General features: G+C 35.4%; 1 protein-coding gene across 2 annotated transcripts; it reads left to right on the top strand.

Moving 5' to 3' along the window:
* The first annotated feature begins 44630 nt into the window (after window positions 1–44630).
* LOC111140712 (ribosomal protein L10 like) lies at window positions 44631–45557 on the top strand. 2 transcript variants are annotated; one of them, XM_022492917.1, is made up of 2 exons: window positions 44740–44848; window positions 44930–45557. In XM_022492917.1, exons 1-2 carry the CDS (start codon window positions 44740–44742, stop codon window positions 45382–45384), a joined length of 564 nt encoding a protein of 187 aa, XP_022348625.1. In that variant the 3' UTR covers window positions 45385–45557. The 2 variants fall into 2 exon arrangements, with proteins under 2 accessions (XP_022348624.1, XP_022348625.1); XM_022492916.1 differs by having other exon boundaries at window positions 44631–45557.
* The last annotated feature ends 26532 nt before the right edge of the window (window positions 45558–72089 follow it).

The following is a 72089-nucleotide window of genomic DNA, read 5'->3' as shown; positions in this document are numbered from 1 at the left end:
AATCCTCCTAACCAGTTTCCAAGTGATTGCTGGTCAGATTTCTCATTATAGTTTTTGCCTTCCTGCTTTATAAATTTCTTCAAACTGAAGAAATAAATAGAGTAGACTTGTTTGGGGCCCTTTCATGTTCAGGGAGCAGCAGAGAGTCCCTCTGGCCCACCCAACCTTTAGTAGTACTGTATTAAAACATTTGTTTTAACCCCATCAATACCTGTTTTATTCATCACCTTTCTGAATAACTATCTAAAGCTTTCTACCCTACCAGGATGAGTCTTATGACTTTCCCCTATTTCCTTCATTTTACCACATCAATATTTGCCTTATTCATTTTCTTGTTAATAACTTAAAAAAATTTTCAACCTTTTTTGGAACAGCATCTTGACTCTCCCCAGGGGCTTTCCCCATTCTTTTATTATTCAACCTAATATTTTTACTAGCACTTGAAAAACTCTTGAGAAGCTGAGACACCAAATGTGATAAGGTTTCCTGATCTGTTTTGCAGCAATAAGTTTACACGGGGTGTCCATTGAAAGAAGCCCTCGTGAACCACTGTATTTAATGACCTGGGGAATGGGTATTTTCTTTTTTTTTTTTTTTAAGATTTTATTTATTTATTTGAGAGACCGAGATCACAAGTAGGCAGAGAGCAGGCAGAGAGAGAGAAGGAAGCAGGCTCCCCGCTGAGCAGAGAGCCTGATGCAGGGCTTGATCCCAGGACCCTGGGATCATGACCTGAGCCGAAGGCAGAGGCTTTAACCCACTGAGCCACCCAGGTGCCCCGGGAATGGATATTTTCAATGGATGAATATCCTCATCATCAAAAAGAAATCCCACTTGGCTTGCATAGGAAGCATATCAGCTGATTCCTGTGGGGTATTCCACTGGGCATGTACAGAGGGAGTCAAGCAGCTCTCCCTCTCAAGATAAACACACTTTATGGATTTTATCCAGTCTTTATGGATGCTATCCAGTCAATTTTATCCAGGCTGGCTGTTCCCTTGGGAATTATCCCCCAAATTATTAGCACCCAAATTAGTGCAGGTGATGATCCAGTGATAGAAAAACTTGGTGGCAGGTATAAAACCTGATGTTTGAATTGAGTATAACCAGGGTAGCAAATGATAACCTAGTCTATTCACTGAGTCAATACAGAATATTTGAAAACACATCGTTGCTATTTTCCCAGACATTTAAGAGGATTTTCTAAGTGTGAACTAGAAGGATATTAGACAATGTGCTATTTGCTTTCACTAAAATGGGGTCAAATTTGTCAAACATATTCCCATTGAGATTTAGGAATAGCTACTACCAGAAAGTGGAGCATTACTGATTTTTATAGCTCACTTTAATTCAATAAACTATTTAATACCTACTAAAATCAATGGTGGGGATAAAACAATAAATAAAACTTATCCTGTTCTATGGGAATTTAAATTTGAGTGAACATAATGTTGACACAATAAACAAAAATGCAGCTAATTTTCTGGTTTAATCAACTAAAACATAAAAAGAATTTTTATCAAAACTATTGAAATAAGACTTTTCCTATTATGCTTACATTTTTACTTAAAACAGTGGACTATTGAAGGAGATAAACAAAGGATTTATCTTTTGAAATATCAAGAGAAAAATCAAAATTAAGTATACATTTAATGTATGTTTTTCCAGGGATTTATATCTGATTGCTCTTTGACTACATTTAGGATTGTAATAATGATTATCATCAGGATAATAGAAAAAGGAAAGAAAAAAGAAAATAAAAAACCTTGGTTGAAAGAGTTTCACAGTTGAACCCTACAAAACAATAAGCCCTTATTCTGAGTAGACAATGCATAATACTTTCTTTTTCTCCTAGTAACATAAGTTTCTACTATGAGTCTCAGATGAAATGTCTGAGGAAAAAAATGCATCATTATTATTTTTGTTCTTATGGTTGGTCCCTGACTCCTGCACTTTTAGGATTCTTTTCAAATTATAGCAGATACTTTATCTATGCTCTTTTCTTTACAGCTTCTTCCTCACTGCGCATGAGCTCAGGGAAGGAACTCCTCTTCAGCCTTATAGAATGAGCTTTGCTTAATCTCATCTAATGGTAGCTTTCTCACTCCTGTTGTTAAATCATGGGTTTAGACACATCGTGTCACATAATGCAGGCCAACAAGCTATGAAGGTTGGAGGGCACTTAATAGGTATTCAATAGAAGACAATTTCTTTCTGTCTCTGGACATTATTATAATGTGATGTTTGGAATTATGGAGGTCATCTATGAAGGGGTCAACTGAAGAAAAAAAGTCAATTAATTGTGGCAGGCAGGATGTAAAAGCAGGAATCACCTGGTTTCTGGACAAAGTTTTGAGTTATTGAATGCTTTAACTGTCCTTCTTCCAGATTCCTTGTTATGAAAAATAATAAATACCTTGTGTCTAAGCAGCTTTTAATCAGTCTCTTGTTTGCAGTTGAATGAATCTTGTATCATACTAAAGGATAATTTTTCTAATCATGAATAAACTTTTCCCAATATCTAAGTCTCTCATCTTCCCTAGTTCTGGAATTAGTTCTGTATCAGCCTTCTTTCTACTTACCTTTTTGACTGGTCAGGTACTTTATATTTGGGATGTCTTTTTTTTTTTTTTTTTAAGATTTTATTTATTCGACAGAGAAAGACCTAGAGAGGAAGGGAACACAAGCAGGGGGAGTGGGAGAGGGAGAAGCAGGTTCCCCGCTAAGCAGGGAGTCCATGTGGGGCTCGATCCCAGGACTCTGAAATCATGACCTGAGCAGAAGGCAGACGCCTAGTAATTGAGCTACCCAAGCACCCCTATATTTGGGAAATCTTAACTTGATACACAATAACTAAATTGTTTTTATACAGTACAAAGATTCTTCCATGGATATCGGCATTACTATTCACTTACAACATCTCTTGATTCATCATGGAATTATACTCCCTTGATTTTAGAAGAGATCTATATTTAAATAATCTGTATCTTGTCTACATAGCTGTTTGTAGTAACTTAAATTTAGACATGCCATTGTTAAAATCCAATAATTTATTCTCATCCTTAATGAGACTTGCTATAAAAGTGAAAATACACATTTTAAATATGTAAAAGAAACCCTTTAGGTATGCACTTTCTTTTTCTTGTTATAATTGCACAGAAGAATACCTGGCTATCATTTTATAGATAGATTGCATATTGAAAATCATAATTTAATTATTTTTGTTTAAATTACTGAAGCATGAACTGATACAAAATAAATTATTGTTATGATTCCCTATGTATGATTCGTACTTTTTAAAAATTATGTTCTAAATATGTAAAAAATGTCAAAGTCCCTATAGAATCAAAAGGTAGGAAATCACTCACCTGCCTGTTTGAAAGGCATCTATTTACCCTCTATACACGTTACAAAGATGACATCACCTTTACTTTATTGAAGTATCTACATAAGAAGGGGAAATCCTCTTAATTTGGGGATTTTTGCTATGAAATTTCTGACAGAAGGTATTTATGAACTCACAATAGCATTGCTTTGTATTTTATTCCCATATTAAAAATATACCACAAAAAGTATTCTTTAACAACTGGAAAACATATCTAAGCAAAAATTACAATATTAGGCCATTGGTATCTTTTCTTGTTATTATATTTACTGTAAGGAAGTAATTATACTGGTCATTATAAAACAAATTAAAAAAATTGTCTCACAATTATTACATTAACGATCCTATGGGTAAAATGCAATTTTAATTCAGACTTTTGTATCCCTATATAGAATATTTTCCTTAGTCGTCTCTTAGAAATATTTTCCATTGGAAGTTATGTTTGCTAATTCATACATTTTTCTACTTTTAGATTATACTTTAAAAATTCTGAATTTGTCTGGTTTGGAGTTTTTTAAACTAAATGTTCATTTAATTTTTTTTATTTAATTTGCCATTTTAGATTTAACGTTGGGGGAATTATGTTTTTATTATGTAGATTATAGTATACTTTCTTTCTTAGGGAAAACTATTTTCTTAGTAACAATACATACTCTTGTTGATTTTTTTTTGGGAAAGTGATTTCCTATCTTTATTGCATATTATTCTCTGATGTGCATAAATGTCTTTACACTTAAAAAGTAGATTATTTTCAAAAACTTACATAATTAAAATATTGTTATATAGCTTCCCTGCTGCTGACATACCAGAGAATAAGCTACAAGAATTTCTGGATTTTTTTTTCTTTTTAAAATAAATATACTGAAAATGTACTGTAATTTGAAACTTGCTCTTAGTTTGAGTAAACTAACATTTAGAAAAATAAACTCAGCAGTAAAAGGCTGAGATGCCAAACTTTGAGGATAAAAATATACAGTTCAAACAAAATTTTATAAGAAAAATTGAATAAAAATTTAATCATATTTTAGATACCAGTTCTAATTGTTTAGACTTTATATGGATGGCCAGATTTCAGTGAAAATGTTTTTAGTTATAAATGATTGCAAAGGGGGCTAAAATGCACCTATTACATAACTGAAATTTCATCCTATGGCTGAGATCACTACAAAACATCTAGATTTGAAATAAATGAGTGGCTTGGGTCTTCATTCTAGTTTACTTAAAGGATTATTGTGATATAAAAAAAGACATTGTCTATGCTTTCAAATTTTATTTTTTTTAAGATTTATTTATTTTAGAGAGATAAAGAGAGAGAGCAGTGGGGAGGAGGGGCAGAGGGAGAGGGGGAGAGCCTTCTGAGCAGACTCCACACTGAATGCAGAGCTGGTCACAGGGCTCGATCCCAAGACCCTGATATCAGGACCCGAGCTGAAAGCAAGAGCTGGACATTCAACGAACTGAACCACGCAGGTGCCCCTCAAATTTTATTTTTTGAACTTTGATCATATATTGTTCAACTAGTTCCTCTTGTTCTTGCTTATTTCCCTCCCTGGATAGATCCTTAAGAGATTGAAATTTTACTGAAAGTAGAAGGAATTCCATAAAAATATTGTAACTTCTCCACATCACATCAGAGACCCTGCATAACTCAGAACTATCAAATAGATTAAATTACCTTTTTTCCCTAGGCATTTTGCTGCTGGCATACACCAGAAAACATTAAATAATTGGTCAAAATAATACAATTTTATTAAAAACCATTAACTGACATGTTGGAAGAACACGAAAGCTCTCAAATTCTTGAGTAGCATAATGTCACAGTGATAGTGACAGTCATAGAGTCACAGGGGCCAGATATAATCACTTTTTACTGACAAACCAGTTTATCATTTTCCTTTTCATTAAGAGAGGATATTAAGACTAATACAAATGACATGTATATTTTTAAAAACAGGGTAAGTGTATTTTCCATGCAACTTCATGCCCAACTGCATTTTTAGTTATGGTTATAACATCTATTTTCTTTACCTAGAAAACATCTATTTTCTGTATTGAGGCAAAATTGAATCTTGAAGATCATTTCTGTATTTAAGAAATCTTAATTAGTAATTTTATCTATGTAAAATAGAATGTGAAAATGGTTATCCAACTACATGAAATCTTCATGCCTCTTCCTTTCAGTTATGTCTATGTATCGAAGACACATATTTGGAGGCTTAGTGTGGCTAAGTGTGGCAATTCTATACTTTGTGGGTAAATATGCATTCATTCAATAAACAATTATCTCGTGCTCTGTGCCAGGAGTTGGAATGGGCACTATTATTTTGGGGAAATATATGTCCTCTGCCCAGAATTACCTTCCAGTTAAAAGGCATACATGTTAGCAGGTAAGTTACATGAGAATGAAGTAAGTTCTTTTGAACAGTAAACAATAAAGTGCATAAGTGCAAGCTCTTCCTGGAAGAACTATAGATAACTTTACTTAACAGGTAACATTTGGTGATGCCTGGATGGCTCAGTCGGTTAGGGTCTTAGGGTCCTGGGATCAGCCTGACTGGAGCTCCCTGCTCAGCAAAGAGTCTGCTTCTCTTTCTGCCCCTCCCCACTGATGCACATGAATGCTCTCTTTCTCTGTCTCTCTCTCTCTCAAATAAGTAAACAAATAAATAAAAAAGTAACATTTGATGTGATAGATGTGAAAGAATTTGTCTGGTGGACAGAGAGAGAATCCAGAGCATTCTGGACTGAAAAAAGTACATCTAACTCCTCCCAAAGCAGGCTATTCAAGATGAGAAAGGAGAGAGGGTAGGACTTTAGTTCATTTTATGATCTCACATAGTATGTGGCAAACCATCATTTCCACTTTAAAAAATTTGTTAGAATCAAGTTATTTAGTCCAGTCTACACACAAAAGTAAAGGAATGAAGCTCTACTTTTTGAAGCAGTGTCAAAAATGTGTGGACATATTTTCAATCATCACATGGAGTTACAATGGTCTGTAAGGCAGAAAAAGTTTGCCCTTATGGAGATCATATTCTACTTCAGTAAGGTGAAAAATCAACAAATAAAATCTCTAAACAATGTAATTTCAGATTGTTTTAAGTCTTGTGAAAGCAATGTACAGGTATGTGTGTTATTGAGGACCAATCAAGGTAGACTTATCCCTGTGATTAAGTGTGATTAAGAGATGAGGAGGGAGAGAAGCCATGTAAACAGCCTCTGAAAGAACTTTTCAGGGAGGAGGACCTACCCAAGGAAACAGCGAGGTCCTGAGGCATAAGTGAGGTGGGTAGCTTGAGGAGCAGAACAAAAGCCATCATTGTAGTAAGTGATTCCATTTGGGGAATAAGAAGTAGGAGAAGACAAGATAATACAGGTGCTTCTTGTATTAGGGGAGGAAATCCCAATATCATTATATGTTGGAGGCCACAGTACGGTTGGAGTCGAGGATCAAACCAGGCCCTGATTTGTGTCTCCTTCAAAGTCCGGACACCTTGACAAGGTTAAGGACGGGAAAGTTGAGTATACTGAGAAAAGGGTCTGTGCTATGTGTCGTGCGCTCGCCTACATGACTTCCCACACACTCTCCCTACAGAAGGGAACAATGTGGTCAGGGTCATGAATTCTTAGTTGGTCCTTGTTGTTCTGTACCTCCCATAACCCACTCCCTGGTTGATTGTCTTGCTAATGGCTTTAGCTGAAACTACCTGACATCACGAGGTTTGCTTGTAGTCAATGTAAACTCGTTATAGAAACCTGCGGTCATCTAAGTACTGATGTATTACTCCTCCTATTCTGGTCTGCCTTATAAATGATTGTAAGATGTGGAATAAAATTGGCACTGTTGGACATCATCTTTAGTGTCCCTCCTGCCCCCATCTCTTTGTCTCTTAATTTCTTTTCACCATCCTCTTAGCCCTCACGTTTTCCTGGTCGATTTGTCACGCTGGCCGTGACAATTATATAATGAGAAAATATTGAAGAGCTTATACATGAAAATAAAATGATCGACTCACATTTTAAAAACCAAAGTAGGAGTAACATTCATAAAAATATACAAAACTCCATTTCAAATAAAATGAAAATATTTCTCTAGAACTACGTGCAAGGTAAAATGTATACACTATCAAACTCTAGTAGCAAGATTCAATCTTCCCTCATCTTGGTCACAAACGTCAGCCAATGAACAAATGACAAAACAAGTTGCAAAATAAAAAGTGTGCATTTTTTGGGGTGTTAGGGATTGCAATCTAGGAGACACAGACTTGATTGAATTTGAAAGTATTCTCTGGTGAGACAAAGAAGGTTAGAGTCCTTAAAGAGGAAAGAGGGAATTTACGTAAATTGTTTTGAATGAAATGTGATTGGTGTTGGTATAGCTACAGTTATATTATCTGTGATTGGTTGCTAGGGCTAGTGTTAGGTAGAAAGTCATTTATGTTCATTTTAACATATAGCAGATACCTTGACTTTTATCTGAGTTCAGTTTTATTCTGAGAATTTGAGACAGAAACCATGTATAAGCCCCACTTGCTCAATGTCCTCCCAGCTCTATTTTAAACAACCACCTTAACAATGCTTATTCCATTTTACTCTCTCCCTTATCACAAACAATGACAAAATATTTTTTTAGCTTGAGAAAAAGAAGGACAGTCAAGGCAGACAAAACAATACATACAATTATACCAAATAATCAAAGAGCATGGTTTTTGTTTGTTTGTTTGTTTTGTCTTTTTTTAATCATGCATGCACTATTTTTATGTGAAATATTTTTTGAAAATATTTTTTAAAATTTATTTGAGAGGGAGAGAGAGTGAGAAAATAAGAGCAGGGGGAGGGAGAAGCTGGACTCATTCCAAGGACCCGGGGATCATGACTGAGCCAAGGCAGACACTTAACCAAGTCACCCAGGCACCCTATGTGAATCATGTTTTATATCAAATAAAATTCCTACATGTATCTAACTCTGTACCTTTCTGTTTTGATATATCACATTCACATCCAATAAGAATATCTGATACAGCAGCCATGACAATCGTCCTCTTCTTAAATCAATGGAATTACATACTGAGTCTTAGGGAAATAGCTGCACTTAAAACTCTCATACTAACTTTATGAAAATTCTTAGAAAGCACTATCAAAGGCAAATTTGATGCCTTTAGAAATGCCAAGCATACGTGTTAACTCCAGAACTCATAGCTGCATGCAGATGATAAAAGCAAATACGTGAAAAAGCATTCAAAGAATAAAAACACAACATACATAACTTTTTTTTTTTTTATCATTTTGAAATGGTAATGAGCCACAACTCTATCAACTTGGAAATTCCTTTCTTTTGTAGTATTTCCCTGCTTTCTTTCCTCCTTCCCTCTGGTCCTTCATCTCTCTATTCCTTTCTTCCTTCTCTCCTTCTTTTTATCTTTCTTTCTTTCTTTTCTTTTCCTTTTTTTTTTCTCACTCTCTCCCTTTCATTCTCTTATTGTTTCTCCTGTTTCATCTTATTCCAAAGTACACTGAAGGGATCTCAACCATTCACTTAATTTAACATAAAAAATACTTCAAACAAAATAATTCAGCATTGATTTATACACACAACAAATATTTACTTGGAGTCTACCTTGTTCCAGGTATTCTGTCAGCCATTGATGCTAATGTAATGATCAAATACAGGCAGGATCCTTTATGAAAACTGCAGCTAGAGTGGACAGATATTAGTTCACCTTCTAATTAATGTCTAATACCACACTGACATAATAGTTCTTAAGGCAAGGGAACTTTGTGTGTGGGAGTATATAAGAAAGGGATCTGACCAGAGTCATGGATTATTGGCTTTACTGAGGAAGAAATACTTAAAACTACAAAGAGTCGGATTTAATTAAGTGAAGAAAGATGAGGGACACTACCCCAATCAATGATACATTATGCCCCAGGTCTTGTGCTGCTTAAGGAAAAAAGCGGGCAGTTGAGGAAGGGGTTGCAAGAGAGAAACAAGTTACATTTGAGAAACTAAAGAATCCTGCAGGCAGAGTAGAGAGAAAGGTGTACCGTTTTATGGGATAATTCTAAAGTAGTTAGCACCAAACACACCTTCTGGGGTACTTGCTGATTTTCTCATTATACTCCTTCATTCAAAAATGATTAAACAATTGAGAAACATGCACACAAATATGATATGGATACAATATTAACTTTATTGTTAAATAACCAGTTGGAGAACACAGCTTGAACCAGCTTTCTACTAGTTATATGTTCAATTGTACCTTCCATAAAGCTACACAGAAGTCTTAACCTAATACTTCAGAATACGAATTTATTTGGAAATAGGATCATTGCAGATATAATTAGTTAAAATAATGTCTTACTGGAGTGGAATGAGTCCTTAATCCAATATGACTCGTATCTTTATCTGAAAGAGAGATACAGAGAAGAAAACGCCAATGAAGACACAGAGGCACACACAGAGAACATCATGGGATGACATGGGATGACATGGGATGACAGAAGTAGACATTTGGAGTCAAAGAACTATAAACCAAGGAACTCCAAGGATTAATGGCCACCATCAGAAGGTAGGAAGAAGCAAGGAAGAATTCTTCCCTACAGATCTCAGAAGGAACATGGACCTGCCAGCCCTTTAATTCCAGACTTCTAGCTGCCAGAAGCTTGAGGCAATAAATTTATATTGTTTTAAGACACCTACTTTAGGGGTGCCTGGGTGGCTCAGTGGGTTAAGCCTCTGCCTTTGGCTCAGGTCATGATCTCAGGGTCCTGGGATCGAGCCCCATATCGGGCTCTCTGCTCAGCAGGGATCCTGCTTCCCTCCCCTCTCTCTGCCTGCCTCTCTGTCTACTTGTGATCTCTGTCTGTCAAATAAATAAATAAAATCTTAAAAAAAAAAAAAAGACACCTACTTTGTGGTAATTCCTTATAACAGCCCTAGGAATCTAATTCAGTACTCTAGTATCCACCTCTGGCTTTCCCGTAAGGGGAGACTTGCATTTATTTTGTTTGTGAGAGAACCAAAAAAAGTGTGGAGAAGATGTGAAATGTGTACACTCAGTCTCATCTCCAGTCTTCTCAACCAGATAAAAACATCATCCTTGATGAACAGCAAGGGAAGGAGAATGAAGTGAGGGTAGAAACCACCCTCTCATCTTCCACAGGATGGACATTTCTCTTTTATAGTCTTAGCTAGTAATGAAGGAGTAGAAATGGTTTCCCTTTGGCCTTAGAGTCCTCAAGGATTTGGTGGTTTTATCTCTTCTGAGGTAATTAGAAGAGATTGACAAATTTTTGTGTGTGTGCTTTGTTTTGTTTTGGCAGAATTACAGTATAGAAGCACACAATTAAATTTTTATTTTGAAAAGATTATTTGTCTGCAGTGAGCATAATGGATTAGAGGACCCAGAGGGAATGTGGATAACTCAGTTTTAAAAGAGGGATGCTAGAAAACTGTCGTAAGATGATTTTATTAGAAACGAAACAGTTTAAGAGAGATTTAAAGGCAAAAATCTTCACAATTTGATGACAGACTGAATGACAGTGAGTTGGAGGTGTTAGATACGATAAATTATGGAAGAAATTTCAGCAAGGGAAAAAACAAGTGGTGAAAACAAGAAAAGCAAAACAACAAAAATAGGAAACAAAGGGTGAGATTAATTACACACAGGTTGCATGGTCCATGCCTCTTTCTAGATGTGGACTATATTATTACCTCTGAGGTTCCTAGAAAACTACACAAAGAAGGAACCACATAATTTCTTACAGGAGTTATAGGTTAAAAGTGAATCATTTGTTTAAAAGAAGCATAAGAATTCCTGATATTGAGACCCAAATGACAGTTTGTCCATGGATCTCTATAAAAAGGATATTTTATAATTCAGCAATAACATCCTGGCCAAAACCTTAGCAATAACTACATCAGCAAGAAGCTTATGCTCCATTCAATCCAAGGGTAAAATTTTAAACTGTCTTAAAGTGTGAAGTTTTTGCAATGTTTTGGTAATCCTGCATTAGCATTCACTCTCTCAGTGAAGTGTTAAGTTGCCGTGGGGTTGGAGGCAATAGCCCTGACAAGAGAATAGAATCTAACTCTCCTGTGTGATTAAATGACTCACCGGACAGCTGAACTGGATGTAATGCTGGGCATTTGCTTGTGAAAGTTGAGAAATAAGAACATGCATTGAGATGTATAACCAGAGCAGTAGCTAGGCAGAAGAATGTCATACCACTGTCAGAAGATTTCTAAGATAACAGCCTTGTCTGGGGAAGAGATGCTTTAGAAAAAAGAAAAACAAGCGAAGAAAAGAAGGTGATTTTCCAGAACATAAATGAACAGAGAATGGGGCCCTGACATTCTATGAAAGATAAAAACAACAACAACAACAACAACAAAAAAAAAACTAGCCAAGGGGCACCTGGGAGGCTCTGTCATTTTAGCATTTAACTCTTGATTTCAGCTCGGGTCCTGATCTCAGGGTCCTGAGTTCAGGTCCCATGTTGCACCCCATGTTGGGGGTTGGGGAGGGGAAACCTACTTAAAACAAAGCAAAACAAAACAAAATCAAAACTGTAGCCCAAAAATAAATAAATAAATGATAAATAAATAAATAAGGCAACTCTTGTATAAAAGAAAAATAATTACCAGGGAAGGCAGCTAACAATGTGGTCACAACTTGTTTGAAAAGGTAAACACTTAGATAAATGGGACTGATATTTTTGATAATTTGAATGCTTAACTGGATATGTAAGTATTTCCAAAGAATAAAATAATCTGATTTTCTGGTATAGGGGCCAAGGGCAATCTACCCCATAATGTGCCACTTTGGAATACTGGTTGTTTTAAATAAAAGTTATTTAAGAGACAGCACCTGAAGAAAAACACTGAGACCCTCCTCTGTCCCCATGAAAGCAGGAAATAAACCTCTCATGTGGAAGGTACTTTCCCTGTACCAAGAGTTAAAGAGACATCCTTATCACCAGAGGTAAGAAGTTTGAGCCAAGAAGGTTCTATAAAAAACCCTTTTACTTTTTATTAATTTATTACCCCAGCCAGAATTCTGTTTAAAATTCCTTACTAATTAAAGCTCCCAAAATTAAGTTTTCTTTGTCCTGTTAATTTTTTAAAGATTTATTGTCTCTTTGTCTAAAAAACATAAAAACTGCCTGCCTCAGTTATTTCTTTAGATCTCAATTTCAATATTGGGCTTCCATGGGCATGTAATAAAACTTTGATTTTTTTGCTCCTGTTAATCTTTTTTATGTAAATTTAATTTATACTCTAGCTGGGAGACCTTGAAGGGCAGAGAATGTTTCCTTCCCTTACGCTGGTAATGAAAATGAGAAACTGTTTTATATACCAGATAACCTGGTTTCATATAGTTTCATATAACCTGGTTTTAAATGAGAAACTGTTTTATATATCAGATAACCAGTGCTTGAATGGATCTGGTTTGTTTTATTTTTAGTGGATTCTGTTTGTTTTATTTTTATTTATTTATTTTTTTAAAAGATCTTTTTATTTATTTATTTGACGGAGAGAGAGAGAGATCACAAGTAGGCAGAGCAGCAGGCAGAGAGAAAGGGGGAAGCAGGCTCTTCTCTGAGCAGAGAGCCCAATGCGGGGCTCGATCCCAGGACCCTGAGATCATGACCTGAGCTGAAGGCAGAGGCTTAACCCACTGAGTCACCCAAACAAAACTTGGTTTGTTTTATTTTGAATGTTTAATATAAATATATGATATTTTAATGTTCACTATAACTAGACAAATATATATTTTTAATCTTTTATTTTTCTTTTATGTTCAGTTAGCCAACATACAGACAAATATATTTTGAAAACTACCTATATAAGATAGTTGAATATGTTGGATAGGTTTCTTTCAGTTATAAGCAAAGACCCAACTAAAAGTAGGTTAAATAATAAGTCTTTGTTTTCTCATATAAAGAAGTCCAGAGGAAAGGTCATTGCAGCATGAGTTAATTCAGGGCTCAATGAAGTCCCAGTGTTTTCTACCTTTTTCTTCTGCCACACTCAGCATGCCAGTGATGTCTTACTCTGTTATTGTACAATAAGCTCCCAGGCAATTCCAGGCATCGCACGCACGCGTAACATCATCCAGTGGGGTACTGGGAATTTTTTCCCTCACCTATCTCTATTATCTAGCAAGAAAAACATTTCCAAGAAGCAAGATTTCAATCTCATCTCATTGTTAAGGATTGGATACATATTCATGCATGAACCAATCAATGGCTAGACTAAGAAGATCTTTACAATTGGTTTAGATCATTCCTTATTCACTCCAGGGCCTCAGGATAGGTGAGCCCTATATGTCTCTTCTGAAACACTGATTACAGATCAGAAGACCACCCACACAAAATTCATGTGTTTCCAGTGAGGAAGAATAAAAGTAGAGGGTATGTCTACTGGGTTGGCAACCAAAAGTGGCTGCCACAGTGGGTGAAGGCATTCATTATAAGAAGTGAGATAGAATGACAAATCAAAGATTTCATAGATTTTTTTTTATTATTACTTTGCTTCTGTTACAGGGGAAAAAAAAAATTATCCATGCTTGCTGGTTTGAGGAGATAGAGGAAGAGAATGAATCCAAAGGAAAGAATAAATGGATTAACTGTTATTCTAGGAGAGTAGCCAGGTCTTCGGAAAAAAAAAAAAAAGTAAACAAGCTCTTTGGTGATTGCTATTGTGCTGTCTTTCTGCTGTAAGGAGAAAGGCCTCTTGCTGATGGGAGGTCAAACTCTACCAAAAAGGGGCAGAATGCATTCTTTGTGTTTCTAGGAGGTGTTAGACATTTGCCAAGACCCTAAAATGAATCCTGAAAGATTAGGAAAAAGGACAAGGATAGTGATCTCATTTTAAACGCTGATTACTGAGCTCTTCAAGTTAAGCTCCTCCAGGATGTAAAAACCTTAAAGAGAAATGATCCCAGTCTAAACTGATTTATATTATTTAGTTTCATAGAAATTCACTCAACTAGAGTTTTTGTATGACACAATTTCTCCAGATATGTCCTGGCTTATGTGGTCTGGGCTGGCATAATTCTTTAATAGCTTATATTTTTTCCTCTTAAAATTGTCCTGATTGCTTACCCTATCAGAACAAGGAAGATGTTCATATGCATGGTAACTAAAAACATAACAAATGTCCACTATGCTGTAAGTCAAAATGTTACCATAAATCCAATCAGGTTTGATACTCTAGCAAGGGATTAAACAAGAGTCAAGAGCATCTACACCACTGAGCAGGATGGAAGTTCAGTGCAAGCCATCTGTTTTTTCTATGATAGATGTCACTTCTTAATGGATTAGATTAGTATATTGACCACCTTGCCTCTCAACAACACCCTTTTGTCTCTGAGAAATGGAATGTCCTCAGAAATCATTCATATTCCAGTCTCATGACATGCTCATCAAGTTTCTGATCTATAGTAATCTGATTTATGTATTAAATAAATTTCTCTGTTGAGCTTCAACCTAGAAAACAAAGGCTATGAAATATAAATCTCCAACTTACTATCGGATATCTCAACCTGGATATATTTTATTAAATTACTCATTCAGTTGTCAGAAAAATTTAGTTACTTACAATTATAAAAGTGGTTCCCAATTTTCTTCCTGCCACCACCTCCCAGAATATGGAAATGGTTGCGTTTTTTTCCTTCTTCAGAAGATTATCCTGAGGGCAATTTGGTATTTGGACCACTAGGTATTTCCAATTTCATTGGACCTGTTGGTCCTATTTCATTGGTCCTATTTCCAATTTCATAGGACCCATCTTCTCTGAAGAACAATTGTCAGCCAATAGGTGAATAAGGTAAGAGTTGGTTAGAAGGCATAAAGAAAACATGTGTTTTGAAAAACTAATGCTGGGTGGGAGAGGGAATTCACCAAAGAAAAGAATTTCAGAGGATAACTGATAGTATCATCAATTTGTGGTGACTATAAACCACTTATTTGGGGATATCTATAATCTATACTTATATCTGTATTTTTTCCCTAGCAGCACTACCCAACCTGGAATAGAAGTGATGCAGATAGATTCTAAGATAGATTTAAGAGTGAGTTGTTTTCAGAGTAGAGGTGGTGAAATCAGAAAGAAAGTACTTTGAGACAGCTAGTTTAAGTGGTTGGCGATAGTACTAGGCTCTAAAGGAGATTTGCTCAAAGGTGGCTAAACATGAAAATGTGTAGAAATCAAGGGACTTAGGTCCTGTAGAACAAGGTGATGGGGATGAGAAAATTGGCCTTAGAGGAGATTGTTATTGGTTGTTGGAATATGGATGTGAAAAAAAATTAGGATTTCAATAGCTCTAAGAAAATCCCAGTTTGTCTCAAGAATGGTGTGGGCATATACTGATGAAGTTAAGGGATTAAGTTTCCTGCTATTTGATGTGTTAAGAGAACCAAGACTGTTCTTAACCTTGGGTTTGCCTTGTATAGACTTACAGATGTGCATTTTCTGGGGAGAGCCATAGCTGTCATCAGGTTTTCGAAGGCTTTTATATGCACCAAAATGTTAAGACTGAAATAGATTTTTAGATGAGGCTGTATTTAATGAAAATTTCATTTCCAAAATATCTGTGATTTTTCTGCATATGGACTGTAAATATCTTATTTCATGCCTGTGACCTATTACCTGCTGTAGCTTTATTAGTTACCCTTGAAAGGTTTCAGAAGGAATTTTGATCAGGGCCCGGGACATATTTGCTTTGCTTTTTTTTTCTTCAACAGTCAATTTTATTTTTCCAGAAACATGGCATTAGACTTGTAAGAGGGAAAAAAGTCACATTTTTTTTTGAAACATCAAATTTTAATGAGACATGCAGTGTTTATTTATGTGAATATATTTGATTGGAAACTGCCCAAAAGTATCTTATTGAAAATGGATCTGAATCAAATAATTTCCTATATTCTCCTTTATTTAAATAAATTATGTAAGAAGTTAATTCTGAAATCTGTTAGATGTTTATAATAAGATGATATAGGAAAAGGTATATTAAATAGAAATTTCCTACAGATATATCCTCTTAATCTGATTGTGAGAACTTTTAAAGGCTTTCCTTTAAGTTTCAAAACTTGGTTTTGTTTTATTAATTCACTGAAATAATAGATGAATATGGAACCTAGAGGAGCATACAGTTACTTGAAAATACATGAGACATTTCTTATTGTCTACCTTTATGGAAGAAGAAATTTAGGATGAATTTGGATTTTATAAGCTGTTTTATAATGGGAAGAAAATGATTCTCATAAAAGGGAAAGAAGTGATCATTTGTAAGCTTGAAATGAAACATTTAGAAAGCTTACCTTTTGTAACGAAAATGTAATCCTAAAATTGACAGTTGATTGATTTTACAAATACCACAGTGTATGGAAATCCATCAGGAAAATGACAAAATGATAAAAGAGAATGTTGCACAGGAATATTAGTGAAGATTGAAACTCCTGCTAAAAAAGCCATCCTACTGTTGAGAACATCATTAGAGCTATTAACCAACCAGTATGCAATGCCAAACCCACATACTTGTAGTGATTGATTAGAAAGTAACTGAATTTATACTCTGTGCACTGGGCCAAAGAACAGAAATAATATAAACTTGCTACAAAGTACCAAGTTCTTTATATATAATATATATCAAGTAAGCTTGTATATTTAATGCAATGAAAAAGTGAAATATTTCAAAAGAAAGTCACCAAGATTTTTAAGGAAGAAGAAATAAATTAAAGTAAGACATAAAGAGGAATAGGGACCAGTGATGGAGGAAAAGGACATGAGCACCTTATATATTTTATTACCTAACATTACTTTGATTATAATACCTAAAATTAATTGAGCACTTTCTACTTGTCACCACTCAAAATATTGTTTATACATTAATCACCACAATTCCACAAAGTGTTAATAGCTGGCTCATTCTATAAACAAGGACTCAGAGGCAAAGAGCAGGTAATTAACTTTCCCAGGACATATGGTCAGTAAATGGCAGAACAAGGACGTGATGCCAATCTAATTGCAGGACAGATGTTTTTTACCACTCTACAATGATGGGCCTGATCACTGCCTGTCCATAATATAAACTTATTTTAAAAATATATATTCTCTCCAAATCTAAGAAATTCAGGAAGCGAGCATGATCATAAATTGTACATTACTGGTACTTTTTAGGTGGTACTCTTGTATAACATCTTTCCAAGAATACAGAAAAAAACTGTGTATTTTTATTTATTTATTTGACAGAGATCACAAGTAGGCAGAGAGGTAGGCAGAGAGAATGGAAGGGAAGCAGGCTTCCCGCTGAGCAGGGAGCCCAATGTGGAGCTTGATCCCAGGACCCTGGGATTATGACCTGAGCAGAAGACAGAGGCTTTAACCCACTGAGCCACCCAGGCTCCCCAGCGTGGTTTTTTTTTTTTAAGATCTTTTTTAAATTTATTTATTTGACAGAGAGAGAGAACACAAGTAGGCAGAATGATAGGCAGAGGGAGAGGGAGAAGCAGGCTCCCCACTGATCAAGAAACCCAAAGGACCTGATAATCATGAGGTGAGCCAAAGGCAGATGCTTAACTGACTGAGCCACCCAGGTGCCCTAAACAGTGTGTATTAAAAATAACAAATTCATTATAAAATGTCAAATTCTTATAAAGAGTTATGCATATAAGAATAAAGCAAATGTGTGATATTTATAAAGAAGCAATAGAAGAATTTCCTAGTTATACCAAATAATACAAATCCAGGTCTTGATTTAAACTTACTCAAATCCCAACTTTGCCACTTAAGAGTTGTGTGAACTGAGATGAGCCACTTAGTCTCAATGAGTTCATGTGTTAAAGTAGAACAGTAAATTAATTTACATAACAGGGTTTATTGACAATTCCATGAGTTAATCTATTGAATGTTTAGCAAAATACCTTACAAATAGTAAGCAATTAAAACAATTAATTAAAAACAATAAAATAAGTGGTTATTTTATTTTTCTATTGTATTTAAACGTGGATATGCAAATAGAAGAATACTCATAAGCCAAGATGCATTTTAAAAAATATATTACATTCACTGAATTTTTCTTATTCATTTTTTAATGTTAAAATTAAGGGAAGAATAGGTAATAATGAATGACATGGTCAAAGAGCTCTCAACCATTAAAATATTTTAATATGCACAAAACACACACACAAAAAATTAGTTCATTCTCGTAGACTTGAGAATTTGTGGTGCCAAAAAAGAAAAATATTTTGGACCAAATAAGAAAATTTAATTTGATATTTAACTTGTAATGAAATGCATATCAGTTTACAACATAGGTAAGTAGACCTCACCAAATTATTCTACAGATTGTTCTATAATAAATACTTAAATAAACAGACTTGATTGGCAGTTAATATTTCCCCAAGCTAAGCTTTATCTTTATGCTTTATAGGTTTTTTAAGAATATTTCAATCTGTACATATTAACAAAAATGACATCGAGTAGGTCAATCCAACAGCAATTTTTCCTTACTGTAAACATTTCAGTCTTTGAGTTCTACTAAAATGAAATATTTAAAATTTTATCTAATATTAGCATGAAAGAACTTTATATAAAAATGCCCTATACAGAATATGTTCTCTAACTTATATTTTAATATATTTGCTGAGTCTTTTGCCTTTCAGTTCCATTAGTGGAACATCAGATCAGATTTTGCAAAAACACCAGTAAACAAAACCCCATGTTCACACTGGAATAATTTATTCTTAATCATAAACCCTGCTTAATCTCTATTGTACCCAAGGCTATCCATGCATTGTATTTTATGCTTATACTTTCTTAAAACTTTGATGAAATTTATGCCTAATATCAGTTTATGTTTCATACTAAAGATTAGACTAAATATATAAATGTGATTCAGTTTTGGCAAATAATGTGAATTTACACCTCACAGAGAATTCCAAAGCATTTTTTATGACTCATTTCTAAAACATAATTTTGCTCCTTATAATTATTCAGTAGTCATATAGATACAACTTTAACTTCCTTTGACCAAATAGAAAAGTGCAAGTAGCACAATGACAAAGGTGATTAATTTTTTTTTAAAGATTTTATTTATTTATTTGACAGACAGAGATTACAAGGAGGCAGAGAGGCAGGAGAGAGAGGGGAGGAAGCAGGCTCCCCACCGAGCAGAGAGCCCGATGTGGGGCTCGATCCCAGGACCCTGACCTGAGCTGAAGGCAGAGGCTTTAACCCACTGAGTCACTCAGGTGCCCCCAAAGGTGATTAAATTTGATCCAACAGTTAATCATTTTTCTATTTCATAATTAAATTACCAAAATATATATTACTATATTTTTCTATAAAAGTGTTCAAACACTGTCTAGTTGACCTAATGTGTATATGGTGGACAGAAAATGCACTAGAAAGTGTGGCTCATTATTAACTTGTGTTTCCTGGTATTTCCTACTTTTAGAATATAAAAAGATAAATATTAGGATTATTTATAATTTTAGTTAACAAAAAATCTTGCCAAACTTTTATTCAATTTCAAGTTAAATGTAATAATGGCACTTAATGATTAATAATGTAAAATCACCAATCCATGATATTAATGAAGGCCATAATTGAAATGTATGGCTTTTATTTTTATTTTATTTTTTTTAAGATTTTATTTATTTATTTGCCAGACAGAGATCACAAGTAGGCAGAGAGGCAGGCAGGGGGCGGGGGGAGAGGCAGGCTCCCCACTGAGCAGAGAGCCCGATGAGGGACTTGACCCCAGGACCCTGAGATCATGATCTGAGCCGAAGGCAGCAGCTTAACCCACTGAGCCACCCAGGTGCCCTGTATGGCTTTTATTTATCTTGTAGTTCATAGTCTAATGAGTGAAAATCAAATTTTGAGCAGAATGTCTAATTTTCATAAAAAAAACTACCCCTAATTATTAAGAAGTAGAGAATTATTCAAACAAATATTATGTATAGAGATATAATAATAAATCACTCTTTCAAAATAAAAAAAGTTGTCCAAATAATCTGTAATTATATTAATGTTTGTGTTCTTTTCATAATAATTATTTAATGTTGACATTCCTTCATGTGAACTTCTGCTACACTGATAAATATGCCCCATCACTAATAAGTATGCCCCCTTGATATGCATATTCTTTTACATTGTATTTTAAAAGATTTTTATTTACTTGAGAGAAAGAGAGAGAGAGAGATAGTTGGGGAGGGAGAGGCAGAGACAGAGGTAGAAGGAGAGAGAGAGAGTCTTAAGCAGACCGCTCACTGAGTATAGGGCTCCACCCGGAGCTCAATCACAGGATCCTGAGATCACAACCTGAGTGGAAATCAAGAGTTGAACATTTGGGCCACCCAGGCTCCCCACAGATGTCTGTTATTTTAGATGGGTTAGGCCTTTTTAAAAGCAATTATGAAAAACAGCAGTCAAGATGACAGAAAAGGTATTCTAGCCAGAAAAAAAAAAAAATGAGTAAATCATTCTTACTGTGGGCTAAATTGGTATGCTATAGGAAAGTCAGGGGGCTTGGCTGACTCTTCTTTTTATGATAGATCCAGCTCATTTCCTTTACTTTTGTCTGTTCCAGGTTTTCACTACCGGCCCACCAGAGGGGCTCACACTCAACCTGTATCCTGCCAAGTCCCAGAACAGAAAGGGGATCTTACTGAGGAAGGCAGGATATGAACTGCAAACATTCCTTTTTCCCCATCCAAAGTACATCTTTCCTCAGCTGAGGACCCAGTGTACCCAGTAGTGCCTTTCCAGGCCACAAATCCTCCTTCCACAAATAACACATTTTCCTCAAAAATAAATCATATAACACAGAGGAGTATAAATATTATACTTCTAATCCTACTGCACAAACGCTGTTACTACTTTGCTGCATATTCCTATTCTTTATAATATATACACAAGACATACACAAACACACACAAGCCATATCATATACCCCAAAATACTGCTTTAAGTTGGATTCTCCTATAAACAGACCCTGAATGAAATTTGGAGAATAAATCATTTTAGTTTGAAGGTGAACCCAAGAACACCCATAGAAGAGAAGAGACATGCGGACAGGAAAAAATTCCACTGGAGGAACTAATGGGTAAGTTATCACTGTGGGAGACCAAGTGTCAGTCCTGCTGGGAACCTCCTGGGAACTGTAGTGAACATAGCTTAGAGTTATCCCCCACAATGAGTGTGTAACCAGGAGTACTGATTCACAAACTCTCACCCAGTGTTAGTTGTGGGCTACCCTCAACGGTCTGAACTCTCGGCACTCCAGACTTGCCCTGCATATTCCTGAGGCCACAGAAAGGCCTCAGGCAATTGGAGAAATCAGCTGGACAGTGTCCGCTGATGGTGGGGAAGGGCAATCCAGTATACTTCTACAATAATCCAAATTGTTCTTATATTGATTAATTGTATAAGCTTTTGTATCAGTATAGCCTTGTTTTTCTTAACATAGTTTTAACATCCTTATCACTATAATAGCTTCATAACAGGATATTACTATACTATGTATTTTCTAGTTGCTACTGTAGGAAATATAATTTTTCCATAAATTTGCTATTTTAATTAACAATACACCAACTTGTTTATCATTTCTTTTTTTTATCATTTCTTTAGAATAAAACCTTAGAAGTAGAATAGTATTTCTATACTATAGTATAGAGTCAGTTTGCACATTATAAATTTGACCAACAATTCCTCATTACCCATTCTAAAAGATGTACTGTTGTATACTCCCACTAACAGAACAATTAAATGCCTGCTTCCCCATATCTTTCCCATTGGTGTGTTTTATCAGCCTTTCTAAACCTTGCCTGCTTTTTTCTTTTAAATCTGTATCTAGTTATACGATGAAAGGCCAATTGCTCATTTATTCTATTACCAAGTTATCTATCAGGATGTTAGGTTTCTCTTCTGTACAAGCCCTGAAGAAACTCTTGTGCCTTCATTGATGATGTCCTATAAAATCTGAAGAACTTAATGCCATAGTTCTGACATTCAGTATCTTCATCTATGATTTGAAAAGGTGTTACTACACTTTCTCTAGCTAGATTTTCCCAAGGTAAACATTAATGACTGATCTTGCCAGTTGGTCTCCTGCTGAACCCAAAAGTGCCTTTGACACTTTTAATACCAGTTGTCCTACTTTCCTGTGTTGCTGAAGTTGACTGTGTAGATGAAGCTTAGATGTCATCCTCAGGTAAATAACACCCAAGACACATTTGTTGTTTTCAGTCTTACACCTTTAACAATTGTATACTTTTAAAATTCAATGCAAAATGTGTTTTCCTAGGCACTGATAAAAATTTTGCTTTAAGATTTTATTCATGGGTATGATACAGAAACATTTCTAATCACTAGTGTGAATATATGCCGCTATTTCACTGGGATGTTTGCAAACAGTATCCAAGCAATAGTTACTTGCTTTAACGTTTTTAAACTCTAACATATTCCTAAGCTTTAAGAACATTCAGATATATATTTTTTAAGATTTTATTTATTTATTTTACAGTGAGGGAGGGTAAGGGAGAGGGAAAGAGAGAGAGAGAGAGAGAGAAGCAGACTCCCCAATGAGTGTGGAGCCCTACGCTGGGCTTTATCCCATGATTCTGAGACTACAACCTGAGCCAAAATCAAGACTCCAACACTCAGCCAACTGAGGCCCCCAGGCTCCCTACAACATTCAGAAAGACAATCTGCTTTCTTACCATTTGTGGGTAGAAAGCTTCTGAATTAACAAGAAATATTTTAACACTATGTTTTGTTGGGGATATATTTTAAAAGTTGTGCACCCTAGGAACTATTTTGTTAATCTGAGTTGTACCATCCAAAATATCCTGTAACAATGAGGAAGTTTCTATCAAAATGTATGGTTACTATTCATTCCAAAAAGGAATAAATCCTATTAAACTGGTGTGACATTTGATATCATTAAAATTAAGTAGTCTTGGTTAGATGAACTTGGAGACAGATTAGGTTCTATTTGTGGATCTTCTCTGCCTTTTGTACCTGGGTTAAGTATTAGAGCAAGGCAATTAGCATAAAATATTAATCTGAGTTAGTTAATTAATATATAGCTCAAAACATTTACAATCCAACAAGATAATGTACCACTTCTTATAAATATATACCTCCATTTCAGTTGACTAACACATTCTCTCTACAAAATAAGCTCTAAATTCAAAAGTCAAAATTCAAAACTCCCATTATATAACTTATCTCAAATAGGTATAAGTCCCATCTCTTCAATTTTTTTCTTTTTAGTTCTTTAGGTTCAGTATCTGAAGCCTTTCCAGTATAAGTTAAAATTTTAAATTGACTTCTCTTTTTCCTGAATAAGAACTCTTTTAAGCCATTCACTCTAAAACTGTTAAATGACAGAATAAATACTGTCTGTTCCCAAGTGGAAGTACTTGACTTTATCAGAATTAGATAACTATCACCACTAAGAAAAAGTCTCACTCTCCCTGGTAGTCAGGTCTGAATAACCTGCAGAGTCCTTTCCTGACCCTGTTCTTAGTTCTAACTAAAAAGGAAACTTTCTCAAATATGTCACTCTGCCACCTGTCACTCTACCTTCCTTTAACAGGGATGACCTAACACCCAACTATTGTATGCCAGAAATAAAGTGTTATTCCTCCCTCTCCAGCATCTCCATTGGAGAAAAAAAAATTTTTTTTTCTTAAAATTCTGTTTGTGATTATCTAAGCTCGGTTGAAATAAAAGACATAAATTTGACAGAAGTGTCAATCTGTGTGGAAGATTTTTCCTCTATTAAATATATTCTTATTTTATTCCTTTTGTCAAACAGCTCAGATAATTGTGTTTTAAGTAGAAAGAAAGATATCATGGATAAAAAATTATCAGTATTAATTAATACAATCCAGCCAGAATAATATTTTGATTTTGTTCTGTTAGTTACTACAAATGTGTTGCTCTACATTGCCTCCCCTCCCACCCACAACATGCTATGAGGTACTGGTTCATGGGATTTTGTAGGTTGAGAAGCACTACAGCCTGCAGGTGACAAGACGGAGACCCAGCACAGCTAATGGTGTAGTTCCAGTCAGAGTCCAAAGACCTGATAACCAGGAGAACTGATGATAGTACATTCCAGTCTGACAACTGGCAAGCTTGAGACACCAGAAGAGCCAGCGTTTCAAGTATAGTCTGAAGGCAGGAAAAAAAAAACTGATGTTCCAGCTCAGCAGTCAGAGGACAAGTTCCTCTTTCTTCTATTTTGGGATGGTTAGTCTTTTTTTTTTTTTTTTTCCCCTATTTGGGCCATCAGCTAATTGGGTGAATGTCACCCACATTAGGGAAAGCAATCTGCTTTATTCAGTCTACCAATTCAAATATTAATCTCATACAGAAACACCCTCACAGACACACCCAGAACAATGATTCACAAGTATCTTGGCACCTTGTGCCCCAGTTAAGTTGACACATAGAACAAATCACTGTACCATATCTCATCGGGCCTGAATGAATAATCTAACAGGAAATAAGGACATCACTCTTTTTTTTACACCTGATGTGAAGAAAGTTTTATTTGTTGTTGTGGTGGTGGTTTTTTTCAGTTTCAAGTTTTTATTTAAATTCCAGCTAACATATTAACATGAAGTGTAATATTAATTTCAGGAGTAGATTTAGTGATTCATCACTTACATATACAATACCCAGAGCTCATCATAGCAAGTGTCCTCCTTAATACCCATTACCCATTTAACCTATCCCCCCAACCTCCTTCCAGCAACCTTCAGTTTGTTCTTTATAGTTAAGAGTTTCTTATGGTTTGCCTCTCTTGGTTTTTCCCTTATGTTCATCTGTTTTGTTTCTTGAATTCCACATATGAGTGAAATCATATGGTATATCTCTTTCTCTGACTGATTTATTTCAAGTAGCATAATGCACTATAGCTCTATCCACAAATGGCATTTGCCACAAACAGCAAATGGCATTTGCCACAAATGACAAATGGCAAGGTTTCATTCTTTTTGATGGCTAAGTAATATTCCATTATATATGTATATATGTATGTGTGATACTCACACCATCACCTCTTCTTTCTCCATTCATCAGTTGATGGACATTTGGGGCCTTTCTATAATTTAGCTATTGTTGATAATGCTGCTATAAACATTGGGCTGCATGTATCCCTTTGAATCAGTATTTGTGTATCATTTGGGTAAATACTTGGTAGTGCAATTGCTGGGTTGTAGGATAACTCTATTTTTAACCTTTTGAGAAACTTCCATACTGTTTTCCAGAATGGCTGCACCAGTTTGCATTCCCACCAAGAGTGTAAGAGGGTTCCCCTTTCTCCGCATCCTCACCAACATCTGTTGTTTCTTCTGTTAATTTTAGCCATTCTGACAGGTGTAAGGTGGTATCTCACTGTAGTTTTGATTTGTTTTTCCTGATGATGAGTGACGTTGAGCATCTTTTCACATGTCTGTTAGCCATGGATGTCTTCTTTGGAAAAATTCATGTCTTCTGCCCTTTTCTTAAATGGATTATTTGTTTTTTAGATGTTGAGTTTGATAAGTTCTTTATAGATTTTGGATACTTTAGGAATTTTCTTATACCTGCCTTTTTTATGTTTGCTCTTATATAAAATGTGACAGACTGTATGAAATTCTGGTCCTAATATATTATAAAAGGCAAGCAAAGCTTATGAAGAAAAATATACTGAAAAGAATCAAGGTAACAGAGCAGCTTTTGATAAGTCTGTGTTGAAAATCTAGGACTCCTCATTTTTGGAAGAGTAAATAGAATTTATGTCAACTGTAAACTAGAAGGAATGGTTAGGAAGAAAAGGCAAAACTAGGATTTGGTTTGAATCTTGAAGAAGTAATTTTAAGGCAAGTACAAGGAGGTGCTACTCGCCTAACTGACATGTATCATTTCATTCTTTCTATGTATACAGAAATAGCTAGACCCTGGGGGGATTTTTACCAGTAGAAAGTGAATTTGAGTACCCTGAGAAATATGGACATTGTATATGCTCAAGTGTTATTTCAACATTATTACATTAGTGAAAATATAAAATTAAAAAAACATTCAAGACTTGTTATCTTAATTCATGGAAGGCAGATTATCAAAGGAAGTCAGGAGATCAATATCTCTAAGCCTTTGGGTTAGGTCATGGGAAGGAAATATAGCACAATGGAAGGGCTTTGGGTGTAAACTAGATTTTAACCCAACCTTGCCATCTGCTAGTTGTGTGATCTTCAGCAAATAACTTAACCTCTAGTAGCTTCAACAGCTTTCTCTGTAAATCAGAGATAATATATCTAGCATTTAAGGCTGTTGTAAAGATTAGAGATAGAAAAGGTAAAATAGCTAGCTACATACTTTGGTACATAACAAATGTAGGAAAATGATTTTTTTTAAAAGATTTATTTGTTTATTTGAGAGAGAGAGAGTACATGAATGGGGGAAGAGGCAAAGGGAGAGAATCTCAAGTAGATTCTCTGCTGAGCATGGAACCTGATGTGGGGATTGATCTTAGGACCCTGGGATAAGGACTTGAAATCATGACCTGAGCCAGAACCAAGAGCAGGTGCTCAACCAACCGAGCCACTCAGGCACCCCAGGAAGTGATTATTTTTTACTACTGCTTTGTTAGAGGCAGAATGACAGTGAGGTGGACACTTGATACAAACTTGTGTGGCGATATTCATCTCCTTGCGGCATTCCTCATAACTCTGTACGTAAACTACCCAACTTTGAATTCTTGCATGTCAGTGCATTATGCTTAACTTGTGGCAGTTAGTCACATCATGACAGATCTTTTTTGTCTCTCCTATTCCAACTCCTGCCCTTATATTAACTCATATACTGGTCACATACTAATTTTTATCTTTATAGTCCCTGCCAGATATCTGCAATGGCTTCATATTATGCTTATAATTGTTTCTAAAAGGCACAATTCTATTTTGCCAAAACTTTAAAGTCTTACTTTGTGGAGGTTGGCGAGGATGGAAGAGGGTCGGGACAGAATGAAGACGGATGGGGAAAGGTCCATAGGTAAGTCAGAGTGGAGGTGAGGGAGTGGGTGGGCACTGGACGGGTGGGGGACACAGGAAGAGCACAAACAAAACTCACATCCTGGTTACAGAATGTAGCTGCTTAGACCCACCTTAACCTTAACCTCTCAGGGTGTCCAGTAAAAACAACAAATACAAAACAATCAAAAATACAGTCACTTTATGTTCCATCTGAGGTTTCAGATACAGAGTCCTAGGCGGGCCTACTTTGAGAAGGATGACCCATTATTTAAAGATATCCTAGTTGGGCACCATGTGTGAAGAAGCATCAGTGTCATCACTGTCGTTAATTTGTACACCCAAGCCCCAACACACGATCATGAAGCTTTCTTCACATTAGTGTTTAATTAGGTGCCAAGAATGCTGACATGGCTAACATAGTAGGAAGTGTGGAGATGGGCTGGGGAGAACTTAGGATCTCTGTAAGCTAGTCAGCTGGTGTGGAAGCTGTTTTGCTGCATTGGCTCATCTAGCAGGGCTTGAGAGCTACTTACAAAGCCACTCAATATCGATGCACTGCTGAGGTGAGTTTCCTTTTAAACCTACCCAATTTCTTACTTTTAGAAAATTTTTTACTGAAGTGTAATATTCATGTTAAAAAGTGTACACCTAGGAGCACACCCCTGCACGTGCATTCAGAATAAGAAATAAAACATTACCACCCTGCAGAAGTACCCTGTATGCCTCCCAGTCACTAACTGCCCGGAGAAAGGGTAACCATTATTCTAACATCTAGACAGATAGGTTAGTTTTGCCTATTTTTGTACTTATTAATTTAAATGGAAAATATGCTAATTAAAAATGTTTTTTAATAGTACCATACTTCGACTCTGCACTCTATCACAGTTCTTAAATAAGTTCCTCAGCCCAGATTACTTTTTCTTGCTCTTACATAGGATTCTCATTTTTCTAGATATGGTCTCTTTTACTCTGTACTGTCCTATTTGGCCACTTCCTTATCATTTACCTTAAAACTTGCCTGCAGATTGGATCCAGCGTCCTAACTCTGAAGTTCCTTTCCTTTGTCACTTGCCTATTGCAGACTCTGTGCTCTTCCTCTTTCCTAAATGGCTGACTGAATCTCCCCAGTCAGCGAAACTTATCCCACCAACAAGGTTGAAAATGATCTTTGTCCTGATTTAACTTTAAGTCTACTGATGTATTTCTTAGCTGCTCAGCACTAAATCCAGGCAAACTTCTCCCCTCATCCCTTTCATCTAGGTGACATGAACCTGAATGAAATGTAGAGAATCTTGTTCATGAATCACTCCTTCCACATCTGCTTAGGATATATGGGATATATTTAGTAATTATTAGTAGTGATAATTAAAATCACCATGAGTTGTTAATAACACATTAAAGTGAAAAAAGAACAAATAATAGGTGTGTTTATCCAATCCATTCTCCTCAGAAAGACTTGAGCATAATGCCAAAGTTCTTGAAAGCATAAGGTATGTCAGGCAAGACCAATGGCAAAAAGTAGAAGTAGTCTGCAATCCTCCATCATGAGGTGATGCGCTGAGATGAAAAAATATTACCATGAGCTATAGAACTTCATGCCTGTCAAACAAATAAAGTAATATTTATCTAGCTAAGGTAGTTCCAGAAATGATAGAAAAGACTCATAGTTATTTGTTCCCAGAGAGCAAATATATGTCTTTTGTAAGAAAAGCTGACTCTAACTTCTCTTCCTGTTAGAGGTAGGCCTTTTTAAATAGTCTCCAATCTGGGCTTCCAGAAATATGTGGATAAAAGTGAGTATATGTGTGTGCCCAAACAACTGTTTATCACTAAATATGTTGAAAATCGAATTTTTGCCCCTCTTTGGTGATTAATAGCTAGACATGTCTAGGTACTTCTGTCATAAAGGAGGTTATCAACCATTTCAGCAGATAGTAGGGAACTAGGAAGGGCAGGAAAGAAAACAGAAAGAATGACTAGAAATACAGAACATTTAAAAAAACAAGTTTCCCATCAGATAACACTCAGATGTCGTATCTTTGAGGAAGCAAAAGACGACTGTGCTTGGATTCATGATGGGATGATAAGAAACTTATCATTAAGACAATTTTCACCACCTAAATTTAAGGAACTGTTACTTTCACAATTTTTATAGCTTTAATTGGTGCATACCAACTATCCATGTGCACACATCCCATCTCTCAAATTAGATTTCCCCACGTCTATTTTCATTATATTGTCTCATACATCTGGCACAAAGTAGAGTAGGATTGAGTATTTGGCACTCAATAGATTGTTGTTGATGAATTGACTGAATCATTTTAATTCCATAGAAAAATTTTTACTGATTTAAATTTGATCCAGGTAGAGTCAGTTGAAATATAATGTATTTGCAGACAGAATGTTATGAAAACACTTCAGTGTGAGGACATATCTACAGTATTAATTTAGTAACATTGGTCCTCTGATCTTTCAAAAAATTTCAAAACTATTTTCCTGTTGCCTGTTGGCTAACTAAATAAGGTGAAAAACATGCAAGTCATAACCTAGGTTTTACCTTATTTTAAATCTAAATTAAAACTGTGCTTAAGATACGGAGAAAGAAATACCACTCAGAACACTGAGATTTAACAAATTTGGAGCTGACAGATCCATGCAGCTGTACTCAGGAGATAGTGTCTGATTTACTGTGCCACTGATTGGATGAAGAACTGCCACTGTTATGATTAGGAAAGAATGTGTGAATCTTGATGTACGAGACAGTGAAATCCTTTCCATAAGCCATTTTCCAGAAGGATGAAACTATCTGTCACACAATAAAGATGAGTTGGATCTGCAACATTGGATGACTGATGAGAATTAAATATTAATATGCTCTAATGTTTATGTTCTTACAGATGTAAGTCTAAATATTTATATTATTCAGCTGAATGAGCCAATTAACTATTTTAAAATAATTTAATTGTCACTTGATTATATGAGTGATAAAATAATTTTTACAACATCTAAATGCTGCAACATCTAGAACATTAAGAATTATATCTTTTGGGGTGCCTGGGTGGCTCAGTGGGTTAAAGCCTCTGCCTTTGGCTCAGGTCATGATCCCAGGGTTCTGGGATCAAGCCCCACATCAGGCTCTCTGCTCAGCAGGGAGCCTGCTTCCTCCTCTCTCTGCCTGCCCCTCTGCCTACTTGCGATCTCTGTCAAATAAATAGATAAAATCTTAAAAAAAAAAAAAAAAGAATTATATCTTTTAATAATGGTATTTTGTGAAAACAACATTTCCTGAAATGCTTGGTTGGATTTTTTTTTTCAAAATTAGTAAGAGCTGCATTAGCAAATTAGTAAAAGTTGTTAAGAGTATTATTGTACACTAACCTTAATTGGTCATTAATAATTTATTTCCTTAATATTTCATATTTCTTTAGAAAATTATTCTTAGATTTAATTCTATCCACATTTTATTATTTTAAAAGTACTCAGAGAAAACAGATACACTACCATTTATTCCTAGGAAAAAAATTAATCCCGAACAAAATATGCATCATGCAGAGTTCTTCAAAATACTAATTTTTTGTTAAATATATGTACTTTATTTTATTAAATATGTCAAAGCAGAAAGGAGAGACAAAGTATCCAGGCTAGTTCCTATTGTGGTGTGCTATTCATGAAGATTCTCTGTTCATCTTTAAATTGCTTTAAAACCTACATAAAAGCAATTATTAGAATTATTCCAATGTATATCTAGACACATATCCAATATATGCTAACGTTTGGTTTAGGTAATTTAAAGATTTTTTTCAGGGCACACTATAATAGTTAAATCTATGTATAAAACTAAACTGAATATGCTTATCAGTGTGGATAGATAGATATATAGAGAGACAGATATGACATACTGTCACCTATTCTATATATTTTAACTTTCATGAAGATGTCCTTTGAAACACATATTTTTTTAAATTGATGGAGCCTATTTTATCTAGTTTCCCCCTTTATTGCTTGTGCTTTTGGTATTATTAAAAGAAACCATTTAGTGCTTTTGGTATTATTAAAAGAAACCATTTAGTTTTAGTCCTAAGTTTGCTTCTAAGAGTCTTGGATTTTCAATTCATATGTTTAGGTCCACCACAATCTATTTTGAGTTATTTTTTATGTGGTTTGAGGTAGGGCTCCAATGTTATTCTTTGACTTACATATAGCTATTGTCCCAGAACCATTTGCTGAAAAGTTTATTCTTTCCTCCCATTGAATTTGCTTGACACTTTTATCAACAACCAGTCACTCATAAATAAAAGGGCTTATTTTGGTTGAAAAATGCTGGTAGGTAGGGCTTGAGACTGTTTATATAATAATCCTAAAAGGCCTTGGCAGGCCTTTGGTGGGTACCTAACAAAAAGTGAGAAAAAGTACTAATGGGAGTTAAAGTCCATTGTTTTGACCTAGAAGAAAGTTTAGCAACATTGTTGCCTGTGTAATATAGAAAATGTACTTAATGAACTAGAGATCCAGCTAAAAGGAATTATCAGGCAGTGTTGAAAGTTCCACTTGGCTCCTTGTATTTGACAATAATAAATTAAGAAGGAAAGGGATTGTTTGGTGAACAAATGGCTAGATATAAAGGAGCTGAAATTTGCTGGTTTTAAAAGAAAACTGTTTCTCATTTCCAGAATCTCCAGATGGCAACACTTCTCAAATTCAGAAATAGCTTTCTGGCAGGGGACCTAGTGGCTTAGTCACTTAAACATTGGACTCTTGGTCTCAGCTTAGATCTTGGTCTCAGTGTCCTGAGTTTAGGCTCTGCACTGAAAAAAATAAACAAACAAAGAGTCAACCAACCAACCAACAAACAAAAAACTAGCTTCCTGACAAAGATCAAATCCAGGACACTGTCAGGAAAACATATTCTATAGACAAAGCCAAGAGAATCTGACTGTTAAGCTCTTTGTTAAGACCTGAGAAAGACTTAAACTGATGCCTCAGATTTTCTAATAGACAAAATGCCCTCTAAGGATTTTAAGGGTGTTCCTTGCAGGTCCTCTCAAACACCAGGTTCTAAGCATCTTAAGACATTGCCCTGCATAGTCTTTCAGGGAGTCCAAGGTAGATCAGGATTTATCTCAAAGAGATTTGTCAATGGGGTTTTCAGCAATGACATAACCACCAATACAATTCACAGAACCCTACAAAGTCTTTAAAGAAATTTTATCACTGGAAACACTGTCACATTGGACTAAAGGAGATAGGCATGGTACCAAAGAAAATAGGCCTTTAGATACCTGAACTTCAGTGGACACGAGGCATATTTAGAATAATACTCAGCTATAAGCACAAGACTCTTTTGGTGGGAAATGAAACAATATTCTGAAGGTTGATTATTAAGATCTCAGAGGGTGCAGCCAAGACCTGTAAAAATTATTATCAAAAGTAGGGCTTAGCCATAAATCAAAGAACTGGCAACATGTGCTTGAATGCTTTTCAGAATTTCTGTAGACCACTGCTTAATGAATGCCAGTGTCTTTAGTAGTTGTGTTATGCCTGTCCCACCATTGTATTTTGGATATTTGGGGGACAAATTATTTCTTAGATGTAAGATTCTTCAGATGAAGAGAAAGAAATTCATCTATGCTTGGACCTGATTTAGATTACAAAAATCTGGACCTCAAATGTGAACTTAATGGCGCCACAGATAGATGCAAATTTAGGGAGGTTACAGTGGTTCTATGCTTTGCTTACAAGAAAATGTAAATTATTTGTGGCTAGAAGGAAGGTTATGGTGGATTTAAAGTATGTCTACCAATTCTCTATCATGAAAAGGAGTCTAATTCTTCTTCCCTTGAATATGAGCTGATTTTGGTGACTTATTTCTGATAAAAAGCATGTAATGGAATTGATATTATGTAATTTCTGAGATTTGGTGATAGATTTTTCTACTTGGATTTCTCTATTAGGATGTGTGCTCTAGGAACCCAGTTACCATGCAGTGATGAATTCCAGGACACAGGAACAGGCACATGTCATTTTCTGGCTGGTACATCAGTTAAAATCCTGCCTAAAGCATGGATCATCAAACATGGAAGTGATGCAGCCTTCAAGATGATCCAGTCACAGCAACCATCTGACTGCAATGTCATGAACAGACCTCAGGACAGAACTAACTTGATGAAAGCAGTCAATACTCAGAACCATGACAGATACAATAAGTGAATTTTTAAATTTAACATCATTAAATTTGGGGTGGTTTCAGATATATTAATGGATAACCAGGACTCCTTTAATATTATTTTTGTATGGAATCTTTGCATAACACATATCCTCCCTCCCTCTCTCTATACATATATATAATGTGTGTGTGCATGTGGTTGCATGTGTGTGTCTCTATAAAGACCCACACGCATATACTTATTGACTTAATTATTTTAATCTTACAAAAGTTTCAATTTTTTTTGAAGCCACAAGATTTCCTTCACAGTTTCTGCTCTTTGTGTTCTGCTTAAATAAGACTTTATCACTTCAAGACTGTAAATAAAGTCATGTGTCTTTTCTTCTAGCATTTTTTTATCCTAATGTCTAAATCATTGATCCATCTGGAATCTCTTTTGTTATAAGCCATTTGGTAAGGGTCCATATTTTTTTTAACACAGCAAGCCAACATCTACTAAATAGTTTTATTCCTTCAAGTAATTAGAATGTAAACCATGAATTTAGAGGCAACTGCAACAGTAGCATGTGCTAAAGTCTCCCTAATTCTTTGATGCTTCAAATTGTATTATTATTAGTTAATTCTTTTCTTATAAGGCTTTGCTCTTGGAAAGCTGTGAGAGAAAAATTTTAAATTGGAAGCTGTTATCTACATTTTAGTGTTAATAAAGGATCTGAGCATAGTTATGACATAAATATTGTTGGAAAACTTTGAAGCCTTGGGACTATACAAAGCAAATCACTTAAGGAGTAAAAGTGAAAACAGGTATTAAGAAAAAGAAAGTAGTATTACCTGCTTAGAATTGGAAAGACTGCTAGTAAAACTAATGCAGCTTCAGATTCATAGACATTCACTGACACGGGCCCTTCCAAGGCCCTAGGATGGGCCCCAGCTATGAGGTCAGACATTGTTTTTATATAATTTTCAGTCTCTTTTGCATTTCTACCTCTGGTCTTTCACACTTTCCCTGAGGTCAGACAGCATTGGAGTGGCCTTGGCAATATGGGGATCTGGCTAAAAGAAAGTTATTAGAGAAGGCATTTAATATAGGCTTGGTAGGGTATATTTATATGGTTTGTGGTTACATGATATAAGGATAATTTATTGCTAGTTGTTCTGGTGTCGAAATTGCTTCCAAGAGTATACTGCCTACTCACTGTGACTACTCGTTCAGCACTGTGATCCAAAGATATATGGTTAAAGAGGTAAATGTTTATTTAAATAACTGAGAAAGCTGAAATATACCATTTTTACTGCAATTTGGAAAGATATTTTGGGCATTTCACTTAGAACAAGTGAAAAACATACACTTCTTTCTTGGCAATATTCTCAAATTTATTTATGAAATAACTGAGAAAAATGAGTAAAAACTGATGGATGGATTACAAAACACATGCAATGAAGATAAATAATATCAATAAAAATACTCTGTAATCAAGAACCAAATTAGTGCCAAAACAAATTTCAGATGACATCAATAGATGTAATTAAGCAAAAAAAATTTTTTTTTATATTGTATTTATTTATTTGACAGAGAGACACAGCGAGAGAGGGAACACAAGCAGGGGGAGGGAGAGAGGGAGAAGCAGGCTTCCCACCAAGCCGGGAGCCTGATGCGGGGCTCGATCCCAGAATCCTGGGATCATGACCTGAGTCGAAGGCAGACGTTAAGCAAAAATTTTAATTGAAGTTATAAATAGCCCAGTGGATTGTTTTACAATGCAATTAAAGGAGAATAATGAATTATTTGAGCCCATCAGAAAAGATTTAGATTTCAGGCTGACTTGACATGAAGCGCTAAACCAATAAAGTAAAAATAAAACTTTGGAGAAGGTATTAACAGTGGAGTGTTAATACATGTTTACTAACTGGTTCTTCAGAAAAAAGAAAAAGTATACAAAAGCTCCAACTTCTAGTTTTGCCAAGGGCATAAACACTGTCACCATGGCCACTTTAATTTACCAATATCATGTCACTAAACTCGAAGTTGGGCAGAGATGCACACAATCAGCTTTATGAGTACAACTTAGATGAGTGGTTTCCAGCCTTCTCATCACTCTATGACATGAATTGTGTCACTGTAATCTGGTTCTCAAGTGTTGTTTGTTAATTTGAGAGTAGTCATTGCCCAGAAAAAGCTGAAATTCCTTGAAATATTATAGTTCATATACAGAAAGAGATAAGGGTTTTCTCAACTTGACAACAATCTTAAAGATGTACATGGCATTAATAATATTCAGTTGTGAGACGAAAGAAACTTTATATGTTATTACTATAGATTTCGACAATCTTACTGGAAGAAAAATGGACTTGAGATTCTATTGTTCATAAAAATATTAAAGATAATAGTCAATTGGGGTACCTGGGTGGCTCAGTTGGTATAGTCTGCCTTCAGCTTGGGTCTCGACCCCAGGATCTCCCTATGCTGAGCTCCCTGCTCAGCCTGCTTCTCCCTCTCACTTACTTGAGCTCTCTCTCTCAAATAAATAAACAAAATCTTTTTTAAAAAAGTAGTCTATGAGAGGAGATCAAAGAATATGTATCCAGAAAATATAAGGAAGATTTTAAAAGTAGATCAGGCAGTTAATGAAAATATATTATTTTAAAAACTCTGTTCTGTAAATTTTAATAGTTATTTATAATTCATAATTTATTTTCTCATTCTAAGTAATATTTTTTCTGTCTTTAATTTTGAATTGAAAATTTGCATTCTTTTTCTTAAAGAGGACTCTCAAATCGTATTGATTTCAGACCCACAGACCCTGGATGTGCCACAAAATTGATTCATAATTCATCTTAGAGCCAGCTTAACTTTCAGATGCTAAGTGATAGCCTGTACAGTTCTGCTGACCTCTGACAACAAATTTTGAAAGAGAAAATTTTTGGAAAAAGTGTTCACATATGGGTTGAATTTTCTTCAGGATCCACCACTTGCCAAATTTTATTTTTGGGTGAGTCATGTACCGTTTCTGAATACTACTTTTTCATTTTGAAAATCAGGCTAACTTGTTTTTGTATGCCTTTTAAGATAATTATTTTGGAGAATTGAGTTAAGCGATGTACAGGGAAATATTTTTATAGATTAATGAGATACATGTCATCCCTGAGCACAGCTTTACTCTTACTCTATCTTGTGTATATATGTTACAGTAATATGGTGAATTTCCACACAGTGATCCTCAAAACTTACTAAATTTTCTAGAAACAACTTGGTAATACCATTTAATTATGTTAAATGGCCTATTTAAATGAATGTTAAGACACACTTTTTAAAAATTAAAACATATGCAAAAATAATCTACCTCATTCCATAAAGAATATAGGCAAATTTCAATTAAGATAAGGAAAGTAAAGCTTTAGTATATGTTCTGCTCCTGAATTCCTTAAAATTGTCTTTAGAACTATTTTAGAATATTATTTTATGCAATCCCAAGGAGAAATAAAAAACAATTATCTTCTAGATTTAGTCAAAATTTTACAAACCCTTCTACTGTCCAGTAAAGAATTAAGAATTCTTATTTCTTTGAAATCAAGATTTAGCAAAAATTGGCAGGTTGTGGATTTATTTTGTTCATTTTAATTCATGTTGCTACATGCATAACTTTTTTTATGTGGATCACTGGCACTATTTGTAGTTAATCCACATTTTGCTGCTTGAGTGACTGCTGAGAAGCCTCATTATAAAATAGCACTTTGTCAAAGTAGCCAGCCTTTATTTATGACCAATTAGCTCCTGGATGTTGACCTCCAGGTAAATCAATAAATAGGCTGAAGCTGCTTTTGCTAGAGCTCTATAGTAGTATTTCATGAATATATAAATAGAATAATATAACAAATAAGTAAAAATAAATAGAATAAATAAAATAAATAAATAAAATAAAATAAATAGAATAATAAAAAATAAAATAATATATATAAAGGGAATATATAAATAGAATAAAATAAAAATAATTAAATAAAAATAAAATAAATAATAAAAAATAATAAAATAAATAAATAATAAAATAAGTAAATATTTACCAAGAAGTAAATATATCTGTCCTATATGATCTATAACTTAGCATATGATCAAATGTATTTTGTCATTATTAAAATAACATGAAGTACATTTATTCTTACAGAAAATGCTTAAAATTAATATAAAAATCAGGACATAAAAGTGGTACATATAAAATTATCGTAAAAAAAGTCCAAATCTTTAATATTTTAAATATTAAAATTTTATTTTAATGTTTATTAAATTTAATATTTATTAAATATAATATTTATTATTTGTTCATATCTTTATATTTTGTCATGCATATATGCTAATTCTTCAATAAATATGCATTATATTTTTAAGCAGGAAAATAATTACTTTTTGAGACAATCTTTAGTTCTTGTTAGCCTTTTATATTTCAACTCTACTAAGCACTATAAACTAGATTTCTATTCTCTTTTATGTTGCAGTGTCTCCACCATTTATAAATGGTTTATTAGGTCTTTGGGGTGAAGGATGAAAATTACAGAGTTTGAGATACCCTCAAAGTTAGAAGGCACAGTACCCAAGATTTTCCTCATTTCTGATATCGACTACAAGTTTGAGGGATTCCACAAACCAACTTCAGTTTTTTTTTTTTTTTTAAGATTTTATTTATTTATTTGTCAGAGAGAGAGAGAGAGAGAGCGCAAGCACAGGCAGACAGAATGGCAGGCAGAGGCAGAGGGAGAAGCAGGTTCCCTGATGAGCAAGGAGCCCGATGTGGAACTCGATCCCAGGACGCTGGGATCATGACCTGAGCCGAAGGCAGCTGCTTAACCAACTGAGCCACCCAGGCGTTCCCCAACTTCAGTTTTGATAATTCACTGTAAGGACTCACAGGATTCACTGAAGGCAATTATGATCATGGTTATGGTTTACTACAGGTAAGGAAGACAGATTAAAATCATCTGAGGAAGGAAGTAAAATAGATAGAGTCTGGGAGGATTACCAGACCATGGAGCTTCCTTATCCTCTCCCTACTGAGTTAAGATACATTATTCTTTTAACATTAATTTGTGACAATAGGCATAGAAACCAACCAGGAGAATTTGTCCAAACCCCAGTGTTCAGAGTTTTTATTGAGAATTCATTATGTAGCCATGATTGATTGTGCCCATGATAACTAAAAGTCTCCTGGTCAAATAGTACCACTGACACAAAGACTTCCTTCACATTGCTGGTCTTTCTGGCATTGTCAGCCCTCAACCTAAATCACACTGATAGACTATCTGGTGTCACCAAATTCCCTAGGTAAAGAGAAAGCCCTAGAAATTACTTCCTAGAAGCTTTGGGCAAGGTTAACTTCTTTACACAGGGACTAAGCAGATCAATAATGTAGTGATTTACCATGTATCCCAAATAGTATGGCATTTTATTTCTGAGCTAGTCCTCAGTATTTGCTGATATAGAGAAGACCAAAATGCAAATGGATTAAAATGTTTGATGGGTGAGACAGAACTTTTAAAAAAGCCTTCTAAAGTCAGTGCTTTGTCAATTGGAATACTTATTTCATAATTAAAAAACTCTTCTATCTAATTCCTAAGGTTGACAGTTCACTTTCATTAAGCAAAAAATCTGTTTAGTGGATAAAGAGATTGTCCATTAAACATAACCTAAAATACAATGGGGTGTTTTGGTATAAATGATTAAATAATATCAACATTTAATTAAATATTGGCTCATGCATGTCTGTAAACCACATAAACCTCATTTTATTGGCAAACAACTAGGGCAGCAGGGAAAAAATAACATTGCTCCCAACATTAGTCCTCTTAAATAAATGGACAGGACTTAAATATAAAACACAAGAAGCTCATGCACTCAATATATGGGAAGACAAGCCCACCCATAGCACCCTAACCCAAGATCAGAATTTTCAGATTGGACTAAATCTTTTCAAGAGAGAAGGGATTTCAAAAACATGTAGATTCTTTGTACTGAGTCATTTTTAGTATAGCACTTTTATTATTATGCTTTATTATAGCATCTTCATTATTTTTATTATAAATTATATCTTTGTTATAGCATTACTTAAATATTTATTTAAAAACTACGCATCAATTCTTATTGCTCACTATATAAAACTGACTAAAATGATTTATAAATTTTGTGTAAGTATGAAACCTAAACAAGTAAAAATTTAAAAACTAAAACCAATCAAATTCTAATGCATGTATTTATGTGTTACTTCTCTCTGAATTCATCCTCACCTATTTTTTTCCTAATTTTCTGGAACAATATAAAAAAAATAACTCATTTGGGGGAAACTTGTGTTGTACTACCAAAGCATGAAGTTAAGTGTACATACTCAGTTCCCATATCCATAATAATAATAATAATAATAATGATAAAAAGGATTCCCCAAAAGAGAAAAATCAAAATGAAGTACCAGCCAAAAAAGAAAATGCATTCATTAGACATTTGGGACTAAACACTTAAAATCATCTGACTATACTTCTATTCAGAAAATGTGCATTTGTCAAATAGATAAAGGACCACTGTGAAACAGGTACATGAAAGACAGGCTGCATGACCACACATTAGCCATGACAATAGACACAATCATCTGACTTTGAAGAAAAGCCAGCCATAACCATGATTCTTACATTCACTACACAACTCTAGGAAAATATCAAGTTGTTCATCTAGGCTATCAAACATTTTGAGATTACACTTTCCAGTGTGAAGTTACTACGAAACACAGATGAAAGTGACTGTTCATCATCGGTGGAAGCTTTCACACTTCATTGAGAGCCTAAGCAGGAACATGTCTCTTAATCACAATATACCATCCAACACCAAGTGATGAGACACTTCATAATGACTCAGTGATCAACAATGCAGATGGTTTCAGCAGCAGGAGAGGACATCCAGGGTGCATGCCAGTATATTAGTATTAATATAATAGACTTCAATGCATAATTTTCTTTGAGAACAAAGTCCAGGTTTAGCTCTTTGTGAAATGGTCGCTTTGTGATATTAAAGAAGGAAAGAAAGTGCTGCATTGAACTGATCCATAGGACTATTCCTTTCCAGTCTTTGCATGAACGCAGAAGTAATTTGATTGTCTAGTGTTAATTCCAAGTACATAAAGTCTGCCTTGATGCACAAGGCACCTAATCAACAAGTACAGGTGTATATTGTTTTATTGTGCCTCATTGTATTGTGCTTCACAGATATTACCTTTTCTTATATATTAGAAGTTTGCAGCAACCTTGTGCTGAGCAAGTTTATTGGTGCCATTTTTCCAATAGCATTGTTCACTTTGTGTCTCTGTGTCACATTTTGGTAATTCCTAGGATATTGAAAACTTTTTTCATCATTATTGTATTTCCTATTGCTAGCTGTGATCAATGATTATGATAGACTTAAAGTCCAGATGATGGTCAGCATTTCCTAGCAATATCATTAAATTAAGGTGTGTACTTTTTTTTAGACATAATGCCATTGTACACTTAATAGTATAGTGTACACATAGTATACTATATGTATACTGTTTAATGTATAGTGTAAACATAACTTTTATATACACTGGGAAGTCAAAAAATTAATTTGACTCACTTTATTACAATATTCACTTTATGGCAGTGGTCTGGAACTGATCTCCCAATATCTCTGAGGTATGCCTGTACAGAATATTGCAGACTTCTTACATAGGAGTTGCAGAATAGGAAAAAGAAACCATGGAGGAAAGAATTTTTCAGAGTCAAAGTTGAATCATCAAGCTTCAACACATTTACCTGCCTTCTTTCTAAGAATTCCTAGAAAATGATCTCTTTGACCCATCCCCAAATTTATTTTTCCAGATTATGCATTATTAGCTTTAGCCAAGTTTGTCATCTTTATTTTTCCTGGGTATGCACAGCTAAATGGTGGCATGCTGAAGCCAGCTAATACTGGCTAACAAAAGCTGACTGTGTGCATCTGTTCCCATCTTCGTCTTCACTGATATGACATTGGTGACTGAAATTGATGATGGAGTATATACACCACAGAGGTTAGTTAACACTGGAAGTTGTGATTTTCCTCTCCCTGCCCCTGCTCCCCAATGAGCAGGCTATTAAATATTTACCAACACACCACTGCACCTCAACAGTGTTGTGTATTCATTCAAACATTTATTATTATGGGTCACATGATTTACCAAAAAACAGGTGACAAAACAGTGAGCCAAATAGACATGGTTCCTGTTTTCACAGCACTTAACAGGCTTATGTAATTGCCATGTCCCTTTCTTGTCTTATTCCTTACCTTCACCTACATATGTTCTACTCATTCTTTAATCCATCTCTCTTTTATATGACACCAGTGTCTCCCTTTGCTAAATTTTTACTGTACTTACAAAAGTAATAAATTTAGCAAATAAGAAAAATCTGATTTTCCATGTATTATCTTCTTGACTATATTTCAGGCAACTTCAAAGCAGACAAGTTTTATAATTTTTTGCAAGGTTTGCTTAGCATGATACACATTGTGGGTGTCAGGAGCTGGAAGATAGGGGACACTCAAATTTTGGGGACTGAGGGAGGCTAATGCTTTTAATGTTTTAAATAGAATAGTGTGGCTCATGCATTTTCTACAGCCCCCCTCCCCCCCACAATATTTACAAAGCTAGGGAAAGTAGTTTAAGTGGAGAATCCCAGTCTGGCTCTCACCTTCTCTACCTGTCCTCTAACTTTGTCCTGCAACTGTGAGGGGGCCCCATGCATAAATGTGACAGGGTGACCAACCATTTTGCCTGGGACTAAGGGGTTTTGGAGGATACAGGACTTCAATGCTAAAATTCGTACAGTTCCAGCAAGCCATGATTGGTCACCTTTTGGATTAAGGAAAGAGGATTATGCAAACAGACCCTGATAACACATCTCTTGGTCAGAGAATTCTAGGGGTTTGAAAACCCAAAGCATGACCTGGAAAAGGGTCAGTGACTGAGATGGCACACGAACTCTGTTTGGCTATATTCTTTTTACTTTATAGACTCCTTTCCCCCCAGAATAATGATAGAGTCTAGGTATGCAGTAGTAGAAACAGATGCAAACATGTTTATAAAGTGAAAGATATTAAAAGCATGCTTACACTATCCTCATTTCTTTTCTAAAGTCTTGCAAAGCTTTTCTTTCTAACCTCCCCACATCCATTTCCAGTCTATTGGCCATATTATATACAACAAGAGTGATATTGACCATATTATACACAAGAGTGATAAAAAAGATAAAGACTTTAAAAAGAGTAATAAAAAAGATGTTTAAAAAGAGAGATATTAACTGTATTATATACAAGAGTAATAAAACCTGTGTAATGCTCTTCAGTGGTCTTAAACAAAAAAGCAGAATCCCTAATTTGGCAAAATGAGCCCTGCATGACACACAAGGCCCCTGTCATACACTATTTTCATATTATGCCACTAATCCCCTCACTCATAGTCATACTGGCTTTACTTTAGTTCCTTAAATGGTTCAAGTTCTTGCCTGCTTCAGAGTCTTTGCATATGCCAAGCCCCGCATGCCACAGTCACTATATGAAATCCCTTTCCGGATAAAGTTGTCCCTGTCCATGCCTCAGGCTTGCTCAGGGCTTTATCCCAGGCTCTCAGGGCTCACTCTGCTTTTCCTTTTTGGCACATTTTGTACTTAGTAATATGATGATATATTATTTGAGGAGTTTCAAATCCTTTCCTATACTTTATAAGCTCAGTGAGGGCAATACAACATTCCTTGCTGCTTTCTCTCCATATTCAGGTTTACCCAGTAAATAAGACCTATTTGAAAAGAATAGGAATAAAGAAATAAAGGAAGAAAGGAGAATAAGCAAGCTTTAATATAGTATGGAAAAGTTCTTTAAATTGGGAGTTTTAATATTTCTATCCTGATATGGATACTTTGTAAACCCTACTCACTTTAAAGATAGGAATTATTTTGTCACAACCTATTTGTTTCTCTTTTTATTTTACTTTTTTAAAATAGGCTCCACGCTGGGTATGGAGCCTGACATGGGGTTTAAAACTCAGAACCCTGAGATCAAGACCTGAGTTGAAATCAAAAGTCAGATGCTTAACTGACTGAGCCACCCAGTGACCCTATTTGTGTCCCTTTTAATGAGAAAGGATGAGTGGAGTATATTCACATTGGAAGGACTTTGTTCCATGATGTCATAGAAGTGTGAAACAGCATTAAGGAATCAAAACAAAACTATAAAAATTCAAGTAGGGATTATAGATTATTCATAAATTCTCTTTCACTTTCCTCCTTCTCACATTCCGATCCCAATCATGAGACTTACAAAATCTCATATCAGAAGGAGAAAAGTATTAAACCCATCCTCAAGTGTAAAAGATTAATAAGGCATAGTTCCTATCCTATAGTTTCTAACAGCTGTAACACTTGAAAATGCAAATAGTCTTAAGTTGAAAAATTCAATTGGTATTTCAATTTTGTGGATGCGGTTTTGATAAGATCATTCCATATGGCCAAATAAAACTGCCAAAGTTTCATGTTTCTAAAGCGATTATCAAGCAATAAATACAATAGATATGTTTTCATTCTCATCTCTTTTTGAACCTTATCAGACAGACTATGCCAAGAAACCACTTTACCTAAAGAAGGAAACCACATATTCTTTGAGAACTAGCAATCCTTCTATAAATGCTGGTGGGAAATAAGAGTTCTGGAAAATTGATTTAGACAAACTAGACACAAAGTATATTGCATAGCTGGAGACACCTTCCTTATTTAAACTGTACTGAAAGTATGTCTTTTATTTTTAAGACAAAGCCTAGGGCAAACGACTTATGCCCAAGAGGGACAGCAAGAAGTGTTTCTCTGGCTATTGCGACAAAGCCCAATTCGTTACCTGGCAACACGAAAATATACCTAGCCACTGTCTGCTCTGCGCATGTGCCAAGTTGGACCCACAGAGGCATAGAGTGTCGCTGTATCTATGGTGGGGATGTCCTGAAAGAGCGTCTTCTTGACGTCATCAGGACTCTATGATTCCCATAGGGGAAGATGGGCAAACGTATATAAGGCGCATGCGCAGGCGTGTGAGAGCGCGCCTCTTTCTCTTCGTCGCCGGCCGGCCGAGGTTCCTGTTGTTGTCATGGGCCGCAGACCAGCTCGCTGTTACCGGTATTGTAAGAACAAGCCATATCCAAAGTCTCGTTTTTGCCGCGGTGTCCCTGATGCCAAGATCCGTATCTTTGATCTGGGTCGGAAGAAAGCGAAAGTGGATGAGTTCCCTCTCTGTGGCCACATGGTGTCCGATGAATATGAGCAGCTCTCCTCTGAAGCCCTGGAGGCCGCTCGAATCTGTGCCAACAAGTACATGGTGAAAAGCTGTGGCAAGGATGGCTTTCACATTCGAGTGCGGCTTCATCCCTTCCATGTCATCCGCATCAACAAGATGCTGTCCTGTGCTGGGGCTGACAGGCTCCAGACAGGTATGCGTGGTGCCTTTGGAAAGCCCCAGGGCACAGTGGCCAGAGTCCACATTGGCCAAGTCATCATGTCCATCCGGACCAAGCTTCAGAATAAGGAACATGTGATTGAAGCCTTACGCAGGGCCAAGTTCAAGTTCCCAGGACGCCAGAAGATCCATATCTCCAAGAAGTGGGGCTTTACCAAGTTTAACGCTGATGAATTTGAAGACAAAGTGGCTAAGAAGCGCCTCATCCCTGATGGCTGTGGAGTCAAATACGTTCCCAGTCGCGGCCCTCTGGACAAGTGGCGAGCTCTGCACTCCTGAGATCTTGGACAGCATTGACTCCTCTGACCATGCTGGTCTGATATGCTTACCAATAAATATTATTCACTGACAAAAAATAAATGTTTTTTTTTAATATTTTAAATATTTTTAAGTGTTTATCTGATTTTTAGGATATAGAGTATGAGAGAAAGAGTGTTTATATTAAAACAGAATTTTAATGGCAAATGATACTTTCCTTCGAGTGAGAATGAAACAATCCTTATGTGATTTATAGAGACAGTTATTACAGTTCTAATCCAAAAACTTTTAACTTGGGACAGTAGGGAACTATGTCAAAAGTTTTGTCTGTAGTGAAGTCATAAATTATGTAGCTGTATTCTCACCTTGAATAAAAATATAGCTAGAAAAAAAGATTTGTAGAGGTAAAAAAAATCGTTCTTGCTTATGGAAAACAAGCAATAGGTATGAAAATAATGATAGGCATTAGTGATATTTCACCTACAATCTCTGGAACTAAAAAATCCATTCTTAAACTTGTTGCTTATGTTTTCCTTATACATTTCTGCACATTGATTTTAGAATTTCATATGACCTCCAATTATCAGCCTTTGGACAGTTGGCTATAACTGCAAAGCTTTCCTCAGATAAGCCTTTTATTATCTCACAGTCAGGAGACAACAGTCCAATCTTTTCTTTATCACCTAAAGGTCACAGGTTGATAACAGAGTTCACATTACTTGTATCTGAGTCCCAGTAGAACCAACAGAAAAGAGAAAATGACAACAAATCAACAATCTGTGCTCTAAAAGGACCCTAAATAGAGTTTACAATCTGTAGGTGCTTGCCCTACATTCGAGTTAAATTGATCATACAGGTGTTTTCGTTTTGGAAACTACATAAGCTAAAATTTCTGGGTGTGTATTACATTTTAAAATTCTGGTTCTTTAAATTATTTAGTCTTCTAAATCTCAATCTTGTCAACAGTGCCCTCACCTCTCTAAAACTAACCATTTTTAGGCCAACATATTGAATGAAAGCAACAAAAGGAGTACTAAACAGTGTGGAGACATATGCTTATTAAATTATTTCCATTTACTTAAAAAAATTCCTTTGTCAAATCTAAAAGTTTGCATCTGACAATATTCAGGCTCCTACTGTAAGAGATGTCCTACTTTTCAAGAAGGTTGCTGTATTAAGCTACAATATTTTTCATATTATATATAAATGAGAAAGATAAATACTAAATAATACAAATATGTAGAAAGAGTTCTTCTAAGCACTTTCCTTTATGTCTTTTATCTGATGCTTAAAAACTCTTGAACTTTTCTAGGAAATTAAATCCTGTACAATTCAGAAATTAGGGTAGACATGAACTAGATCTTCTGACTCCTGTCCGTCTAGTTTACTTTTTGCCACATAGTCTTTCAAAAACAAGAACTCAAGCTCAAATGAAAATTCGAAGCACAACACAACAAAACGAACAGTCCCTTAGTTGCCGTGTTAATATAACACAGTTTTGAAAATACTTTCCATCTTTATTATTCACCCTTCTCTTTGCTCTCAAAATTCTCATACATCTTGACCTTCAAACTTGGAACAGATATTCACTCACTAAATATAGGTAGGTGATAAGCCCATGAATGTCCTTGTCAGGTAGAGACTGGTAACTATGATCGTTTATGCATATAGACATGTGGATGAAAATGAAAGATTCAAAATTATTACATTAAAAACTGGTAGGTGTCATTAAGGTTTATTATTTGATTTTTTCTACAGTTTTCTATTATAATCTATTACATAACTTTTATTTCCTTTACTGTTGATAGAAGGACACTTTCACTTTTTTAAAAACAAAAATCCTATTATACTCTCTAAGCTATGATTTTGTTTTTTCAGCATTTTTCTGTTTTCTGGTCACTTTAGTTATTAATAAATTGATAAGAAGACAGTTGTGCTGAAGGATAATTTGATTATATTTTTTGCAGAGCTTGTCATTATTTCTGAATTTCTATTCAAAATGGAAAATTTAATTTGGGAATATATTATGTATTCATATATTCATGCACTACTGCAATGAAACAGAACTATCTCCTCTTTAAAAAAAAAATAGAAGTACAGTTACTAAATTCAAGTAAATATTGCCCTATAAAACTCTGATTTGGTTGATGGAGTCTCCACGTTTCATGGAAAATACTGACTGAATCAGAAGATGATGAAAACTTCAATTGGACCATGCATCATTATCAATTTAGTTTTGAAAAGCACATTCCACAAATTATCATTATATAATCCACCATTTCTCCCCCCGTTCAAAATATGCAATTATGCTAAGCATATTTAGCCTGAAGCCCTTAATTTTTATAAAAGTACGCACTAGCTCTGGCATGAATTGACTTGGCACTAGCATTGGCAGGTATTTTATTTCCACTTTAGCAGCTTGGTACTGCCTATCTCAACAAAATTCAGGTAGGGCTTTCTGATTCTTAGAATGTCATCAGGGACGTAAGGATTATGTTGGGAGATCATTTAGCCCTAATCATCTTCTGTCTTTATATTAATGACATACATTTGGGGTTTTTCTTAGAGCAGTGACTTCAGTCTTTTCACAAAAATACCTTTCTTTAATGTAAGTAATGCAGAAAATAATGAGTAAAGTCAAAGTAAATTATACCATCAACAATAATTCAAAGTGAAGTCATTGCCATGCTTAACAGTAGATAATAAGGGAAATTCTGGCATTAGAATGACTGGATTTAAATCTTTGTTTCTCCAAATACTTGGGCAAATTACTTAGTATCACCATTTTTGATTTTCTTAACTGTAAAATAAGCTTAAGACACGATAGATCACAAATTTGTGTTTAGGAGTAAATGAGAAAATGAGTAGGATTGTGCCTTGCACATATTAAGTGCATAAAATTAGTGTTAATTTATGTTGATATCCATGTTATCACTACTCCATTTGCTTCTGCCTCATTGCTTCTCAGTTTCTGATTTTTGCTGCATGTAGTGTTACTATTCTTTCATAATTTATATATTTAATATTCTGTTTTGCAGCTATTATTCCCTTCAGTTGTCTAATTTGAGTTTTATGTTTAATTGGATTCAATATTCTGATTTGAGTTTTTGTTATTTTTTATCTTTAGTTTTGTAATGTTTACTTTCATAGTATTCTACTTGGTCGTCTATTCTTGGAGCTCCTTTTGAAAAATTTAACTGTGCTCTACCCGTTATCCTTTACGTATTACTCATGGAGATTTGCTTTATTTCCTTTTTCTTCCCCACAGATTGGATTTTTTATCTACCTTACCTTTTTAATTCAATATTTATTTTTTTCTTCTTCTCCTTTTTCTCATTTTTTCAAAAGAAAGATTATATGGTTATCGTACCATTATTTTCATAATGTTGATGTGTGATAATAGACTGTTCTACCAGCTCAATTTAATCTGAAAGATTGTAGGGAACTTTCTCCAGTAACGCTTTCACAAAGTTTTTGTTATTTTCTTTCACTTAGTCCTCTTTCTGGGTACTGTAGTTTGAGGACTGGATTTTGTTACCAACTCTTCTGTTGTTTCATGATGAGAAGCTAGGGAAAGGAAGGAACCTGAGGGGTCAAATATAGCCTTTGATGGATGTTGGATTCTGACTCAACTTCTGGGATCCCATTAATTATCCTGCACCTAGGCTCACTCCTCAAGGTCAGGCACGCAGTCTACTCTTCCAGCTGTGGTGTATTTCTTATCCTTGCTCCTGCTGCTGTGTAGTGCAGAACACTGGAAAATGGTGAGCCCAAGTGTCAGAATCTTTGGTGAAATGTCAATAGGGGTTCTACCTGTCAATTTTTATACAATTTGAATAGTTACACAAGGATAATGTATACTTAGTACACTTCCTCTCATATTAGGGCAATAGTGAGACATTTTTAAATCTTATGTTTCTTTAGGAATGTTTCTAGGAGTCTGGAAAGTTTTGAAGAGGCACATTTCATAAATGGTTATTAAATAATATACTATTTCTTCCCACCCCTCAAAATATGGAATTATACTAAAATTATTTAGCCAGAGATCTTTAATTAAAAAAAAAAATCTCTGGCTATTATATGAGAATACACCTTCATTTTATGTCCTTTTTTCCTCCTAAATTTATGATATGCCTAGGACATGACCTTTTCCTTGGTGGCTTTTGGCTGTATTTCTTTTACTATATTTTTTTCATTTCATTAGGTGTTGGCAAGGAGATTCTTTGATCCTGTCTTGTTTTACTTCAGTTTATTCACCCAGAAATACTCTTAATGTTATAGTAAAAATATTTCTGAAATTTTAACTTTAAAACAATTCATGTAAAAAATATGCTTCCACGTGTTTATAACAATTCCTAGTTATCCTTTATTGGTGTGGATCTCTAATAATTATAGCTAAAATTACTCTATCAAAATGAAGAATTTTTAATATAAATTCTAAAAACATTAATTTTGTATTTGTGTCCATCCAGAATCTTGATAATTTTTATTATAAATAATTAACCAATTAATTCTTCATATTATGGAAGTTAAATAGGCTTCTGAGAGTAATTGATCAAAAGATAATTTTGTGCTCCAAAGAATAAGATCATGTTTATAGTAGAAACTACCATAGTTTGAGAATTATACTATTATACTCTTCAAGGGCTCTATTCATGAAACTCTCTGTTGTCCCAAGTTGACTGGTTACTGATAAAGAAAAATATAAGAGGTTGTGAAGGGCCATGGTATCTTTTGGGAAATGCAGGGTCTTTAAAGGACCAACTATTCTTTCTCCTCTCCGGGTGGGTAGCTGGGGACAGGGGACATACAGTACATCGATTTGTTAGTAAACGGTGATTTTCTTTTGCCTAAATGTTATGAGTCATCGAACACCACCACCACCACCAAGATTATGCTCGCAGTGGGGACAGGAAGAAGATGGCAGAACTGAGATAAAGAGTGTCAGGGGTCAGCCCTCATCCCCAGTCTCTGGCATAGTAAAGATATGACTTAAATTTCCCTTGGTGTAGAGCCATCCTAGTGCTTTAAGTTTAAGTGACATTGATGAGTCTATGCCCCCTTCCCTAAGAGCATTGCTTGTCGGGAAGAAGCCATAGCAGCAGGAAGCTGTCTGGAGGAACTTCACCAGGAAAAAAAAAAAGCCATGCCTTAGCCTGAGAATCAGCATTTGGACCCCAGATACATAGAGAACCAGGAGGTAGTCAGCACTATTAAAAGAGAGGCAGCGACTGCTGAAAGGAAATCTGTTTTCTGTCACTCAGAGTAATTTAACATAGAAAATATTGTCTATGTTCACATACATTTTCAATAGTATATGTATCAAGGGATAAGGGAGGAAAAAAGAGGAATAAGAGCAGGTGATTTCTTCTCCTTATTCTAAGAAGCTGAAACTACTAGTCTAAGCTACACTGAAGGAACAGACAGAAGGTTTGAACAGGATAGGTGACAATTTTAATAATTAAAAGTGAGAAGTTATAGACGAGGCTTATGTGTCATTAAGGAAACATGCTATTAAAAAAGCAACAGGGGGACGCCTGGGTGTCTCAGTTGGTTAAGCCACTGCCTTCGGCTCAGGTCATGGGATCGAGTCCCACATCGGGTTCCTTGCTCAGTAGGGAGCCTGCTTCTCTCTCTGCCTGCCACTTTGCCTGCTTGTGCTCTCTGACAAATAAATAAATTAATTAAAAAAAAAAAAGGCAACAGGGCCTCAATGGAGCACAGGTGGTAGTTTTTCTTGGAAAACAAAGACTCACATTCACTTCAATGTTGCTCCTGTCAAACCAGTTATATAACCATTTTGCTGAAAAACAATTCCACAAACCATTCTAGTAAATAAATGTCTGAATTACTGAAACTTAGAAGATATTGAAATTTCACCAAAGTAAAACCCCATTCAACATAAAGAGACTTCTATGCCACTTCCAAAAAGCTTCTTTACCACTTAGCTGTGGTCCCTCTACTTTTCTACCCTGTATAAGCACTTTAAATATAAGCATAAATCACTAGTCAAATTTTACATCCAGTTGGTAGGGGGTTGACTTATACGTACAATGAACTGCTTCAATGTATACCAATACTACTCTGTGATTGCTTGCTAGTTTTGAGACAAAACTGGATTATTGATAAAAATGTAATTTTCACATGTTCTTTAAGATATTAGAAAATAATTCAAAGACATATAACAGTCTGTAAAGTCCAAACCTACTTTATCTAAGAGCAAACCTTAAATTTTGGAAATGTGATTCTTAACTACAGCTAAAAACAAAAATATGTGGCAAATACCACCAATACTTACCTACTGATTTAGTGAGTTTGAGGTCTGTAGACACTCCAAGTTCAGAAAATCATTTGAAATTACACAATAAATTTGAAGAGGCTTTTGCTCTAAGATCCAGTAGTACCACTTTCAGGTATCTATGCTAGAAAACTCTGATTGTACAGAACAAGAGACATATGCAAGAGCCCTCATGTCATTGTTCATAATAATTAAAAAAAGGCAGAAGAAGAAACAAAATTAATTTCAATAAAGAGGACAATGATTATATCAACTGAGGTATATTTACAATGGGAGACACTATATGAAAATAAATAACCTAAAGGTACAACCAACAACACAGAGAAGTCTCAGAAATAAAATGTTGAGTGCAAAAAGGAAGACTCTAAACAGTGTAATGCCTTCTTTTAAGTCTCAAAACAAGCAAAACTAGAGGAAATATTGTGTGACTACAAAGAAATATGTGATAAATTTAGTTTTCTAAGGGAACGCTAAAGCACAAAAATAAAAGCTAGTGGTTCATGGGTGGGACATAGCATGGCAGGGAAGGAGTAAAGATGGGTATGTAGAGGGTACTCAGATTGGATTAGACTCAATAATATTGGGGTTGTTCTGATTTATATTTTGGAGAGTTCAAGGATATTTAATTTTATTATCACAATTCAGAATGGACAAACCTGTGGCAGACAGACCTTACGGTAGCCCTGATTCCTACCCCCAGGTGTTTCATGTCCATGTAAACTCTCCTTGAGTATGTGGGACTTGTGACTTGCTTCTAACTCATAAAATATGGCAAAAGGATGGCATGTCACTCTGAGGACTATGTTATAAAGCAAGTCCCTACAGCTCTTTATCTTTAGTTTGTCAGGGTTAATCTTGGAACTTTCTCCTTCCATATAAATTTGATAAACAGCTTGTGAAATCATCACATTCAATTGCACTTTCAAAATTCCTGATACGATTTTTATTGAAATTATATTAATTCTACAGAGTAATCTGATGAGAAATAACATCTTTATGACAATGAATCTTCCTGTTTATGAAGTAAATCTCAACAGGCCCCTCCCCGAGAAGATCAACAAGAAGCCCAGCCAGGACCAAGTTCACCTACCAAGGAGTACAGTTTCAATACCAAGGAGAGCAGCGTAATTCCAAAGGAGGAGAAAGCAAAGCACGGAACTCATGGCTTTCTCCCCATGATTCTTTAGCCTTGCAGTTAATTTAATTTTTTTTTTCAATTTATTTTTCTTCTTCTGCTAAATTTTTTTAACTTTTACCCTTTTCTTTTTTAACGTTTTTTAACTAGTTTATCTAATATATATATATTTTTTTTCCTTTTTATATTTTTTCTTTATTGGTTTTCTTTTTTTAATTGTTTCTTTCTTTTTTTTTTTCTTTTTTTTTTTTTTTCTTCTTTCTGAACCTTTTTTTATCCCCTTTCTCCCCCTCACGATTTGGGATCTCTTCTGATTTGGCTAAAGCATATTTTCCTGGGGTTGTTGCCACCCTTTTAGTATTTTACTTGCTCCTTCATCTACTCTTATCTGGACAAAATGACAAGGCAGAAAAATTCACCACAAAAAAAAAGAACAAGAGGCAGTACCAAAGCTAGGGATCTAATCAATACAGACATTGGTAATATGTAAGATCTAGAGTTCAGAATGACGATTCTCAAGGTTCTAGCCGGGCTCGAAAAAGGCATGGAAGATATTACAGAAACCCTCTCGGGAGATATAAAAGCCCTTTCTGGAGAAATAAAAGAACTAAAATCTAACCAAGTTGAAATCAAAAAAGCTATTAATGAGGTGCAATAAAAAATGGAGGCTCTCACTGGTAGGATAAATGAGACAGAAGAAAGAATTAGCAATATAGAAGACCAAATGACAGAGAATAAAGAAGCTGAGCAAAAGAGGGACAAACAGCTACTGGACCATGAGGGGATAATTCGAGAGAAAAGTGACACCATAAGACGAAACAACATTAGAATAATTGGGATTCCAGAAGAAGAGGAAACAGAGAGGGGAGCAGAAGGTATATTGGAGAGAATTATTGGAGAGAATTTCCCCAATATGGCAAACGGAACACGCATCAAAATCCAGGAGATTGAGAACCCCCCTCAAAATCAATAAGAATAGGTCCACACCCCGTCACCTAATAGTAAAATTTACAAGTCTTAGTGACAAAGAGAAGATCCTGAAAGCAGCCAGGGAAAAGAAGTCTGTAACGTACAATGGTAAAAATATTAGATTGGCAGCAGACTTATCCACAGAGACCTGGCAGGCCAGAAAGAGCTGGCATGATATATTCAGAGTACTAAACGAGAAAAACATGCAGCCAAGAATACTATATCCAGCTAGGCTATCATTGAAAATAGAAGGAGAGATTAAAAGCTTCCAGGACAAACAAAAACTGAAAGAATTTGCAAATACCAAACCAGCTATACAGGAAATATTGAAAGGGGTCCTCTAAGCAAAGAGAGACCCTAAAAGTAGTAGATCAGAAAGGAACAGAGACAATATACAATAACAGTCACCTTACAGGCAATACAATGGCACTAAATTCATATCTCTCAATACTTACCCTGAATGTTAATGGGCTAAATGCCCCAATCAAAAGACACAGGGTATCAGAATGGATAAAAAAACAAAACCCATCTATATGTTGCCTACAAGAAACTCATCTTAAACCCGAAGACACCTCCAGATTTAAAGTGAGGGGGTGGAAAAGAATTTACCATGCTAATGGACATCAGAAGAAAGCAGGAGTGGCAATCCTTATATCAGATCAATTAGATTTTAAGCCAAAGACTATAATAAGAGATGAGGAAGGACACTATATCATACTCAAAGGAACTGTCCAACAAGAAGATCTAACAATTTTAAATATCTATGCCCCTAACGTGGGAGCAGCCAACTATATAAACCAATTAATAACAAAATCAAAGAAACACATCAACAATAATACAATAATCGTAGGGGACTTTAACACTCCCCTCCCTGAAATGGACAGATCATCCAAGCAAAAGATCAACAAGGAAATCAAGGCCTTAAATGACACACTGGACCAGATGGACATCACAGATATATTCAGAACATTTCATCCCAAAGCAACAGAATACACATTCTTCTCTAGTGCACATGGAACATTCTCCAGAATAGATCATATTCTCGGTCCTAAATCAGGTCTCAACCGTTATCAAAAGATTGGAATCATTCCCTGCATATTTTCAGACCACAATGCTCTGAAGCTAGAACTCAATCACAAGAGGAAATTTGGAAAGAACCCAAATACATGGAGACTAAACAGCATCCTTCTAAAGAATGAATGGGTCAACCAGGAAATTAAAGAAGAGTTGAAAAAATTCATGGAAACAAATGATAATGAAAACACAACGGTTCAAAATCTGTGGGACACAACAAAGGCAGTCCTGAGAGGAAAATATATAGCGGTACAAGCCTTTCTCAAGAAACAAGAAAGGTCTCAGGTACACAACCTAACCCTCCACCTAAAAGAGCTAGAGAAAGAACAAGAAAGAAACCCTAAACCCAGCAGGAGAAGAGAAATCATAAAGATCAGAGCAGAAATCAATGAAATAGAAACCAAAAAAACAATAGAACAAATCAACGAAACTAGGAGCTGGTTCTTTGAAAGAATTAATAAGATCGATAAACCCCTGGCCAGACTTATCAAAAAGAAAAGAGAAAGGACCCAAATAAATAAAATCATGAATGAAAGAGGAGAGATCACAACTAACACCAAAGAAATACAGACAATTATAAGAACATACTATGAGCAACTCTACACCAACAAATTTGACAATCTGGAAGAAATGGATGCATTCCTAGAGACATATAAACTACCACAACTGAACCAGGAAGAAATAGAAAGCCTGAACAGACCCATAACCAGTAAGGAGATTGAAACAGTCATCCAAAATCTCCAAACAAACAAAAGCCCAGGGCCAGATGGCTTCCCGGGGGAATTCTACCAAACATTTAAAGAAGAACTAATTCCTATTCTCCTGAAACTGTTCCAAAAAATAGAAATGGAAGGGAAACTTCCAAACTCATTTTATGAGGCCAGCATCACCTTGATCCCAAAACCAGACAAGGATCCCATCAAAAAAGAGAACTACAGACCAATATCCTTGATGAACACAGATGCAAAAATTCTCGCCAAAATACTAGCCAATAGGATTCAACAGTACATTAAAAGGATTATTCACCACGACCAAGTGGGATTTATTCCAGGGCTGCAAGGTTGGTTCAACATCCGCAAATCAATCAATGTGATACAACACATTAATAAAAGAAAGAACAAGAACCATATGATACTCTCCATAGATGCTGAAAAAGCATTTGACAAAGTACAGCATCCCTTCCTGATCAAAACTCTTCAAAGTGTAGGGATAGAGGGCACATACCTCAATATTATCAAAGCCATCTATGAAAAACCCACCGCAAATATCATTCTCAATGGAGAAAAACTGAAAGCTTTTCCGCTAAGGTCAGGAACACGGCAGGGATGTCCGTTATCACCACTGCTATTCAACATAGTACTAGAAGTCCTAGCCTCAGCAATCAGACAACAAAAGGAAATTAAAGGCATCCAAATTGGCAAAGAAGAAGTCAAACTATCACTCTTTGCAGATGATATGATACTATATGTGGAAAACCCCAAAGACTCCACTCCAAAACTGCTAGAACTTGTACAGGAATTCAGTAAAGTGTCAGGATATAAAATCAATGCCCAGAAATCAGTTGCATTTCTCTACACCAACAACAAGACAGAAGAAAGAGAAATTAAGGAGTCCATTCCATTTACAATTGCACCCAAAACGATAAGATACCTAGGAATAAATCTAACCAAAGAGACTAAGAATCTATACACAGAAAACTATAAAGTACTCATGAAAGAAATTGAGGAAGACACAAAGAAATGGAAAAATGTTCCATGCTCCTGGATTGGAAGAATAAATATTGTGAAAATGTCTATGCTACCTAAAGCAATCTACACATTTAATGCAATTCCTATCAAAGTACCATCCATTTTTTTCAAAGAAATGGAACAAATAATCCTAAAATTTATATGGAACCAGAAAAGACCTCGAATAGCCCAAGCAATATTGAAAAAGAAAGCCAAAGTTGGTGGCATCACAATTCCGGACTTCAAGCTCTATTACAAAGCTGTCATCATCAAGACAGCATGGTACTGGCACAAAAACAGACACATAGATCAATGGAACAGAATAGAGAGCCCAGAAATAGACCCTCAACTCTATGGTCAACTAATCTTCGACAAAGCAGGAAAGAATATCCAATGGAAAAAAGACAGCCTCTTCAACAAATGGTGTTGGGAAAATTGGACAGCCATATGCAGAAAAATGAAATTGGACCATTTCCTTACACCACACACGAAAATAGACTCAAAATGGATGAAGGATCTCAATGTGAGAAAGGAATCCATCAAAATCCTTGAGGAGAACACAGGCAGCAACCTCTTCGACCTCAGCCGCAGCAACATCTTCCTAGGAACATCGCCAAAGGCAAGGGAAGCAAGGGCAAAAATGAACTATTGGGATTTCATCAAGATCAAAAGCTTTTGCACAGCAAAGGAAACAGTTAGCAAAACCAAAAGACAACTGACAGAATGGGAGAAGATATTTGCAAATGACATATCGGATAAAGGGCTAGTGTCCAAAATCTATAAAGAACTTAGCAAACTCAACACCCAAAGAACAAATAATCCAATCAAGAAATGGGCAGAGGACATGAACAGACATTTCTGCAAAGAAGACATCCAGATGGCCAACAGACACATGAAAAAGTGCTCCACATCCCTCGGCATCAGGGAAATACAAATCAAAACCACAATGAGATACCACCTCACACCAGTCAGAATGGCTAAAATTAACAAGTCAGGAAATGACAGATGCTGGCGAGGATGCCGAGAAAGGGGAACCCTCCTACACTGTTGGTGGGAATGCAAGCTCGTGCAACCACTCTGGAAAACAGCATGGAGGTTCCTCAAAATGTTGAAAATAGAACTACCCTAGGACCCAGCAATTGCACTGCTGGGTATTTACCCTAAAGATACAAACCTAGTGATCCGAAGGGGCACATGCACCCGAATGTTTATAGCAGCAATGTCTACAATAGCCAAACTATGGAAAGAACCTAGATGTCCATCAACAGACGAATGGATACAGAAGATGTGGTATATATACACAATGGAATACTATGCAGCCATCAAAAGAAATGAAATCTTGCCATTTGCGACGACGTGGATGGAACTAGAGGGTATCATGCTTAGCGAAATAAGTCAATCGGAGAAAGACAACTATCATATGATCTCCCTGATATGAGGGAGAGGAGATGCAACATGGGGGGTTAAGGGGGTAGGAGAAGAATAAATGAAACAAGATGGGATTGGGAGGGAGACAAACCATAAGTGACTCTTAATCTCACAAAACAAACTGAGGGTTAATGGGGGGAGGGGGGTTGGGGGGGTGGGATTATGGACACTGGGGAGGGTATGTGCTATGGTGAGTGCTGTGAAGTGTGTAAACCTGGCGATTCACAGACCTGTACCCCTGGGGATAAAAAGATATTATATGTTTATAAAAAATAAAATTAAAAAAAAAAATCCCAAATAAGACCTCTCCATTGAGTCAAGTTTCTGAGCATAGAATCATAACACAGGTGGGGCTGGGGCTTACCAGTCTGCCCAGGCTGATTCTGTGCCACTCTTACTGACTTTAGAATGGAAATGTTTCCCATCATCCTGGAGCAGAGATGAAATCCAGGGCCTGCTGTTTGGCTGCTGCAACATATGGATGTCCCAAATCCACCATGAATACCACTCGTGGGCCATCCTCTACTAAATCGTCATGGACTGCAGTATGCAGAAAGAGTCATCAAAGAGGGGGCAGCATCCTTCCACCCAGCACTGGGGCTCGCTTCCCACCACCAGCTTATAGCCACTTGGGAGTTTTCAGACCTAAATGAGCATCAGGTACAGATGTCAGTGCATCCCTTGTCTTCTGTTACCACTGTCTCAGGGCTGTGTTTATCTCTTCTTTGTTATATAATCCTGGTTGCTGGGATTATCTTTCTATATTGGTGATTGTAGAGATTCTGCTCTTTTGTCAAATCTGGAAATTTTTCATCTATAATTTCTGCTGATATTGTTGTTCTAATTTCTATTTTTCTATATTCTATATTTTTCTATATTCTATTTCTATTCTAATTTCTAATTTCTATTCTCTTTTTCTGGAACTCAGATTAAATATATGGTAGATCTCATTGTATCCCCCATGTCTCTTAACCTTCTTTTCATGTTTCCATATCTGTTTCTTTGCATGACATTTGAATAGTTTCTGCATACCCATTTTCCTGTTCATTATTGTTTCTTTAGCTGAGTTTGGTTTGTTATTTAACCCACCCATGGAGATTTTAATTTCTACAATTGCATTTTTATTTTCAGAAGCTATATTTAGTTTCTTCTTTAAAGAATTGCTTTTCTTATTGCTTTTGCTCTTTCTTTCTTTCTTTCTGAGAGGGAGAGAGAGAGAGAGAAAGGCAGGGGAGGGGCAAAGGGAGAGAGAGAATCTCAAACAGACTCCATGCCAAATGCAGAGCCAGATGTGGGGCTTGATCCCTCAACCCTGAGATCATGACTTGAGCCAAAACCAAAAACTGGATGCTTAACCAGCTGAGCCACCCACATGCCCTTCATTGGTCTTTTTCTTTATTTCATAATTTCCTCATGATTTTTATATACTATTACTTCATATTTTATAATCAATAATTTCACAGAATCTGAGATCATGGGTAGATCTAAATTTATTATTTATTATTTGTGGTTTTGCTTTCATTCCTATTTCATTGTGGCTTATTTCCTTTTTCATTTTTTAACATTTATTTTTATTGTTGAACTATATTTTGCTTGAATTATTATGTGGGATACAAAAGCATATGTTGGGTATTTTTTCTACCAGAGAGAATTTATAATGGGTTTTGCCTGTTCCTTGAGGTGTTACTATCCTGAAGCAATTTCTCTTGTCATGAGGAATCAAGAACATGGAGTTTTCTGGCTGAAATTTCTGTGTTTGCTGTGCCCTTAATTCTGTAAGGCTTATACACTGTTGTGTGTTTCTGGAAAATATACTCCCTTTGCATGTGCTAACCATTCACGGTTCTCTGCTCCAATTTCAACTTGCTGTTATTTGTTTGCTTCTGTTTTTGGTCCATGGAGACTTCTTTATTTTCTACTGAACTTAGGAATGTAGTTAAAGGTAAGAATATAGGCAGAATCTAGTTATATTTTAGTGGGAGGGTCACTTAAAGGACATAGTCTTCCTTACTTAAGTGGAAGTCTTGTGACATTTTTTGATCTGGTCTATGTGCCTTGAAAAATACCATGGTAACTTTACCTTCCAATCATATTAATATGTACAGACTTTATAAATATCACAGTCTTTCTCATTGCATTGCCTACTTCCAAAATTTGGATCTAAAATACTGTGTGCAACGTGATGGCTTTTTACTGCATTATCTCACATAAGCTGAAAATGTTTCCCAGAATTCCTTCCTTCATAGGGTGCTTGATCATAAGGGAAATTTGCATGGAATCTGAAAGGCAGAAGTGAAGCAACAACAATTATAATCACAAAGTTGGTGCAGTGCCCCAGGCATCACTGCAGGTCATTAATGTTGAGATTGATCTGCAGACTCACCTCATTGAAGGATGGCACAACCTAATATCAGCCCCTTTTGTTTCTGCTAGATCTTGTTTTTTACTTTCTCTGACACCCAGACTGGGCACGTATACAGCTGTGCTGAAGGGCACAGGCTTTTGTTCAGTCACATTGTTAGAGTTTGATGCACTGACAGACCTGGATTCCAGATTGTCCTTGTAGGATTCAGTTTGTCCTCATTGCTTCCATTGTCCCGTGGGATCGAGGTTATCCATACTTCTCTCTTGCTTCTAGGTTGTCCAATATATATACTTTTTCATAAGAATCTTTTATAATCCTTTATTTTTCTATGGTGTTGGCTATTACGTCTCCCCTTTCATTTCTGATTTTATTGATTTAGTCCTCTCTCTCTTTTCCTGATGAATCTGGCTAAAGATTTACCAATTTTGTTTATCTTTTTGAAGAACCACCTCTTGGTTTCTTTGAACTTTGCTATGGGGTTTTTAGTCTCTCTTTCATTTATTTCCAGTCCAACATCTATTATTTCTTTCCTTCTAGTAACTATTCATACTTCTCTTCACTCTGCATTTTGATTTTTCCCCCAAATGTTGAACTTTCTGGCTTATTATGACTTCAGGCCCACCATAAGGAAAGAGACAACAGCCTTCAGTAAATTTCTTCATTGCCGTTGGTTGGTGACTTTGCTGAGTTTTATCTGATCACCCACTGCCTCCTTCAGAACTATTTTCCCACCCATTCCTTTTATCTTGCAAAGTCTAATACCTATAATACATTTCTTATTCCTCTTAGTGCTTCTGCTTCCCTGAGCAAGCTCTAGCTAATATAGAAATGATTAAAATCAGGAAAACATTGAAGATTAGTTTGGTGTAGTTGTCAAGGAAAGCAAATGTTTTGGAATGTATACTTTTGTTTGGATCCTGGTTCTGCTCTCTACCTTCCCTTTCACCTTGAGCAATTTATTAAAACTTTTGAAGGCTTAGCTGCCTAAATTTCAAAACAATCCCAACTATAAAATGGTACTATGACAATTATGAGAACATGCACTTAGCACAATTTCTGGGACATAGTACACCCTGAATGAATGTTACTTATTATTATCATCATTTATTATTAATTTATTAGAACCCAAAAGGAGTTTACTGTATTACCAGCTGTATTCACTAATGACTCTAGCAATGAAGTGAAATTTAGATTAGACCTGTATTTAATTGCAGAATCTCAAAATTTCTTGATATTACCTTTAAAATTCAAGTTTAAAATATACCTGGTACCTATTTTTTCTATCTAAGCCCAACTATGATGAAGTATTTGAATCCAAGTGTGAAAATGTTTAATAGCCATCGCAGTCTATATGCTCTGGTAGATTTATTCTGATTTTCTACTGAAGACACATATAATTTCTGTGAAATAATTATTGCAACTTATGTCATTTGGCCATATTTTAACTCTTTACTACTTGTTAATATATTGTTTAAAACATTTAGACATAATTTTAATTATATAAGTGATTATTTGTATGTATTAGAAAAGGAATATTAAAAAGTAATTATTTTTATTACAGTATAAGATAACAAAATAATTTACTATTTCCAACTTAAAAGTTATAGCAGCATATTATTTATATTATTTAAGATTTAATGAACCATGGAAAGTTATGATTAAGTTAGGGAAAGCATTTTTATTCATGATCATGTGTTTTAAGAGGTATATTAAAATATAAGAATGGATTATATAATTAAAGCCACAGAAAAACATAGAGTCCATTCATAAGATCATAAAGAGCACTAGGCTAGGCACTATCTTTCATTTTGGACTCAACCCCACCAATGCAACTAACACACAAAATTACAGTAAGTCTTCATGCTAGATTCTTATTTGTCAACGTCTTTTCCTTTCTGTCTTTCTGTGCATACACACACACACACACACACACACACACACACACTTGAGATTTTCAGCAAGTCACCAGTTTTGCAAATTTAGTAGTTTTATATTCCATCCAACCTAATCATATTCCAATCAACTAAGAGAGTTAGAAAAAAAGAATCACTTCTCCTGGAACAAAACCTTTTACATATAAACCATTTGTTTAAGTATTTGTAATATTTGACAAATTAAGCATTATGTTTTGAACTTTGAGAACAAGAATTACTACACTGCTAAAATGTTACCTTATAATAAAAAGGAATTAGAATTTATTTATAGAAGACCTGGTTAGGCTTACTCCTAACTGATTACAATAATGCCCTTGAGGAGTCCTGTAACAAAATACAGTCTGAATAATATAACGAGGCTCATTTTTACCAACTAAAGACTAATGCATGTTAAAACTTCATGCAAATATGAAGTAGATACATGGAAGGTAAATTGTATTCTGTCTTAAGATGGATGACCAAATATGTTCAATTTATTAGGTAAACCTGCATATTTTGAATACCTTTAGTGGGATGTGGCAGACTGAGACAGAATGAAATCTGGAAATAGAATCACAGGAATGGGGTTCCAATTCCATTTGAAAAGCAGAACACGATAGAGAATATGAAGACAGGCAATACTCGGGAAGCAGGCATTATAATTGATACAATATTAAGAAAGTTCCAAGCATCTTTATAGACTGGTGGAGAGAGGCTACAGAAATTTCAAGACCAGTGAGATATAGTAATTTCAGTGCAAGAAACATCTATCAACAGGCATTAGGACACAAGTCCTGAGAATTGGAGCCAACCACAGGATCTCAACTCCTGAAAGCATTATCAAGACTAAGAGGAGACCATCAGGTCTAGAAAAAAATAGACCAGTATCAACAGTGATTGATCAACTGATCAGGTAATGGTATAAATGATCAAAATGTGGTTGATGATCATGGAATTTATTCCTGCCCTTAAACTTGGATAAATAGAGATCTTTGCCCTACTTCATGTGCCTTAGATACCATATATTGCACAGACTTCCCAGTTATACAAATGCAAGAATGTTTTTAAAGAAAATATCTTGGGATAGAATTGTATGGAATAGATTTCTGGGGGAAATAGCAGAGTAGGAGGATTCTAAGCTCACTTCTTCCTACTGATAACACCTAAATAACACCCACATCAGTGCAAATGACACAGAAAATGACCCAAAGACTGGCAGAACAGACTCTCCACAGCTAAATGTAGAGGAGTCCTACCCTGAAAAGAGATGCAGTCAGGAGACAAACTGACCGATGGGACTGTCTATGGGAAGAACATCGCAGGCATGGAGAAGGGAGAGGAAAAGACCCCACCCCAGGCACCCAAGGCACCCCAGGCATGGGAATCTGCACTGGGAAGACGAATCCCCATTATATTTGCCTTTGAAAATCAGATGGGGCTTAACTTCTTAGTTCTTACAGTCAGTGCAGCTTAATACCTAGAACCTGAAAAATCAGCAGACTGTGAGAACTAGAGGGCAATGGAAAATGAATTCCTTGTCCTTATGAGACAGCTTTGCTGAGATACAGCATAAAAGCAGGAGTTCCAAAAATGCCTGGGGTATATGGGAGGGATATTTGTTTATTAATCTTAGAGCCTGTGCTGGAGGGTCAGGGATCTTTAGGAAAATTCGCCAAGAACAAAAGAGCTAGCAAGCCCATTTCCTTCTCCCACCTACCTCCCTGACAACCCTCCCAACTCCCACCAAACTAGATATAGGGACACATTCAGGAACCAGTACAAATACTTCCTACCTAGCTTGTTAAGAACATACCCAATGCCATGGTCTTCTGCTGACATGCCCCCTCCAACACACCCTTAGCAGGAGCCCTTCCAAAATGGTGCCACAGTGTGGCAGTTTGCAAATGTATGTATTGTATTACATACATTACTTACTCAGAAAAAAAAAATTCATATTCAAGAAAACATGCTGGTATTACTATTATAAACTATGTCTTTTAGTTTTCATTTTCTAATCTTTTACTACTGATATGGAGAAACACAACTGTATTTATACATTGATCTTTTAACAGGTAACCTTTTAAAAGTCTTCTGTTTATTCTAATGATTTATCCTTTGATTCTTTCGTGTTTTTTACATAGGCAGTCATGTCTTCTGCAAATTATGATAGCTTTATAGACAATCCAGTCTTTATATATATATATATTTTTTTCTATTCTGAGTATGCTTACTAGAGTCTCCAACATTATATTAAATAGAGGCTGAGAGAGGAGATACTTTAGCTCAGGTCCTGCAGAAAGTAAACTTGAAAGGGTATTCCTTACGTAAGGTTAAAGCCCACAAAGGAAGAGTGACAAATAAAAGGAAATGAAGCAAGTAAGATGTTAACCCCCCAAAATAATAATAATAAATAAGCATAATGTATTACAGTGAGCCACAGTGAGACCTAGAAGATTGTTCCTTACATGTGTTAGCTTGGCAAGTAGCTTGGCAAATGTTCAAGAACATTTCAGGATCTTCTCCAGGAGAGAGAGGAGAATTTATTTAGCTCCTTTCTGCCACCCCTCACCCACTTTTCATTGGGCAAGATCCATTAACGATTGAACTCCTGGTTTATATAATCTGGTGACTGCTCTGGAAGCCAGATCCCATGTCAAAGCCTATGTGGTATTTTCCCTAAGTCTGAAAATGGAGGTGTATTAACCAAGGGGGAAGAAGAGGGTCAAGGGAATCTGAGAAGTCCCACAGGCTTGTGACTCAATAGAGTCAACATCTTTATTCTGTCCTTTATTTTATGGTCTGACTTAAACATTTATCTTTGGCTTTATATTTGCTATATGATTCAATAGATACATCATATCAGATTAAAGATATTCCTTTCTATTCTAAGATAGAGTTTTCATCAAGAATCAATGTTACAAGATATAAAGATGCCAATTAAGCATATAAAAATATACTCCATATATCATCAGGAAAATATAAATTAAAACAAAAATGAGATACTATTACACACCTATTAGAATGGCCAAAATCTGGAACACTGACACCAAATGCTAGTGAAGATGTGGAGCAATAGGAATGAATCATCATTCATTGCTGGTGGGAATGCAAAGTCATATTAGTCAGTTTGGAAGTCAGTTTGGTGGTTTCTTACAAAATTGAACATACTCTTATCATAATTTCTAGCAATTGTATTTCATGATATTTACCTAAAGGAGTTGAAAACATATATTTGCACAAAAGACTGAACATGAATGTTTACAGCAGCCTTATTAACAATTGTCAAAACTTGGAAGCAACCAAGATATCCTTCAGTAGGTAAATGGATAAATAAAACTGCAGTACACCCAGGCATTGAAATATTATTCAACACTAAAAAGAAATGAGCTATCGAGCCATGAAAAGATATGGAGTCAACTTAAATGCTTAATACTAAGTGAAAGAAGCCAATATGAAATGTCTACATACTGTATGATTCCAAATATATTACATTCTAAAAAGTAAAAAATATAGAGACAGTAAAAAAATCTTTGTTTGCCTCGAGTTTTGGGGTTGAAACACCGAGGATTTTTATGGCAGTGTGAGAATTCTCCGTATGATATTACAGTGATGGACAAATGTCATTTTATGTTTGCTCAGACTCATAGAATATACAACACCAGGAGTGAACCATCATGTAAACTATGGACTTTAGGCTATTATGATGTGTCAATGCAGAGTCATCAATTGTAACAACTATACTACTCCAGTGGTTGGTAATGGGGGAGGGTGTGCATGAGGGGGCAGGAGGAACATGGGAAATGTTTGTACTTTCTGCTCCATTTTTTTCTGTCAACTTAAAATTGCTCTAGAGAAATAGTCTCTTAAGAAATGAATGTTGGATTTTATCAGATTAAAATTACATTACATACATATTATTTGGGGGCACTTGTTTTTCTTCCTCTGTGAAACAACTGTTTCTGTCTTTTGTCATTTTTTCATAGTGCTAATTGTAAAATATTTACTTATTTGGGGTAGTTCTACATGTACCAAATAGTCATCTGCTATCAAGTTTACCATTTGAATTTAGCATCTACTTTTGATTATATAAATACTAGATATATTACAAAAGTGACATCACTGAATAAGTGGGACTATTCAATATCTGGTACTGAGTGATTAATAGTGCATAGTTTAAAAATGAAATTAACTTTTTAAAGTTGGGACTTATTCATAGAGGTTTAAAAAAACATATACAGAATCTGAAGACTAATTACAAGAAGGAAGTATCACCCTAAGAAACACCGCCAGTGTCTTAGAAACAACCTATGTATCATTAACCGATTCCATCTCTTCCTTCATCCTTAAAGGGACCCCCTTTTGTTTTTTTAATATTTTATTTATTTATTTGACACAGAGAGAGAGAGAGAGAGCACAAGCAAAGGGAGAAGGCAGAGGGAGAGGGAGAACCAGGCTCCTCACTGACCAGGGAGCTGGATGCGGGATTCGATCCCAGGACCCTGGGACCATGACCTGAGCTAAGGCAGACACTTAACAACTGAGCCACCCAGGCCCCTCCCCATCCTGATTATTACAATAATTCCTTTCAAGTTTTCTACCAAGGTTTGTATCTAAAATCATTAAACTACACAGACTTGTCTATTCTTACTTTATGTAAACAACATCTTGATGATTCCATTATTTACTAGCTGCCATAAAACCACAGGCCCCTTTCTTTTCCTTCAGTTGTTTCTTATTAAAGAATGTTCCCCTATCCTGCAAAAACCTGAATAAAATCATCTCCTTATTGCATTTTGTGCTCCACAAGACACGCATACATACACACACACATCTTAGAGGATGAGAGGAGAGGAAATATTTTGAACAAGAAAAAAATAAGTAGATTTTTCTATACCAATAATAGTTTTGTATGGTTATGTGACATCGATGTTGAGATAGTTTTCAGTATGATTTCACTGTTATGTGGAATTTAAGAAACAAGGCAGAGGATCATAGGGGAAGAGAGGAAAAAATGAAACAAGATGAAACCAGAGAGGAAGACAAACCATAAGAGACTCTTAACCATAAAAAACAAACTGAGGTTTGCTAGAGGGAAGGGGGGTAGAAGGATGGGGTAAGTGGGTGATGGACATTGGGGAGGGTATGTGTTGTAATGAGCACTAGGTATTATATAAGACTGATGAATCACAGACCTGTACCCCTGAAACAAATAATACATTGTATATTAATTAATTGAATTTAAATTAAAAAAAGATAGTTTTCAAAGAAGGTAAAGCTTATGACTCCCATCAGATATAAATAGATTCTCATCAGATATAAATATGAATGCATGCTAGATATATTTTTAATATTTAGTGAGGAAGTCAAGAAATGTTATCATGGGTTCAAAAGAGAATCTAAAGAACAGAAAGATTTATAGATCAGGAATATTAAAATGAATGTATAAATGGAGACAAAATGAACTTCTTCCACAGTGGGAAAGGGAAGTCAACTGAACTGCTGCTTGACAAGGCAGAGTTTGCATGTCTAAACACAGAGATGTTTTTCCATGCTCTTGGATATCTACAAATTATAGATTTATATAATAGCATCCATAAAAGCAAATCTCATAAAGCTGAATGTTGTCCTATAGACAATGCATGGTTTTTCATTGGAATGGTAATTTTTCCTATAGTGACATCAGTCTTTTTGTCCTGTTCACTTAGAAGATCAATATTGTCACATTTAACACAACAAATGACTATGCGTGATGAACACTGCAATGTTATTTTTCTTCCTGTTTGCTATTAGGTCTCCTTTCAAATCATGAGAATGCCCATATTAGCCTTTTTCTATCACATTTTATGTTCCACTCACTGTGCAGCATGTCCAACCTCATTTAATTCTTTTTTCTCATAAACCTGTTCACACTTGATGTTTCTTCCCGCAAGTTAAGACTTTGTAGTGCTTCAGTAGCTCAGAGCCAGAGAGGCAGAGAAAGACCCTCTTTGCTTGACAAATGATGTATTTCAAGAACAGACATGATACCCATTATTGAACGATTGCTATGTGAATTTGTAACTTGGGCATTTAGAGGTGGTTTTTTTTGTTTTTTGTTTTTTTAATGGTTGACATACCTTCTTGCTACAATCGTAGGACTCCTGTTTCAAGACTCCTCTTGTTTATCATTATTTGAAAGCCCTTTTCAGAGATGAAGACATTTTAATTTTATTTCAGGGGAAGGTTTTTGTGTAAGCAATTATGGGTCACTTCTGAATTTTATTTTAAGTCATTATTAACTGAGAATACCAGGTTTACTAATTTGTTTTAGTACTGTATACGAGCAGCTTCCACTACCTCTTACCATCCATCTAATACCCTTCTCCCTGAGTTAATTTCCTCATATTTTAGGTGGTTTGGGTTATTTATTTGTCTTAAAAATTCAAAATCCATTTTTTTTTTTCCCTAAGTGGCAACTGAAGTCATTTGCACAGAGCTCGTGAGCTCCTACGTGCTGTTGGATAATCAGGGATTGAGAGAGAGCATGGATTTTACTTCTCATCTCTACCACTTTGTAATTACACAGATTCTTGAAGTGTTAGTTTCTTCTTCTTCTTTTTTTTTTTAAGATTTTATTTTTAAGTAATTTCTACACCCAACATGGCTGGAATTCATGACCCACATGCTTTTCTGACTGAGCCCGCAAGTTGCCCTCGTGTTAGCTTCTTCTGTCAAATTGGAAACAAAGCTAAGGGATAGTCCCTGTAAAGTGCTTCATACAGTGATCATTAAATAATAAAAGCTAAATAATTATTAGCTATTATTATATCACAATGTCTGCCCACCCCTTTCCCTTGCTCCTGGGCCCTTCTATATCCTTGAATATAAAATTAGAAGACTAGTACTTTTGGAGAAAATAATAGTAATGTAATAATAGCTGGTATTTACTGAGAATTAACTATACATAATTCAACACACAAATTATTATTGTTATGTCTCTAAATGGAAATTTTTTCCCTGACTAAAAAAGCAAACTTTATTCATAATTTAATCTTTTTAAAATAACAACTTAGGATATAATTCACATACCATACAACACACACATTCAAAATACAATTCGGTAGTGTTTAGTATATGGAGCTATGCCACCATTACCAACATCAATTCTACAACATTTTTATAACCCCCAAAAACTTCATACTCAGCAGTTGTCCCTAACCCTCAGTGCTAGGCAACCACTAATCTACTCCCTCTTTATATAGATTTACCTACTTTGGACATTGTATATAAATGAAAGCATATAATATGTGTTTTTTTGTGTCCTGTTCCCTTTACCTAGAATAATGTTTTCAAGGTTCATGAATGTTGTAGCATATATCAGTACTTCATTTCTCTCTTTTTTAAAGATTTTATTTATTTGAAAGAGGGAGAGAGAACACAAGCAGGGGGAGCAGCAGAGGGAGAGGGGGAAGCAGACTCCTCACTGAGCAGGGTGCCAGACATGGGGCTTGACCCCAGGACCCTGGGATCATGACCTGAGCTGAAGGCAGATGCTTAACCAACTGAGCCACCCAGGCGCCCTTTCATTTCTTTTTTATTAATGAATATTATTTCACGATAGAGGTATACCACATTTTGTTTATTTACTTTTTAGCTCATGGACGTTTAAGTTGTTTCAATTTCTAGCTATTATGAATAAAAATGCTGCAGTGAATATTTGTATACAAGCTTTTTGTGGTCACACATTTTCATTTCCACTAGGTATATACCTAGGAATAGAATTGCTGGGTAATATGATAAATCTATATATAATCTTTTATGTTTTATTAAAATTTGTTGACACCACCCCAAAACTATGCATAACTACTGTATACAACTTGATGAATTTGGAGGTAAGTGTACACCCATGAAACTATCATAATAGTTTATGCCACAAAACTGTCCATTACCTCCAAAAAGTTTCCTCTCATCCTTTTATTATTATTATTATTATTATTATTATTATTATTATTATTTTGGGATAAGAACACTAAACATAAGATCTACCTTATTAGCAAGTTTTAAAGTATTTAACACATAGTTTATATTAAATGGGAAGAAGAAGATAAAGTTCAGATAGAATAAGATTGCTAACATTTGAATTTAAGATTGGGAGTTTATCCTGAGTTATTCAGGATTCTTACATGGTCCATAAGTGAGGAAGAAGGAAGCAGGAGAGTCAAAATGAAAGAGACAGTTTTTCCATGAGAAAGATTAACTGGCCATTGCTAGCTTTGAAGAAATAAGGGGGTCTCTAGATGCTTGAAAGTTCTAGAAAATGGATTATCTCATAGATTTGGGAAAATAACCCCAGCTGCCAACCCCCAGCCTTAGACAACCACTAATCCGCTCTCTTGAGTCGATTTTACCCTCATGAGGTCCAGTTTAGATTTCTGACCTCCAGAACTAGCAGATAATATATTTGCATTATTTTAGGCCGGTAAATGTATACTAGTTTATTATAGCAGCAATAGAAAACTAATTAAAATGGCTTGTGTTAGAATAGGGGCAGGGGTATAAAGAGGAGTAAAGAGTATGGGGAGATTTCTTTGGAACTAGGTTCTATAAAACATGATGATGGGTTAGGTAGGGTGGAGGTGGGAGTACAAGATATAAATCAAAATTTTCTTCAGAAATGGACTTTAAAAATTTCAAATGTTTAACATGATATAGACCAGGAATTGGCAAACTTTTCTGTAAAGGGCTAGAGAATAAATATTTTAAGCTTTGTCAGCCAAATGGTCTCTGCTGCAGGTACTGGATACTATTACTGCAGTGGGAAAGCAGTCAGAGATAATACAAAAACAGATGGGCATGGTTCTGTCAGAGTAAGTGCTGATTCACAAAGTCAGACTAAGTCAGATATGCACCGTGGTGTAGGGTGTTCCAGTCTCTGATGTAGCCTCTATTTTCTTTAAAAAAAAAAAAAAAAAAAAAGTATACCTCTTCACAGAGATGGCACCAATAGGAAATAAAAAGAAAGTGCTTCATTATAAAAGACATTGCAAGGTAAACCAATAGGATTATAAGTGTGATTTATTACTACTATCCTTAGTAGTTAGCATTTTTTAACTAGTTAACATTGGTTGCACGTTTAACACATTAAGAATTTTTTTACGTATTATGTCACTTAAGCTCCTCAGAACCCAATGAGCTACTTACTAACATTATCCTTGGTTTTACAAATGAGGTAACTGAGGATTAGGGCATTAGTAAATAACCAAGGATTAGAAAGAATATTTCTTGTTAAACAACTTTTAATAAGCAGCAGAGTTGTGATTTTGATCCAAATGTGCCAAACTGAAGTCCAACCAACCAATCACCTCAGCACTGTACCGCAGTTTGTGTCAATATTAATGAGGCCTCTTGGTCAACTCTAAGAATTATATGAATGTTTTTAAGAATATAAAATATATAGGGGCGCCTGGGTGGCTCAGTGGGTTAGGCCTCTGCCTGTAGCTCGGGTTGTGATCTCAGGGTCCTGGGAATGAGCCCCGCATCAGGCTCTCTGCTCAGCGGGGAACCTGCTTCCCTTCCTCTCTCTCTGCCCGCCTCTCTGACTACTTATGATCTCTCTGTGAAAGAAAGAAAGAGAATGAAAGAAAGAAAGAAAGAAAGAAAGAAAGAAAAGAAAAGAAAAGAAAAGAAAAGAAAAGAAAATATATAAATTTTAGAATGCTCCAAGGAGGTTCTGACAAATCTAATAAGATTTCCTTTTAAAATTACAAATCCTGGACTTGTGAAAACCTCACATTTGACTCAGGCATATTTTTAAACAGACGTAATTAGGATATAGCTA

This window comes from Enhydra lutris, unplaced genomic scaffold (assembly GCF_002288905.1).
Source record: "Enhydra lutris kenyoni isolate GAN:26980312 unplaced genomic scaffold, ASM228890v2 scaffoldscaffold4, whole genome shotgun sequence".
Lineage (NCBI taxonomy): Eukaryota > Metazoa > Chordata > Mammalia > Carnivora > Mustelidae > Enhydra > Enhydra lutris.
This window is presented reverse-complemented; position numbering and strand designations above follow the sequence as displayed.

What these genes read in the sequence shown, in the direction of transcription:
- LOC111140712 (XM_022492916.1), top strand. Translation starts at nt 44,740, where the DNA reads ATGGGCCGCAGACCAGCTCGCTGTTACCGGTATTGTAAGAACAAGCCA.